At 38.9% G+C, this 66,916-nt stretch overlaps 4 protein-coding genes across 5 annotated transcripts in view; 1 reads left to right on the forward strand and 3 right to left on the reverse strand.

Annotated features, from left to right (window-relative positions):
• The window catches only part of MEE21 (PIN domain-like family protein), a 2,211-nt gene extending 1,216 nt beyond the window's left edge, over positions 1–995 (reverse strand). Inside the window, exons 1-2 of the mRNA XM_078980763.1 lie at positions 816–995; positions 71–261 (exon numbers count right to left, since the gene is read on the reverse strand). Coding sequence (XP_078836889.1) covers positions 71–261 — 191 coding nt within the window. The 5' untranslated portion in view covers positions 816–995. The remainder of the gene's footprint in view (positions 1–70; positions 262–815) is intronic.
• Positions 996–3,264: 2,269 nt separating this feature from the next.
• Positions 3,265–4,749, reverse strand: CYB-1 (cytochrome B561-1). Its single transcript, XM_078980764.1, has 4 exons — positions 4,457–4,749; positions 4,051–4,099; positions 3,731–3,930; positions 3,265–3,662 (listed from the first exon to the last, which is right to left on the reverse strand). The coding sequence occupies exons 1-4, from the start codon at positions 4,598–4,600 to the stop codon at positions 3,357–3,359; spliced, it is 699 nt and encodes a 232-aa protein (XP_078836890.1). The 5' UTR covers positions 4,601–4,749; the 3' UTR covers positions 3,265–3,356.
• A 44,063-nt stretch (positions 4,750–48,812) lies between these two features.
• On the forward strand, positions 48,813–53,944 carry LINC1 (little nuclei1). Its single transcript, XM_078980767.1, has 8 exons — positions 48,813–49,317; positions 49,809–50,018; positions 50,115–50,368; positions 50,448–50,722; positions 50,795–50,874; positions 50,971–52,994; positions 53,078–53,267; positions 53,349–53,944. The coding sequence occupies exons 1-8, from the start codon at positions 49,105–49,107 to the stop codon at positions 53,598–53,600; spliced, it is 3,498 nt and encodes a 1,165-aa protein (XP_078836893.1). The 5' UTR covers positions 48,813–49,104; the 3' UTR covers positions 53,601–53,944.
• LOC145032088 (histone acetyltransferase HAC12-like) lies at positions 53,809–60,273 on the reverse strand. Of its 2 annotated transcripts, none has more exons than XM_078980766.1 (13): positions 59,815–60,273; positions 59,418–59,517; positions 58,505–58,697; positions 57,165–58,417; positions 56,651–57,058; positions 56,366–56,566; positions 56,091–56,237; positions 55,710–56,003; positions 55,501–55,640; positions 55,339–55,417; positions 54,859–55,257; positions 54,564–54,781; positions 53,809–54,478 (listed from the first exon to the last, which is right to left on the reverse strand). In XM_078980766.1, exons 1-13 carry the CDS (start codon positions 59,952–59,954, stop codon positions 54,394–54,396), a joined length of 3,657 nt encoding a protein of 1,218 aa, XP_078836892.1. In that variant the 5' UTR covers positions 59,955–60,273; the 3' UTR covers positions 53,809–54,393. The 2 variants fall into 2 exon arrangements, with proteins under 2 accessions (XP_078836892.1, XP_078836891.1); XM_078980765.1 differs by having other exon boundaries at positions 58,505–58,736.
• Between the last annotated feature and the right edge of the window lie 6,643 nt (positions 60,274–66,916).

The raw sequence follows: 66,916 nt of genomic DNA on the forward strand, positions 1-66,916 counted from the left end.
GTGTAAGAATTTTTGGAGATATTACAAGTTGTAGAAGAGAAAAGGGTAGAAAGGTAAATGATTATGGAACCTGGTTGTGAACATTTTGACTGGAGCACCTAGGATGTTAGAGAGGGCTGTGTCAGCTGGAGTGATGCGATTAACAAGAAGATGGTGTATGAATGTTCCATCACACAAGACTTTGAAGGGTGCTCTGAAACCAAAGCATGTTGTGTAGAATCTAACACTTCTGCGATGACGCTTCTGCTTTTTCAATCTCATCTGTATGATATAGGATAATGAGATCAATCAATCAATCATCGAAACTTGACAAATGAATCCATTATATTCATATCAAATGCTATTTGAAAACCAAAAAGAAGCGACAGAAAGAGATGCTTGTTTATTCCTTTACAATTCCCAATCAACAAAATAGTAAATATAATCTCTAATAACAAGGCTAATAGTAGAATGACTAGAATCCAACATTTCAAACCACAATTTCCAGAAGCAACCTATCAAAAACAATCCTAGGTTTCAAACCACAAAACTAGAGGGTTCTAGCATCATCTTTGAGAGTCAAAATCAATAGTCTATGAGACTTTCATCAATATAAATTAACAAATCGTAATTTAATAAACATTAAACATTTACATATTTGGTGCTGGAAGCAGAAAGTGTAGAATTTTCAAAAACTAATTTTAGAATCAATGAAGGTGCAACCGATACAAGCACATAAACCCAAGGTTATAGCACTATTTCAAATTCAGAACCGTAATAAAGCTTTAGGGGAACGTGGCACAAATCGAACTCAAAATAAAAAACAGAAATCGAACGTTAATGAAGCTTTAGCTGAAGACGGCGTCGGAGAAATCGATTAGCTGAAGAAGACTCGGGAGAAATCGAGCTGATAGGCGTCTGGTGTGGCCGGAGGGAATCGTCGGCGGTAATGTTCTGTTGGGTTGTAGGCGCACGTTGAAGAGCTAGGGCTTCCAATTTCTTCAGGTTAAATTACAAATTTTCGATATTTGGTAAACAACTAAATATATTTAAAAATATACTATTTAATTTTTCTAAAAGATATATTTTTACATTAACATTATTTTTTTATGTATTAAAATCGAAATTTTGTAAGTTTTTTTTTTTGGACCTTATGATCGGTTTCCAGTAAATAAAAATTTCACAAAAAAGTTCTTAAGTTTATAAAAAGTTTATGTTTTTATCCTAAATTCTTATTTTTCTCATATGATACGCATGTTTAATTAAACATTTTTCATGTATAAATACATATAATATGCTGAAAAAAGTATTTAAGGTAAAAAAAAATTAAAAATGTAAACTTAAAGGTTTCTTGTGAATTTTTATAGTGATTGAAAATCTATATAGCATGTAATAGAGACAATAATTAAATTAAATTAAAAAAAAAACTTGCATACTTCCGGTTTTAACACACCAAAAAATAATGTCACGGTAAAATCGTTTTTTATTTTGAAAAGATAAGAGTTTGTATGTCATATCTTTATCTTTAAACTTATATTTTTTATATGTCCAAAACAGTCATTATAACACTCTTAAAAAAAGATTTTTTTAAAACAGCACCAATAAAACAAAAGGTTTGCCAAGGGCAAACAACTAAATAACAACTAGTTCATCAACACGTTGACCAACCACATTGAATAATTTTTCTTACTTTTGCTATTTCTATAACAAAATGATATTTTTTTAGAACAAAAAGAAAAGGGTATTAATTATGCTAAGAATTATCTGCAAATTTGTTAACATTTTTTTTTTGCTAAGTAACCTTTTTCTCAGTACATATTTCGGAGTGAAATAATTTTTTTTTCTTATTATAGATTTAATCCGACTAATGGGGATTAAAAATCTATGAGTTAAAAAGACGTCAATAAAATTTCAACTGCACCACGTTTACCCCTGGGTCCTGACCATCTAATGCTAGCTAAAAATGTCAAAATTCATTTATATTGCTTTTTTGCTTGATCACTAATGTTGTTACATAATTATGGGTGTAAAGATTTTCATGTGACTTATATCGTTGCTCGAAAATATCATTGTCTTTTAACATTAAAGTGCACAAATTTAACTTAAATAAGTAACATTGTTGAAAATTAATGATGTAATGAAATATATGAAATGCATGCTAAATGAACACAATATGCCCTGAAAATTATTAAGAAAATATGATAAAATGATGTGTAAAAGTGAACGTAACAACTTTGTAGGGTAATAAACATCATTTTTTATACATATTTAGTCATTTTTTATATGCAATTTACCATTAAACTAATATTTGTTATTCAATAAATATCATTTTGACAGATTATAGTAGGTCTTGTTAATTTACCTACTCAAAAAACATCATTAAACTCATTTTTTCTGATCAAGAAATATCATTAAACTTACAATTACATACACCATTTTCCATTAAACTAAGTTTTGTACTTATTTAGTCATTTTTATTTTTTCCGACTATCATCAATTTTTTGATCATTTTCTTCAACCAACAACATTTACTTGGTGATGGTAGCGGTAACTAGTGGAGATTGGTGGCAAATGGTGTTGATGGAAGGTAATGTTTGTTGTTGGAATTGGATGGTGGCGGCAGAAGGTGGATGGTGGTGTGAGTGGATGATGTTGGTCGGAGAAGTTTAAAGGGCCATAATTTAATGATAAATCGTATAAAAATAAAATTTTAATAGTAAATCATGGCTACAAAAATAAATAAATAAATAAAATAAAAAATAATCAGCAACACCTTGACCCTATCAAAATGGTACATTTTAAAAAGCTCGTGTAATTTTAATGTTAAATCGTGTATAAAAAAATAACTACATGTATACAAAAGTGAGAGTTGATTATCTTACAAAGTAATTTTCTATTGTAGTTATAAAAAAATATAAGGTTTTATTGTTGTTGAGATGGCATTAAAATGACAAATAAAGGATAGAAAAAATAAATTAATTAAAAAACAGTTTCTAAATTGCATATACTTTAGTAAGATTTGCCAATGTATACTCAAAACATATAGATCATAATAGAAGTTCAATAAAGAATCTAGATATGTGATGTTTGAAGATACACAAGTTTAATATGACAAATCTATATTTCGATAACCGCGTGTATAAACAATGTGTCATCATTAAATCCGTTTTCAATGTAATGCTCATAATCCTCAAAGACAAATAAACGGAAAATGGGTATTGTTTATGATCGGTTGCTTACCATGAATAGAGAAGATAGCTGAAGCTAACCACAATACAGCACAAATGCGTATAATATTTCTTAATGATTACTCACTCAAAACTCAAAAGTCACAACTTTATAAAACCAAAAACAGATCAAATACAACTCCTATTTATTTACTCTACAGATCCTCTAAGAACATCGCCTTTGCCATTTGGAGGTGATATAACACCAAGAATAACAAAACCACCCAAGAAAACAATCAAAACCCCCAAAATATTCACCAACATTGCTTCTGCAGAATAGTGTGAAATTATGTTGTTGGTTTGAAGAAAGGTAGCTTTTTCTAACAACCCAGTAGCACAAGCAGCAACAGCAAGCACATAAATATACACTCCAAAGAACACGTGCCATGGCATCAAAGATGCCCTGCTGTTTCTTGAACCACCCGGATACCAGAATGTCACAAATCCAGCTCCCCACTAAACATTCAATAACGGAATCAGTAAAACCAAAAAAAGATGATAGAAAGAAAGAAAATTTTGAGAACCTGAATGGTGAATAGGAATAAGCAAGCCAACCCCAACCATGAATGCAGACTGTAGAAGTTGTCAATGCCTTTGTCATTGTGGAACTTCCAAGCAGCCCATAAACCAATTATGCCAAACAGAAATGCCATGAACTGGAGGGAGAGATGCACTAGCTTTTTGTAACTTTTTGTTCCTGTTACTGTTTTGTATGCTAGCATGGCTGCATCACATCCATCAAGAACCATGAATTAAAGGGTGAAGAAGAAATGATGATTGTGAGTATATGTGTGATCATTTCATTTGTCATCATAGCAAGTCATATTTAAATACAGTTAGTTACCTTCCCCATTCAGCAGAACAAGGCCAATCACCATCAGAACAGGATGAACCTGCAGTACAGTAATCACAGATTCTTCAGATCGTATTCAAAATTTTCTCTATCAGTGAAATGGAAGTGGCATTAGCAAATGACTGAAGCCTGAAGTTATAATTCCAGACAGAAGCTCTACAATAGTCTGGTAATTACCAATCGGTGCAGAATAAACAGTTAAACATAACTACATTAGATCATCAATTACAGATCTTGAATCTGAAATTCGAATCATGCGTTTTAAGCAAGAGCTTATTCATTATGTTTATGGCATTGCTAAATAAAACCCTAAATCCTCTGCAAGCATAAAAAGCTAAGAATCAATAAGGTTTTTCTTTCTACTTAAACAATATGACATTTGGATTTAGAGAATTACATTGAAGATGAGACTTTTGTCGTCTGATATGAGAGCCAATCCTCCTCTATAGCGGATATTCCATATCAGAACCAAAGCAGCCACAATTACACCTAGAACCCGCACGCATAAGAATAGTGGGAATTTCACCTGCGGAACCGCCATCTTCCTGCTCCAATCGGCAATCACACACACAGAAGCAAGCACGGAGTAGCAAGGGTTTACAATTTGATAGGGTTTCCGGCGAGGTTAAAAGTGTTGACACGGATTTAGGCAAGACAATCTTTGACGCCAGTACAGATTACTTTAGTAAACTTGACATCGATGACAATGGAAGCTAGGTTGGTTGGTATCAGATTTGGAAAGAACTTGAGACCTAAACCTTACAAGTTTGACTTTCATTTTAAAATTGAAAGGTACCCAATTCTGAAACGTTTACGAGTTATTTTCCGCAATATGTTTTGTTCGAGTCACATTTTTGTGTCATATTATTTGATCGTGTTCTCGTTAACATGTCAAAAATAAAAATTCATTATTTTTGAACTGACAGGACACGGTGTCGAATACATAGAAAATGTGTGATCAAATTTTATGCATCAAGTTGTTTTAATTTTTTAAAATGATTAATCAAAACCAAAACACGATGTCTAATTTCTAAAAAAAGAAATTAAAAAGAATTTAAACGACTTTAACTATTGCAAACAAATTTTGAAATAAAAACAAACAAGATTAATAATGTGTATTAGAATCAGTTGCGCTTTAATAATTATGCAACTAAAATTATTTATTTATTTTTCCTTAGAATGAACTCATACATACATAATTCCACTTTAATGATAAAACACAAACTTAAATTGTAAGTACATCATATGTCATTCTAATTGTAGGCACAATTTGCTCTTATGTAGAAGGGAGAAATATTCTTGACTACGAACCTTTGATATAAATGAGTTATTACTTAGATTAAAAAGCAAAGAAAAAAATGAGTAATTTACAAAATATATTTTGATAAGGCATTTGGCTCTTTAAATTAGAGTTATTTGGACTCGATTTTTGAACAAATGGAGTTTGGTTGGAATGAATATATTAGATAAAAGGGTAATCTTTCTTCCTACAGAGTTTCGGTTGAGTCACTTACTAAGAAGTTTGACATTTTAAGAAGGTCGAGACAATGTGACCCTTTTTCATGTTTTCTTTTCATCGACGTTATGGAGAGTCTTAAAGCTATGTTGGAAGATAGAAAAGTTTCATTATCACGACATTACTCTTTCGAAAAACGATTTGACTTTTTCATACCATATCTATGCGGATGATATGTGAACGTCTTAAAATTTTACCATAAAATTTTTCATTTTTATTTCATTTAAATCAAAGTATAATTACATTATGCAGAAAAACATGATATCAATGTGAGTGTGTACGGTCGAATCTTGCCCTTCTCACGAATCGAAGAAATACCTTAAAAGTATTTATAATCAATTGGGTAAGCACAAAGCTTAGTGAGTTCCCTAAAATATCATCTATCACAATACATATGCATGCATGCATCAAGTATTAGGCTCACAATCACTTAAGTTGTTATTGTCATTATTTAGGCTCACAATCACTTAAGTTGCTATTGTCATCACCTCGCATTTTGAGTATCTAAGCTCACAATTGCTTAAGTTGCTATTGTCATTATCTAGGCTCACAATCGCTTAAGTTTCTATTTCTATTAGCTCATCCCTTGGCCTTTGGCATAAAGTTGGTTCGTGTTAGGTGTGTCCAACCCAACAAATAGTATGTGTACAAAAGACTCCAAATACACTGTTTTAATGCACTAAAAAAGTAGTACAATGCAAGCAGGGTCAAACCATAGAGACACGGGATAAAAGTCTATACCTCTTTGTGCAAGGTACTTTGATAAAATAAAAAATAAAAAAAAATAAAAAAAAAAAAGAGGGTTTTGTTTGCCAAAGTAAAACAATAAAATAGCAATCTACTTTAAAAACATGCAGAAAATGAAATAAACTTGTAAACAATTTGATTGAATGGTTCTAGTTCGATTTCTCAATGTCGTTGTTCAACTTGATTATGTGAAACATCCCAAAAATACAGTCCAAAATTTTCGTTTTTCAATCATTTTTATAACCATAAAAATCATCATCATAATAGAAAATCATAAAACATGTATCTCAAAACACAATATCACCTGTCAAAGACTCCAAATCTCAAAACAAATATCAGAGTAAACTCCCAACCCAAAAAGACTGTGGTGTGTATCATGCTATCATCATGAGCCCTTCCTTTTGCTAGTTGAAGTACCTGAAACCAAAACTGAAAACTGTAAGCACAAAGCTTAGTGAGCTTCCCCAAATTACCACATAACATACACATATATATCATATAACAACACAACTATGGGACATCGTCCAACTACATTAGGATGAACCCGACATCGGCTTACCCGGCATCGGACTCACCCCGGCATCAGATTACGCTTGGCATCGGGCTTATCCCAGCACACATATAATGAAAATATAATCTACATCAGGCTAACCCCGACATCGGACCGGAACACATATAATCTACATCAGGCTAACCCCGACATCAGACCGGAGTCCAACATACAATAACTACATAAACGGGCCGACATTGGTGTAACATATACGTTCAATTATCGTGTTTTGTTAGTTTAAATAAATAATATTATGAAATATTATATGAATTTGAGTGTTGAGTTCTAACAGATAGTTTTTACTAAAAATAAAGTAAAACTATGTTTAGAACCACTCGGAAAATATTGGAAGTCTTATGAGATTCCAATCAAAATTCAAATATTGAAATTTAATGAAAATATAAAATTTGAAGTAAGTAAATTTTATTATTTAAAATTGTAAAGAATCTCGTTAGAAACATTTAGGCGAAAACTTCATCGAAATCCGAGTTATAACAAATAAGTTATGACTAATCGAAGTTTCGCGGCAAAACCGACACGACACCGGGAAGCGTAAATAATGAATTTACGATAGAGAACTTTTTTCCCTTAGTAATCTAAACGAAAGGAATAGAATACGTTAAACCGAGAACGTCCATAAAAAGAACGCCCAAATCTGACTTCGTATGCGGAAGTTATGATTTTTCGAAGTTTTGACTTAGCATTATGCAGCCCAAAAACTCGAAATAAAGATCGAGCGATATTTAACCGACACAACCTAAATGAGAATCGAATATCTCATCAATAGTAGTACAATGGTAAAAAGACAGATGCAAACGATCGTCGGATGAAGAAGTTATGAAATTTTAACGGACTTTTCCTGTCTCGACCCGTTAAAAATATAATATAATATAATATTAAAAATAAATTCAAAATTAGCCAACGGAATCTAAATGAACGTTTTAGAGCATAATCTCACCTTCGTGTGGATATAAAGAACATCAAAAACGGAGCTCGTATGCGAAAAATATGGATTTTTGAAGTTCGGAGCACAAACTTCGAGAATTTGACTGCATTCACGACGTGAACTCAGTGAACGACGCTTTTCTAGCGTATAAGACACATGGAAAGCCTAGGGTATCACCAAGATCAAAGTCACGACATTAACATACATGGTTCACGACATGAGAGTCGAATTTTCAACCTATAAATAGAAATCGAGCCCTCCGGGTTTATGTTACAAATTATCACTCTCATTCACTCTCTAGCCTCTCTCAAGCCCCTCTAACACCCCCTAAAGTCCCGGTATCATCCCCGACACCCGAAGCAAGTCTCGACGCTCCGAAGTTTCCGATGAAATCATATTTTCTAGTCGATCGAAACTCTGCCCGCGTAAAGTCCGGATTTTAACTAAAATCCTCGGTTTCATCAAAGAAAATTATATATAGAAACAAAGTGTTGCCCGAATTGTCATATCATTATTCAGTTAATTCAAGATGAGTTCAATATATAGGAACAATTGTATGTTATGTGCTATGTGTTTTCCTGTGTTATCTTGATTTTTATATCATTGATCATGTAGAGCATGTCACGTATCACTTCTTGTAACGCCCCATTTTTGATATGTAATTCAAATAAAATATTTTCATTTCTTAAGGGGTACTCGACGAGTCTGTAGCCCGAATCGTTGAGTAGAGATAGGATGATCACACGATTTAAGTTGGTTACTCGGCGAGTCCATATGCTTGAACTCAGCGAGTCTACCTGTCTGGATGAAGCCCTAATTTCAAGGGTTTGCACCCTATTTAAACACATTTATGCGCCCCAAACCAGTCTCCATCACCCTTAGAGCGTCCTTTACTAAACCCTAGCTTCCCTTTAAGCTTTTTGAAGTATTTCTCATCTTGTAAAGGATTTTGGTGCATTTTGAAATTAGAAGAAGAAGAGAGAAGAGAGGTTTTCAAGAGAAGCAAAGGAGATCTGAGTTTCTTGTGTCATTCCAGCCTCTATTAAGGTATAAAGCTCGAATTTTGGCTTGTCATCATATAGATCTTCTTAAAAGCTTGCTAGTGTTGCTTCTTTTGACATTTTCTAGACATTGAGGTTGTTTTATGGGAAGTTAAGATGAATGGGTTTCATATCTAAGCATTTCTGGACTCCTTGAGCTCAAGGTTGCCACCTTTATTGAGCTAAACACCCATTCCAAACCTAGATCTCCTGTTTTAGCTTCTTTTTGGGCATTTTAGCTTCTTATGTGCTTGCATGAACGTAAAGTTAGAAACTTTACGTGTGAAATCAGTTCTAGGAACCCATATCTATGTTTTGGATGCATTGGAATCAAGCAAAATCAACTTTATAGTAATGTCATGCTTAGGACTTGGCGAGTTGTTCTTCAGACTCGACGAGTCGAGTCGCGAGTCCCCATTTTTCCCCGATTTGAGAGTTTAGGGTGAATCAGTGAGTGGGGGAGGGACTCGATGAGTTGGAGTCAGATCTAGTGATGGAGGGACTCGGCGATTCTACGCCCTGACTCGGCGAGTCCGGTTAACTGAAAGTTAACTTTGACCAAAGAGTTAACTTTGACCAGGGGTAAAATAGTCATTTTACCCTAAGGGCATTTATCATCTAGTGTTTTTGGGATTTGTAGTTGGACAGTTCCGGAGCAGCAGTCAGCCAGTTTTAGAGTTAGCATCTCAGCAACCAGCGTTACGAGGTGAGTTTTCCTTCCAGTAGGAACGGGTCTACGGCCACAATGCCGACCCGTTTAATTAGCAGTAGTTCCGGACTTCGGTCCGATACAGTAGTTCAGTGTGCTTGATGTCTTTGTGTTATGTGTTCCGGACTTCGGTCCGATGCAGTATGCAGTATATGTGTTTATGCTAGTAGTTATGATTATGCTATGTTACGTTCAGTCAGTTCCGGACTTCGGTCCGATGCAGCTAGTTCTGGACTTTAGTCCGATGTAGGGGACAAGGTCCTAGTTAGTTCCGGACTTCGGTCCGATGCAGAGGGCAAGGCCCTGGTTAGTTTCGGACTTTGATCTGATGTAGTGGGCATGGCCCAATAGTTGTTTATTTTTTATTGCATGATATGTGGTAGTTCGGGGGAGCTCACTAAGCTTTGTGCTTACAGTTTCAGTTTTGGTTTCAGGTACTTCCGCTAGCAAGGGGAAGAGCTCGGGTTGATGGCATCGCACACACCACAGCTTCAGTTATATCTTGCGAGTTTTATTCAGATATTTTGTTATGATTGATACAGTTTTGTTTTGACACAATTACTATGACTTTTGAGTTATTCATTCCATGGTTTTTATTATATATGACATTCAATGATGTGATTTTTAGTAATATTAAAACAAAAAAACTTGGGTTGTTACACTTCTGGTATTGGCCTTGAGTCTTTGGCCATGTAGAGCATGTCTCATATTATTCTGGTATCAGATTTATGATGGGTTTTATACAAACAATCCTATGTGTGCATGCAACCCTAGATTTTGGATCTATGTTTTCATTATTAGATACACAACATTATGAACACAAGAAGAACCCTAGCATGCTCCTAGGTATTTTGAAATCTAGATAGTAGAAGGGATTACATACCTCTTGTTGTTATATTGTAATAACAACACAAGTCTTCAATCTCCTTGTCTTGGAAAGTAAGTACCACAAGTGTAGTACCTCTAATGGCTCACAAACACCAAGAGCAAACGGAGATGCAAAATAGAGAGAGGGGGAGAGGCAAAAATCGACTATAGGTTTTCTAGGGATCAAGTGGCTGATTTTCCTAGGCCTAATGGGTCTTTATATAGGGTAGAGATTATGGTTCCAGTCATTATCATTATCTGGTTACTTTCCCACCAAGCAGCCTATAAGATAAGCCTAGAATCCTTATCTTGGACGAATTATAAGGCCTTATCACCTTGAATTCGTCCACCCTATCCATAGGTCATCCATTGCCATATTTTGCAACTATCACATAATTACAATTCAGCTCCTTTAGTTTAATTAATTACATTTGATCACAAAATTAATTCTTAAATAATTATTGACCAATATTAATTAAAAAAATATGATTTCTCTTTTAATATATAATTCTTATAATATATTAATAAACCATAATAACCTCTTTCTCTATTATTTCTCCAGTAAAGTTGCTTTGGTGAAGGCAACCCAAAAGGACAATGCACAACCGGGTCAAGTACTTACCAAATATGGTTACAAGCTTAGACACTAATCCAACAGTCTCCCACTTGGATAAGTCTAGTAACCATAAATGCAAGCATAACTCGATTAGAAATCGTAGCTCTCAAAGACGTTGTCAAATTCTGATCTTGTCAACAACCTGTCCTTTAGATAATGGATCGTACAGTCCTCTGTTTTAGATATCATGCAGACAATCTCATGGAACATAGTCATACCTATTGTCTAGCAGTTCGTTTCTCGATCTCTGATTCATTTGACATAGAACTTAATTGAATAAAAGGAACAGATAAAAGGAACAGATAAACTTCGACTTATATGCATTTACTATTCACTGATCAAATTATACACAACAATGCGTTTATGACATTAAGTTATTGATGCGTTTTTGCATTATCAATGCATAATCAACTAGCAAACAATAAACCATATATCTTGGTTTTAAGACCATATGATATTATCGTCTTGCGATCACTCGTGATAAATTCCATGAAGTGATTCCAACAAGCGCGGGTTCATTCCAATGCTCAAAACTTATTCATAAGTCCTCATGAACGTTGTAACAAACCTTTGTTATGTCTGATACCTTTCAGACAATCTACACACCAATTCATGACAGTCTTCATTCATACCTACTTCCAACATATGAACGACTGTGGACCATTTGAATAATTCGATTATTCTTAATTAACTCAATTATTCAGGAAGTCAAAACATGCAGAGCAAAATAATAGTTAAACAATCAACATAAGACTGTGACTACACTTATAAATAATACTCCTTTATTTAATCATCAAATGTTAATTACATTTATCTATTACACGTTTCTAAACTATCTAATCCAAACTAATATCGTCCTTCAGCCCAATGCTCCTAGCGTGCTGCAAGTGCTTAACCCTACTCAGTCCTTTCGTAAGCGGATTTGCCGGGTTATCCTCTGATGATGCCCTCTTTACTACGAGGATTCCTTCTTCTACCCGATGTCTAATAAAGTGATATTTTTTGTCGATATGTCGAGATCTACCATGATCCCTTGGTTCATTGGTCAAGGCAACTGATCCTTCATTATCACAGAAAATTTCCATAGGCTCTTTTATGGCAGGCACAACTCCAAGGTCTCCAATGAAGTCATTCAACCATATCGCCTCCTTTGACGCTTCGCTCGTTGCAATGTACTCTGATTCGCACGTTGAAACAACTACGGTTTCTTGCTTGGAACTTTTCCAAGTCACTGCTCCTCCATTAAGGGTAAAGACCAAGCCCAACTGTGAACGATAGTTGTCCTGTCGGTCTGGAAATTGGCGTCACTATATCCTCGCACCTTTAAGTCATAACTCCCTCCGAGGACTAGAAACCATTCCTTTGTCCTCCGAAGGTACTTAAGAATATTCTTGACTGCGGTCCAATGTGCTTTGCCAGGGTTCCCTTGATATCTACTGACCATGCTCAAAGTGAAGGCCACATCAGGGCGAGTACAAGTCATAACATACATGATCGAGCCAACTGTGGAAGCGTAAGGTACTCGGCTCATCTCTGCTATCTCGGCTTCAGTACTCAGACTTTGATTCTTACTCAACTTAGCATTACTTTGGATTGGTAATTCTCCCTTCTTCGAGTTTTCTATACTAAAACGTTTTAGCACTTTGTCCAAGTAAGTATTTTGACTAAGTCCTATTAGTATCTTACTTCGATCTCTCACTATCCTTATTCCCAAAATATAGGAAGCCTCTCCGAGGTCCTTCATAGCGAAGCACTTCCCGAGCCAGGACCTAATTTCCCGCAATGTTGGGATGTCATTTCCTATGAGTAGTATGTCATCGACATACAATACGAGAAAGCTAACTATACTCCTACTGGCTTTGACATACACACATGATTCGTCTTCACTTCGTACAAACCCAAACTCTTTGACTTTCTCATCGAAGCAAAGATTCCATCTGCGAGATGCTTGCTTAAGTCCATAAATGGACTTCTCAAGCTTGCACACTCTATTGGGATGCTTCATACCGACAAAACCCTCTGGCTGAGCCATGAAAACATCCTCAGCCAACTTCCCATTAAGGAAAGTGGTTTTGACATCCATTTGCCATATTTCATAATCATGAAATGCAGCAATGGCTAGCATCACCCTAATAGACTTTATTTTGGCAACTAGTGAGAAGGTCTCATCATAGTCAACTCCGGAGTTTGAGTAAAGCCCTTCGCAACCAATCGTGCCTTATATGTGTGCACATTCCCATCCATGCCGGTCTTCTTATTGAAGATCCATTTGCACCCAACCGTCTTTCATCCGGGCACATGGTCAACCAAATTCCAAACTTGGTTATCGTACATGGATTGAATCTCGCTGTCCATCGCCTCTTTCCATTTTGCAGACTCCGGGCCTACTATGGCTTCCTTATAGCGGTTAGGTTCATCTAAATTTATTAGTGTACTATCACTAATATACATGTCCCTTTCTGTAGTAATATGAAAACCATATAACTGGGGTTGAACTCTAACTCTTTTAGAATGTTTAAGAGGTAAGGATTTGTCAATCGGTTCAACCGGAGTTTCCTCCTCGGATTGAGCGCCAACGTTATATGTTCCTTCATCGCTCGACTCTTGAATCTCTTCAAGTTCGATTTGCCTCCTATTGTCCCCTTGGATTATGAGTTCTCGCTCTCGGAAAACCCATCTCCTCGCAACTAGGGCTGTAAACGAACCAAACGAACACGAACAAGGTCTTGTTCATGTTCGTTCGTTTAAGTTAGCCGAACAACAAATGAACACGAACGGATAAACGAACGAGATTTTCTTGTTCATGTTCATTCGTTTAACAAATTAATTTGTTCATGTTCGTTCATTTATGTTCGTGAACATGCTAAACGAACAAAGACAAAAAAAAAAAAAAAAAAAAAAAAAAAAACACACACACACAATTAAACATATATGAGCATAAACGAACATATAATATAGCAATATAATATAAAATAATTAAATATAGATGAATATAAATAAACTTAAACGAACGTAAATGAACATCATAAACGAACGTTCACGAACATAAATGAACGAACGAGACCATTATTCATGTTCGTTTATTTAACTAACGAACGATAATTTTTGTTCATGTTCGTTCATTTATTAAATAAACGAACATAAACGATGCAACACCCAAAGTTTCAAAGGCCAAGAAAGGAAAGAAAAGCTCTAATTTAAAGTTCGACTCGGCGAGTCCAAGAAGGGACTCGGTGAGTCCGAGCGGGATTCGAGTCAAGGAATAAGTGACCAACTCGGCGAGTCGGCCAAGGTGACTCGGCGAGTAGGGTCTGTGCAAGGAAAACCCTAAATCCGGGGCTTGGAGCATATTTAATCGCCTCATTCTTCTTCCTAGTGCTCCTTTACTGTCTCTCACACCCAGAATACCGCACCCTAAGCCCCCATTGTGCTCATTCATGCTTTTGGCCATTTTTGAGTGATTTAAAGGAAGAAGAAGAAGTGGGAATTTTTGAAGCATCAAGGAGTGGCTTTGGATCCGAAGTTTGGGGATCATTTCAGAGCATTTGAAGGTATTAAGTCGTTTCTCTCCTCCATATTTTCCCTTGGTTATGAGTTTTGGGGCTTTTAAGCCATGTTTGAAATCAATCTCGAGCTTGAGGTCCAAATTTGAGGTTGCTACCTCAGATCCATGCTTGTTTTGGTCTATAATTCCGTAAAGTATCAGCCCTTGAGTGGATCATGGAGTCTTTTTGCCTTAAGCCCTAGTTTTTGGCATGTTTTGCTTAGATCTCCTTCTCTACACGTAAAGTTTGCAACTTTACGTGTGGAATAGGCTTGGGAAGGGTAGATCTACAGTTTGGAGTCCATGCATGACTCTAAAATCCTCTGCATGTAAGGAGAACTAAAGGGACTCGGTGAGTCCTTTGAGTGGACTCGGCGAGTAGCATGAAGTTGTGGAGAAACTCGACGAGTGGGATGAACAACTCGTCAAGTCATATGAAGATTGCCTTGTACTCGGCGAGTCAGGTCGCGAAACTCCAAACCCTTCGAGTTGAGGCTCAAATCAGTGAGTCGGGTGGAGACTCAGTGAGTTGGACAGGTCTGGACTCAGAAATCGGCAGACTCGGCGAGTCATGGACTGACTCGGCGAGTCGAGTCACGAATGGAAGGAATCTGAACATTATGAACTCGGCGAGTCAGTAGGGTGACTCGGCGAGTAGGGTTGACCTGGAAGGTTGACTTTGACCAGGACTTTGACTTTGGACCAGGGTGGACTTGGTTGTCTTTCAGGGGTCAGTTAGACTCAGTGTTGCATTGATATTGGTAGTTCGGGGAGCAAGGGGAGCAGGAGTTCCGTGAGTTTTCGGGCAGCAACTAGTGAGATCATCAGCAAGTTCAGCCAGTGCAGGTGAGTTTCCCTTTGTGTGAATGGGTCTAAGGCCACAATGCCGGCCCATGTAGTTATGAGTAGAAGACCCGAGGGTTAGCCCTAGGCACAGTATGCTAGTATTATTTGCAGGATGAGGTCCAGCAATAGCGGGCGGGTGCCAAAAGAAATTTTTATATGATAGTTTATACCTGTTGTCTGTGTGATACATGTATGTGCCTGGTAGGGAGGTGAGTGTGGGCGAGGTCCCGTATCTCACCAATAGCAGAGTGTGGATGGGGTTCCATATCTCATTAGTAACAGAATAGGGCCGAGGCCCGAACTAGAACCGGAGTGAGAGTGGGCTAGGCCCGTACCTCACTACCATTAGGAGCGTGGACGGGGTCCCATGACTCATCAGTAGCAGGACATGGGCGAGGCCCAGGATAGGCGAGGCCTTAGGACAGAACCAGTTGTATGTGTTAGTTATGTGTTGTGAAATGTTTATGTGTTATTGTTTGTTGGCGGGCGAGGCCCTGTGACAGGCGGGGCCTAAGTAAAACAGATATGTATCCGAGCGGGGCTAGAAGCCAGGCGGGGCCTGGAACGGCGGGGCCGTTGTAGCGGGCGAGGCCCGAGGTAGGGGTCGAGTCCCAAGATAGGGGGCGTGGCCCAGTATGTGCAGTATGTGGTTATGCATGGTATGTGGTAGGGTGGGGAACTCACTAAGTTTCGTGCTTACGGTTTTCAGTTTTGGTTTCAGGTACTTCCGGTAGCGGAGGGAAGAGCTCGGGGTGATCGCATGGCACACACCCTAGATTAGACAGCCTGGGAATGTTTACTCTGATAATGAACATGTGTTTTGAAAACTTATACTCATATTATGTTTTGGAATGATGACTTTACTTTAAGTAATGACTTATTAAAAGAAATTTTTGGTCTTAAATTTTTGGTCGTTACAAGTTGGTATCAGAGCCTTGGTTTGAGGGATTCGGACATGCTCTCAGGGTGTGTCTGAACTCAAACTGAGGAATTGGTAAGGAAGTTTTCTAAATGAAAAGACAATTTTGTAAAAAGAGTTTTGAGAAACGAAATGGTTTTAGAAAAGTAAAAAGAATTCAAAAAGAAAAGAACTTTGAGAAGAGAAAAGAGGTGTGGTGCATGCAATCAACCGAGCTCAAGTAAGTACCCCAAAATACCCATACAAGTTTATGTTTTGATTATCAGTTAATAGAACAACATGCTAGATTAGGACTAAGGATCTAGGGAGGATGCCTTATGTGCCTGTTATATGTGCTTTTGATCTGCATGATAGTGTTGAGTAGTCAGTAGTAGGATAGCCTGATTAGGTTATGCATGAGTTTATGAGTTGTGTTGCATGCTAGTTCAAATTCTTGCTATGTGGATATGATTGCTTGAGTATGATATGGTTAGATTTTCCCTTGTCTGAATGCTGCTTGCTTTGTGCATTGTGGGATTCTAAGTGATGGGAGTTAGCCATTAGGTGGATATGTCACGTCACATGTGATCAGGGTTGAATAATCTCAGAGTGTTGGATTTGGTCCTATTGCGCAGCTCTTGTTTGAGTCCAACCGTTGTAGGAACGAGTCTTTTACTTGAAGGATTATCTGAGCCTCGTCACATGTGATGGTATCCAGGTGATGGCTAATTGGCATTGCGAGGAGGCCTTCAGCAGCTGAGGACTGGTTTGAGTTGAGTCAAATGTTTCCCTAGGGTAAGCCTAGGATGAGGTAGTGCTGGGAGCAGTAGAAGTAGAAAAGGGACCTGGTGGAGTCAAAGCAGTTCCTGAGGAAAGTACGGATAGATGTGGAAGGTAGTATGGGCCCGTACTACTGAAAGCAGAGGATCCGTACTCGATTCGGGAAAGGCCGAGACAAGACCGGGAACCTGGTAGTGGGTATGTTTAGTCTCGCAGCAGTGAGGAGTATTCTGATAACGGTTATGTTATATGTTTCAGTATGGTGACATTGCAAGAGGGACCAGCGGGCGGATCAGGCGTCGGAGAGGGATTGGGCTCGGGTTTAGGGGCCGAGCAGCTCGAGGAGCGGATGAGAGAGTTGATATCAGCCGAGGTGACGCGCAATATTCTAGCTCAGACTCCTATGATCTTTGGCACGGTTAAGGAGGGTATATTGGAGATTTTGGATGAGAGGCTGGGAGCCTTCCGTACTGAGATGATGTCTTTGTTGGGAGCGCGTACCTTGACATTTCGGGAGTTCAGGGCTTGCGGGGCACCAGATTATCATGGGGCTAGGGACCCCATCGCTAGCAGTAGATGGTTGGCTGATGTTGCCAATGCATTCCGTACAAGCCGGTGTCCTGAGGAGGACAAGGTCAGACTCGCTTCCTGTCTTCTGAAGGACAGAGCGAGGGATTGGTGGGAGGAGATTGGTCACGCTTTGGGTGATGATGCCGCGTTGGACGCAATGACTTGGAGTGATTTCTCAGCGAGGTTTAGAGCGGAGATTTCACCGATTATTGAGGTGCAGCAGTTAGCTCGGGAGTTTCAGGATTTGACGCAGACTACCGAGACTGTGGCGGAGATCACCGCCAAGTTCAGAGAGAGAGATCCCTTCTTGTTCCGCAGTATGTCACGGATGAGGAGATGAAGAAGGCACGATATCACGAGATGCTGAGGGATGACATCAGGGAGTTCGTGAGCAGGTCCGGATGTAAGACTCTGGAGGATATGATTTCTCGGGCCAGGGAGAGGGAAATTGATTTGGAGCAGATCCGGAAGAGGAAGCCGGATGAGGTTCAGGTAGCCGCGAGTTCAGGCAAAAGGCCCAAGGGATCAGAGTCAAGATCGAGGGATTATCAGGACCGCAGTCAATGCGGAAGGTGTGGCAGGACGCACGGGGGCGCGTGCAGGAGTGGTAGTGGTGGTGAGTCTGGTTGTTTCAAGTGCGGTCGGACTGGTCATTTTAGCAGAGATTGTACTGCTACCATCACTCAGGGATCAGACTTGATATGTTTTCATTGCAATCAGCGGGGCCACAAGAAGGCCCAGTGCCCCAGTTTGCTTTCAGCAGGATGGGTGATGGCACCTGCCCCTGCAACTTTGAGGATCACAGACGGCCGTCAGGGCCGTGCGTAGGCGCCTGCGGTAGGAGGCCGGGCTTTTCAGATGGCTACTCTGGAGATGCGAGCAACGCCGGACATTGCAGGTATGCGACTTCCATTTTCAGTTCTTTTATTTTGTGCATGATTATATTGTTATGGTTCTACATCATTAGCGGTTGAGCATTTTATTTTCGAGTGGGTTCAATGTGATCGAGTTATATGCCATTTGCATACTTTGGAAATTTGGTTAGTAATTAAGGGATGGGTTGTATCGAAGAAGGTTACTTAGGGTGCAGTATCCGTAGCATGCCTTGGAGAGACTCGGTATGTCTCGCTAGTTCGGAGCCGTATAAGTTTTAGAATGGACAAGTTAGATCCTTAGCTATGGTAAGCTTGGGATTCCTCAGCGGATTGATTATGGTAGCAAGGATTGGGATTTCTTCTCATCGATCATCGAGGTGTAAGCAGGATCAAAAGTAGGGGAGAATCCTCTGAGTGTATAAGGGTAAGGGCACGCGAATCCAGATCGGGTATATGATTCTGAGAAGGAAAGAAGGTAGTTCAGTGTTTGTCGAATTGAGTAGTTCATGGTTGGGAGTTTGAGAACTTCCCATCAGTGCGTGCGTGTAAAGGGTAATGGTGGGTATGTGGTTCAGATTCAGGTTAAAGGGCCGCATGTAGGACTCGTGTGAGTCGGAATGGAGATCTTGAGGTCAAATAGCAGGAGATGTTTTCATGTTAGCAGTCAGTGGTGGAAAGTGATGTAAGACTGTGGGGCGGCCGTAGCATTCACTAGCAGTCAGTGGTGGAAGTGTTGTCAGACTACGGGGCAGCCGTAACATTTCGTAGTAGCTTTGTTGGCGGAGTTAGGGCGAGGCCCTTATCTCCTAGCATTCAGATAGGGATCGGGAATGGGGAATGGATGAGAATGGTATGGAGTTGCCTGTATAGCCATTGAGAGATGGGACCTTGGAAGAGGCCGCTCTAGGATATAGTCGGGTGAGACCCGTGGGCGAGGCCCGTATGAGGAAAATAGTATAGGTGAGACCTGAGAGTAGGGTTGCTCAGTAGTATGGTCAGGTGAGACCCGTGGGCGAGGCCCGTGAGTTTTAGCAGCACAGGTGGGACCTGGTAAGGATCTTAGCGTCTAGGCAAGGGGATCGGGGATCCCAGGAAATTGTAGTGCCAGCATGGTAGAATAGATTGAGCAGTATAGGTGGCGGAAGTATCTTCGAATGTCGCTGGGAGCGACTAGTGGTTGTGCTGGGTCAGTTATCGATGAGAGTCGGTAATCCAGATATTGATAGGTTGGTAGGGACCAGGATGGTCTCAGTTCATTCGGAAGCCAGATAAGAATAGCAGGATTTCTAGTCAGTAGCAGTGCGGGGATGCAGAGTATGGTGGAATTTAGTTAGTCGATCGTGGGGTGCTCGACACCGAATGATAGTAGGAAGAATGCCCAGAGGGTACTGGCAACGATGACCCGCACTGGGAGTGACGGGAGTAATAGATTTGGTGAGGAAAGGGTCTTCACCGCGACAGAAGGGATAGATGGTTATGGAGCATTGCCTTGGGGAGGCAAGGAAAGCGCGTAAGGAAAGAAAGGGTGAACCCCTACGGGGTCAGTGCAGTATTTGGAGATTACCAAAAAGATTGTCGGTTGAGTAAGTTGTGTTACAGGATGTTCAGCCTCATGATGGGCCCGAGATTATTACCTGTAAGGATTGGCGTTGGTCTGAATGATTGGACGGAAGGCCAGCAAAGTTAAGCAACTGGTGCTAGAATGGATGGTGGGGCTTTGGAGGCAGATCGCCGGCAGTAGAGTATAGTAAACTTCGGGGACGAAGTTTAGTTTAAGTGGGGGAGAGTTGTAACACCCAAAGTTTCAAAGGCCAAGAAAGGAAAGAAAAGCCCTAATTTAAGGGTCGACTCGGCGAGTCCAAGGAGGGACTCGGCGAGTCCGAGTGGGATCCGAGTCAAGGAATAAGTGACCAACTCGGCGAGTCGGCCAAGGTGACTCGGAGAGTAGGGTCTGTGCGAGGAAAACCCTAAATCCGGGGCTTGGAGCCTATTTAATCGCCTCATTCTTCTTCCTATTGCTCCTTTACTGTCTCTCACACCCAGAACGCCGCACCCTAAGCCCCCATTGTGCTCATTCATGCTTTTGGCCATTTTTGAGTGATTTAAAGGAAGAAGAAGTGGGAATCTTTGAAGCATCAAGGAGTGGCTTTGGATCCGAAGTTTGGGGATCATTTCAGAGCATTTGAAGGTATTAAATCGTTTCTCTCCTCCAGATTTTCCCTTGGTTATGAGTTTTAGGGCTTTTAATCCATGTTTGAAATCAATCTCGAGCTTGAGGTCCAGATCTGAGGTTGCTACCTCATATCCATGCTTGTTTTGGTCTATAATTGCGTAAAGTATCAGCCCTTGAGTGGATCATGGAGTCTTTTTGCCTTAAGCCCTAGTTTTTGGCATGTTTTTCTTAGATCTCCTTCTCTACACGTAAAGTTTGCAACTTTACGTGTGGAATAGGCTTAGGAAGGGTAGATCTACAGTTTGGAGTCCATGCATGACTCTAAAATCCTCTGCATGTAAGGAGAACTGAAGGGACTCGGCGAGTCCTTTGAGGGGACTCGGTGAGTAGCATGAAGTTGTGGAGAAACTCACCGAGTGGGATGAACAACTCGTCGAGTCGTATGAAGATTGCCTTGTACTCGGCGAGTCTGTTCTTGGACTCGGCGAGTCAGGTCACGAAACCCCAAACCCTTCAAGTTGAGGCTCGAATCAGTGAGTCGGGTGGAGACTCAGTGAGTTGGATAGGTCTGGACTCAGAAATCGGCAGACTCGGCGAGTCATGGACTGACTCGGCGAGTTGAGTCACGAATGGAAGGAATCTGAACATTATGAACTCAGCGAGTCAGTAGGGTGACTCGGCGAGTAGGGTTGACCTGGAAGGTTGACTTTGACCAGGACTTTGACTTTGGACCAGGGTGGACTTGGTTGTCTTTCGGGGGTCAGTTAGACTCAGTGTTGCATTGATATTGGTAGTTCGGGGAGCAAGGGGAGCAGGAGTTCCGTGAGTTTTCGGGCAGCAACTAGTGAGATCATCAGCAAGTTCAGCCAGTGCAGGTGAGTTTCCCTTTGTGTGAATGGGTCTAAGGCCACAATGCCGGCCCATGTAGTTATGAGTAGAAGACCCGGGGGTTAGCTCTAGGCACAGTATGCTAGTATTATTTGCAGGATGAGGTCCAGCAATAGCGGGCGGGTGCCAAAAGAAATTTTTATATGATAGTTTATACATGTTGTCTGTGTGATACATGTATGTGCCTGGTAGGGAGGTGAGTGTGGGCGAGGTCACGTATCTCACCAATAGCAGAGTGTGGATGGGGTTCCATATCTCATTAGTAGCAGAATAGGGGCGAGGCCCGAACTAGAACCGGAGTGAGTGTGGGCTAGGCCCGTACCTCACTACCATTAGGAGCGTGGATGGGGTCCCATGACTCATCAGTAGCAGGACATGGGCGAGGCCCAGGATAGGCGAGGCCTTAGGACAGAACCAGTTGTATGTGTTAGTTATGTGTTGTGAAATGTTTATGTGTTATTATTTGTTGGCGGGCGAGGCCCTGTGACAGGCGGGGCCTAAGTAAAATAGATCTGTATCCGAGCGGGGCTCGAAGCCAGGCGGGGCCTGGAACGGCGGGGCCGTTGTAGCGGGCGAGGCCCGAGGTAGGGGGCGAGGCCCAAGATAGGGGGCATGGCCCAGTATGTGCAGTATGTGGTTATGCATGGTATGTGGTAGGGTGGGGAACTCACTAAGTTTCGTGCTTACGGTTTTCAGGTTTGGTTTCAGGTACTTCCGGTAGCGGAGGGAAGAGCTCAGGGTGATCGCATGGCACACACCCTATATTAGACAGCCTGGGAATGTTTACTCTGATAATGAACATGTGTTTTGAAAACTTATACTCATATTATGTTTTGGAATGATGACTTTACTTTAAGTAATGATTTATTAAAAGAAAATTTTGGTCTTAAATTTTGGGTCGTTACAAACGAACTTCCCGTCGAACAGTTCACGAACGGTTCGCCGAACGTTCAGTTCGTTTACAGCCCTACTCGCAACGAAGACAACATTGTCACTCGGCCTATAGAAGAGATATCCAAAGGATTTCTGCGGGTAGCCGATGAAAATACACCGCTCACTACAAGGTTCGATCTTGTCATGAGTCTCTCGTCTTACGAAAGCCTCACAACCCCAAACCTTGATATGTGCCAATGAGGGAGCTTTCCCTGTCCACACCTCGTGAGGTGTTTTGGCAACCTTCTTTGTAGGGACTAAGTTAAGGATATGGGTGGCAGTCTTTAAGGCATACCCCATAATGAGATAGGTAGTGAAGCATGACTCATCATGGAACAAACCATGTCCAATAGGGTTCAATTACGCATCTCAGCTACACCATTCAATTGCGGTTTCCTAAGCGGTGTCAATTGCGAAACTATACTGCATTCCTTGAGGTAGTAGTGGAATTCAAGACTTATGTACTCTCCTCCTCGATTAGATTGAAGCATCTTGATTTTCCTGCCCAACTGATTCTCCACTTCTTGTTTAAACTCTTTGAACTTTTCAAAGGTTTATGACTTGTGGTTGATTAAATAAATATACCCATATCTACTATAATCATCAGTAAAAGTCACATAGAAGCGGTTCGTGTCCCTTGTGGTGGATCTAAAGGGCCCATACACATCGGTGTGTATGAGATCCAATACACCCTCACCCCTTTCACAAGTTCCAGTGAAGGGTGACTTTGTCATCTTTCCAAGTAAACAAGACTCGCACAAGTCATCGTCCCTAAGGTCGAATGACTCCAACACTCCACCCTTTTGGAGTTGGGCTATGTGTTTCTTGTTAACATGTCCAAGACGACAATGCCACAAGCATACTTTATCCATATTATTGGAAGAATCCACACACAATACATCATTTCCTAGGTTATCTACAACCATAACAGTTTCATAATTTCCATTACAAGGCAATGCCTCAAAATATAAAACACCATTTAGATAAGCATAAATCGAACCTTTCTCATTATCAAACGAATATCTAAATCCTTGTCTAAACAAACCATGAAATGAAATGATGTTTCTTTCTATATCTGGTGAATAGCAACAATTATTTAAATCTAAACCTAATCAATTACCAAGCGCTAAAGAATACACTTCAATCTTGGTGACAGGCGACGATCTTCTGTTCCCCATTACTAGATTTATCATTCCATGCTCCGCATCCCTATCTCTTCTTAGTCCCTGCAAATCAGAACATATGTGAAAACCACATCCTGTATCAAGAACCCAAGAAATAGCATGTGATGAATCATTAGATTTAATTGTGTAAATACCTGCGAAAGACTGTTTGATCTTCCCATCCTTGATGGCTTGCAGCTATTCCAAGCAACTTCTCTTCCAGTGCCTTAATTTGTGGCAGTGGTGGCACTCTGCCTCCTTTGGGTTTGAGTTGGGCTTATCATAACCAACTTTGGTTCCACTAGAAGATGTACCATATTAGGGCTTTCCCTTGTGGTGGCTCTTTGAAGGAGCCTTCCTCTTCTTTCCCTTCCCTTGTCCAATGGCCAAAACAGGAGCATCGGGTGGAGTGGGAATTGATGCAACAAACTTGTCCTTGAGGTTTCTCTCAGCAATCCTTAGGAGCCCTTGGAGTTTGCTTAAGGTGACCTCTTCTTTGTTCATATGGTAGGTCATCCTAAATTGGTTGTATCACGGGGGCAAGGAGTAGAGAATGATATTGATAGTCATATCTTCCCCAAAGTTAACATTTAACTTGCGAAGACGATCAACATACCTCTGCATCTTTTGCAAATGCGATGTTAGGGACTCTCCACTTCCCATCTTGATGATTTCATAACGCTCCTACCTTGCGCTTTGGTGGTACCTCTCCAGCAAATCTTGGTGCATTTCATATGGATACATGTCCTCATAGGACTTTTGGAGTTCAAGATTCATAGCGGCCAGCATAATGCAATGAACTTTCATTGCATCACACTCGTGGGCCTCAAAGACGGCCATTTCATCGGGAGCAGCGATTTCCGGATTGATCTTTCCAAGCTTCTCATCGAGGACATATTCTTTGTCCTCGTAGCGAGCAATCATGCGAATGTATCTTATCCATTCATTGAAATTTGATCCATCAAATGTCACTTTTTGACTTAGGCTCATTAGTGAGAATAAACCAGGAGCAGCGTTGTTTGCGTTTGCGTTAGACATCTGTAAATAGAAAGGAACAAAGTTTGATTAGAATTGAATCCCTAATTAAACACCCAAAATGAGAAATTAGGGCTAGGATCCAACAACATTATTTACACATTGGAAGAGGGATGCCGTAATCCAACATGCAAATAATTTGGAGGTAAGTGAATGACGAATCACTAATTCTTCACCGTGAAAAACATAAAAGGCTTAAGTTTTAAATGTATTGAGAATTCCTAGACTCCTTTGAGATTCATTGAACTTTTCAATGGCATGTTTAAATCTCGATATGCCCCTCTAGTTTGTGACTGGGATTCTGAGGATCACAAAGCGGGTGTGAATAACCATGCAAATGTACATGGTGCCCTCATTGTTACAGTCACATATTCGATGTGTCGGTTAACCACACATGCTCCATCGAACTATGACAAACAACGAGTCACCCTTTGCCACCTTTGCTTAGAACCAATTAGTGTGTCGGTTAACCACACAGGCTCCACTAATTTATTAGCAAGGGTGCAAAGTGTAATTTCATGGGATTGCATCAATTCACTTTTCCTAAAGTAACTAAAATTGGGAATTTTGTAAAATGTTTAGTTGCTTTATATAGATTCATTATACTTATTAATGAAGGGAGGATTGCCCTATCCAACCCGTTTGGCTAACGACCCTCCACCAATCAAAGAAGCGCTGGGTGAGAGTGGACACCCATTAAATGGCCATTTTATAGGCCACAACCTTATACCCCCTTATAGATCGGCTTCATGAATGAGACCTACTAACGGTAAGACTAGCATTTTAGTTATATATATATATATATATATATATATATATATATATATATATTAATCTTGCAATAATATAATAGTATAGGGTGTATTTTAAACATTTCAAAATAGTAGGGTTTCAATTTCAATTTTAAAATTTTCGAAATTTAAGACTTTTTAAATTAAAATTTTAAATATTAAAACTCTTGATTTAATAATTATCTAGATTAAACAGTTAATCTGAATTATTAAATCATAAAGGATTATCTTAAATTAAACAATTAAATCATCCTAATCCCTTAAACCCCTTTAGATTTCGAAAATCATCGGATGGGATAATTCAAAATCTTTAATTACCATATTTAACCATTAAAGGATAATTACAAGATATGGGATTATCCAAATCCCTAAAATTTAGGATCTTATCTTAGGGAGGAGGCTAATTTCAAAAAAACCTAGGGTTTGCAAACCCTAGATTTTGAAATTTTGGGGGCTAAGAAAAGGGTTTGAAAACCCTTATCAAATTTTTCGAAAAACAAGGTTCAAGAACCCTAAATTCGAAATCCTTACCTCCTAGGGTTTATTGGCCATAAGCCCTAAAGTGTCAAATTATAATTCTAATTGAAAACAAATATTCATATTCTCTTAAACCACTGATGGGTTTTATACAAACAATCTTATGTATGCATGCAACCCTAAATTTTGGATCTATGTTTTCACTATTAGATACACAACATTATGAACATAAGAAGAACCTAGCATGCTCCTAGGTATTTTGAAATCTTGATGGTAGAATGGATTACATACCTCTTGTTGTTATATTGTAATAACAACACAAGTCTTCAATGTCGTTGTCTTGGAAAGCAAGTACCACAAGTGTAGTACCTCTAATGTCTCACAAACACCAATAGCAAATGGAGAGGCAAAAGAGAGAGAGAGGGGGAGAGGAAAAAAATCAGCTTTAGGTTTTCTAGGGATAAAGTGGTTGGTTTTCCTAGGCCTAAGGGGTCTTTATATAGGGTAAAGATTATGGTTTCAGTCCTTATCCTTATCTGGTTACTTGCCCACCAAGCAGCCCATAAGATAAGTCTAGAATCCTTATCTTGGACGAATTCTAAGGCCTTATCACCTTAAATTTGTCCACCCTATCCATAGGGCATCCATTGCCCTATTTTGCAACTATCACATAATTACAATTCAAACCATATAGTTTAATTAATTACATTTGATCACAAAATTAATTCTTAATTAATTATTGACCAATATTAATTAAACAAATATGATTTCTCTTTTAATATATAATTCTTATAATATATTAATAAACCATAATAACCTATTTCTCTGTTATTTCTCCAGTCAAGTTGCTTTGGTGAAGGCAACCCAAAAGGACTATGCACACCCGGGTCAAGTACTTACCAAATATGGTTACGGGCTTAGACACTAATCCAACAATTTATGCATTTGGCCATGTAGAGCATGTCTCATATTATTCTGGTATTGACTATGTGCCTCTGGCCAGGTAGAGCATGACTCGTATAACTTTTGGTATTGGCATAGGGCTATGTAGGGCTGAAAGCCTGTATATTCTAGGAAAGTGATAACCCGAAACTGTATGACTTCTGTGCCATTTGGGCCGAAGCGTTATTGATGTATATCAAGTATGAAAATTGTTATGTCTCATTGATTGTATATCTTTGAATCAAACCATTGATTGATATGGAAAGTTTGTCACATGATTCACATATGCTTTTGTTGTTCCTTGTTCCTCCTTGCTTCTGCCATATTGAAGTATATGTATGGCATAACGTTATATTGTATCTATTACTGAACTCACTAAGCGTCACCGCTTACCCCTCTCAATGTTTAACAAATTGAAGGAGATAAGTAACCAGTATAGTCATATATTGTTGGAAGGTTTAGAATAGGTATAGTATTATTTTTGTATTTAGGGATCATGTATGTATAAAACTATAATATCCTGGGAAGTTATGTAATATATAATACTTTATAATAGTCGGTTTGTATTCAGTCGTTTGTAATCACTTTATAAATGTAAAATATTGTTTTATGAATATGCATGTAGCATGTTTTGGAGTAATAATTGTCAATTATGAAAGTGTTGGTCTTTCAATCATGGTATCAGAGCAATAGTTTAAGTGAACTAAATACCACAGATTGGTATTTAGACTTAAACCGTTGGAAGTTCAATATATGAACGGATTTATAGTAAGTATATGGATATAAACCATAGGAAATACTTAAATGGGGTATTATTGTAATGTCCCGATTCTCAGGTATTATTCTAAATAAGATTTCTTGGGTTAAGCCTTACTCGACGAGTTGGTTGCCCTACTCGTCAAGTAGTAGCAGGGTGGGATCGCGTGTTAAGTGACTTACTCGATGAGTCCATATTGGGACTCGGCGAGTAGGAGCTGGCAGATGAAACCCTAAATCCCGGGGTTTTGCACCTTATTTAAAGGAACCTTAGCCTCCCTTGGGCCTTTTTACAGTTCTAGAGAGTCCTTGAGAACCCTAATACGTGTGTGTGTGCCCATTATGTGTTTGAAGCTTAAAAAGAGGCATTTGGAGGGAGAAGGCTTGGAGGAAAAGGAGATTGGAACAAGTAGAGTGTGGGAATCAACACTTATCTCAGTTATCATCTTCTAGAGGTACCCAAATCACCATTTCCTTGTAGATATCTTCTATTGGTTGAGTTTTAGGGTTTTTATGGAATATTAAGTTGACAAGATGAGCCATGGGCTAGATCTGAAGTTGTAACTTCAGATATGGACCCTCCTTGGGTTCTAGAAGCATAAAGTTGCAGTTTTAGTCATGATTGAGGTCCCTCTTGAGCATGAAGCTCCATTAAGAACTTAAAATAGGCATTTAGAGCCTTTATAGCCATGCATGCACGTAAAGTTTGCAACTTTACGTGATAAGCATGCCCTAGAAGCTTGGATCTATGAGTTGGAACTGTTGCATGGCTCGAAACAAGTCTGTATGGAAAAAGGACTGAATGAGCTCGGCGAGTCGCAATGTTGACTCGACAAGTCACATGAAGATGGTCGTGAACTCGGCGAGTTGGATGAACAACTCGGCAAGTCCGATGAAGATTGCCATAAACTTGACAAGTTGGATGAGTTTTCTCCAAGATATGTATGCGTGTGTATCCGTCAAGTTGCAAGGAGGAAACTCGACGAATGGCCTTAAAGTTTAATCGAGAATTGAAGGGACTCGACGAGTCACCCCGATGACTCAGCGAGTTGGAAAGTGCTTCAAGGAACTCGGCGAGTAGCCGCGGGTACTTGGCGAGTTAAGGTCAACATGGATTGTTGACCTTGATTGAGGACTTTGACTTTGACCAGGGGTTGACTAGTGGGTTATGGAGTACCTTATAAGGTTAAGGACTAATGAGTATGTTTTACTATGATAATAGGTGGTGGAGCCTGTGTCAAGTGATCCGAGAGTTGGAGTTTACCTTTCGAGTCGACATCTGCGAGGTGAGTTACCCTCACTATATCGATAGGGTCTACAGCACCAAGGCTGACCCTTTTAGTTGTTATTGTTATGGTATGTGTGGTTATGATCTGTTAGATCGGAATCAGGGTAGACAGTATGTTGTGCTCTTATGATCCGTAAGGATTGGTATGTTAGTAACTTTCTTGGTCGGTGCTCTAGTTACGAGAAAATTCTATGATTGATGATCAGTGAGATAGATGTGTTTGATATTTGTATATGCAGTATATGATAGTTATGCGCACGTGGTTATTTGCTTGTTGGTTGGGTTGAGGCGGTTCTGCTTTGTGCTGAAAGCCAACATTCCCTACGAGCGGTCCGGGGAGACTATAGGCCCATGTGGCGGACCAGTCATACCGAAGGCTCGAGATAGATCCAGATAGACTGTAGGCCCTGTAGGGCGGTCCAGTCAGGCCGAAGACCCAGTATGCATGTTCTTGATTATCTGTTATTGATATGGTATTAGCGGTGCGATATTGGTATTTTGGGGGTAGCTCACTAAGCCCTCGAGCTTACAGTTTTCAGTTTATTGTTTCAGGTACTTCAGGAGATCATGGCAAGGCGAAGGCGTGACCGTACCGCTCCTCATCCTTATGTTCTGATTTTGGGACACTCTGATGGATATTAATTTGAAAACATTTTTGTAAACAAATGCCGTTTGATTTTATTTATGATTGAAAAACTTTAATTTTGCCGTTAAATTTATGGATGTTACAATTATTTTGAAAACAATTTTACCATTTCATCAATTTGAGTCCTGACACACCCGAGGGTGTGCCCGAATCTCTCAAACCAAAGCTCTGATACCAACTTGTAACGCATGTGTTTCTAGGCTTGCCATTTTTAGCAATGTAATGGTCTAGGTTAACCTTTGTAACCCGTTTTGAAATAATAAGATTGTAGTATTTGAGTATTATGTGATTTGTGCTTAATTGCTTAATTATGTGGTTTGATTAATTAAGAATAAAAATAAGCGTCAAAATTTAAGTGTAAAATAAACTTGATATCTTTAGATAATGTTATAATAGTTGAAACAAGGTTTCCGAAGATATAAAGAATGCCGAAATCCGAGTTATAACGAGGAAGTTATGACCTGTTAAAGTTTCGCGACAGAACCGACAACGCTGGATAACGTAAAAAGTGAAATTTACGTTAAAGCGATATTTAGCCTTAGTGATCTAAACGAGAATCGAAGATCTCATTGTTAGTATCAAAGCGATAAAAAGTTAGGCGAGAACGGACGTCAAACGAAGAAGTTATGAATTTATAACGAAAATTTCTGTCCCGGCCTATTAAAAATAAATAATAAAAATAAAGTCAAAATTAGCCGACGGAGTCTAAACAAAAGTTGTAGAGCGTAGTCTCACCTTTCCGTGGATATAAAGAACGTCGAAAACGGAGTTCGTATGAAGAAGATATGAATTTCCGAAGTTTGATAAATAATTTGTATTTTTTTTTAAATCAAAATTCGGAAGCCTTATCCGAAGGCGAGTCATCGATCCGATCCGACTTATGCGCCGCGTAAGTGAGTATGCCCCGCGTACTCCGAAAGTGTCGACATCGCAGCAAGTGGCTTCGGATGACGTAAGCGATGACGTTTCTCGCACCAGTACGCCCCGCGTACGAGAGGCTTCCAGCCTCCTATAAATAGGATGCGAGGGTTCCGGGTTCCATTGCTAATTTCCTCTCGTTTTTGTGCCGAAGCTCTGCGGTTTTACCCCCGAAGCCATCTCGAATCCCCGGTAATATTACCGAGTCCCGAAGCGAGTCCCGAGATCCCGAAGATCCCGAGAAGTGCGGTTTCCGAGCCGAAGCTCTGCCCGCGAGAAGTTCGATTTTTGTGGAGATCTTCCAGATCTGCTGTGGATTACTACTTCTGCAAGTCGTAGTGCTGTCCGATCATCTTCTGATCAAGTGAGTGTATACTACCTTTCATAAACGCAATAATAATACAAGTATGGTTCGAGGGTATTAAGTTTATTGTCGTTTATACGTGTGAATGCGTTGTTACTTTCTGATAACGTATAACTATGAAGTATTTTATACGAGATATATGTTATGTGTATATTTTGTTGTTATGTGTGTGAATGTATATTCCCTTTCTTCTATCTTACAGATATGATTATTTCTATATGAAATACGTGTTATGTGCATGTGCCTCATCTGTTATATGGAAAATGTTTTGATCAAGCATGCTATACAGGTTTTGAAAATATGTATAAAATGTATGTTTTTATCTACTAATATGTTGGGTAGAACATGGGTAGATAGTTGGTGTGTAATAAACAGATGAGAGGCCTCGTTGTTGTTTGATCCAGTCATCTAGCGGAATTTAGATGACGACCACGAACTTTTCTAGACAGTCCAGTGGAACGCTAGCAGGCTCATAACATGTAGGTGTTAATGAACTTGGGTGTTCATTCGCTGTATTCCATCCCCCTCATGGTTGCTTTATTTGACTTATATTGCTGAGGAAACCCCGCAGCATGTGTTGTCACCCCGATGAAAATATTCTTAGATTAGGTCCCTTGTGTTAGTTATTTTAGGGACGTAAAGTGAGAATAACGAGAATGGGTAACTGGGTTATTGTTGGTTGATAATAATTAATTTAATTGTTTATTGTGGGTTGAAAACCCTATATGCTCACCAGGCTCCCAAGCCTGACCCACTCAGTTTTATTTGTATTAAAGGAAGTGGCGCAAGGGCGTAAGATGGATGAACCATCAAGTTGTTTTGTTTACAAGTCTACATATGTTTATATTTGTTATATGACTTGTAATGTATTCGTTTATGCTTATTGGTCTGTATCGGAACATGACACCCCGAGTTTTGATTATAATGAAAATACATTTCTTTTATGAAATGCTTCGGTAAACATTGTTTTATCATGTTTTGTTTTTGGGAACAAATTCCGCAACTCTTTCAAATCAAAAGGATTTACTCTGAAAATATTTAAAAGCATAAATGAAAATCGGTCTTTTCTGGCCGAGATTTTGGGGATGTCACAGTTGGTATCAGAGCATTAGTTTAAGTGAACTAGGAATTTGTAGGATTTCTAGACTTAAACTTAGAATGCTAAGTGGAATTTTGAGATGTGTGTCTGTTATGTTTTAGACACGAGCACTAGTTTATTTTAGGAATGTTGCCTAAAATGCTTTATGTGCTAAATGTTGTATGTTGCCATATATGATATTATTTGTTCGGATCTCTGGTCTGTTGCCGACCGGATCTAGAAACTTTATGTGTGTAGGATTCTAAGCGTACGGCTACGATATTAGAACTAGCATGTAAACGTTTCGGAGTGATAAGGATGATTTGAATATCTATCGTGAATAAGGATCTAATTTCACCTTATTCGGTGTGTAGATCAAAAATGGTGAGAACAAGAAGTGGAGTTGGAAATGCTGATGAAAACAGGAATCAACCACCAGTGATTGAACAAAGACCTGTTGTAGCAGCAGCACCTGAGCCAATAACCATGACTGGTGTGCAATTGATGATTCAGACGATGTTGGATCGTCAAATGGAGGAAACTAGACGGTTGCTTCAACAAAATCGTGAAGAACTGTCGATTCGTGTGGAAGAGCCTGAATTAAATGAAGGGCACTCGGAAGGTGGAAACTTCAGTGGATCAGTTGGTCAAGCCAACCCACCGATAGTTAGGCAAGATAACCGCGATGGAAGGAATGATGGAATGGGATGCAAGTACAAGGACTTTTTGACTTGCAAACCATCGACCTTCAATGGAAAGGAGGATCCGATTGGGGTTATGGATTGGATCTCCGAAATGGAGCTAGCCTTCATGACGTGTGGCTGCAGAGGTAAGTTGCAAACTATCTATGCCGTGCGTCAATTCCGAGGTGGAGCCGTTCGTTGGTGGAACACTTTAAGAAAGACCGTAAGCCCTAATGAGCCACTACAATTGTCATGGGCAGAGTTCTTGGTGCAGTTTAAGCGCAAGTTCTGCTCGGCTCAAAATCTGTTGCAGTTGGAGAACAAGTTTCTGACTATAACGAAAGGCAGTATGTCAGTTGATGAATACACCAATAACTTCACCGATAAGATGGAGTTTGCCTTGCGTATCGTTCCAGACGAGCTGACTAAGGTGGATCGGTATGCGAAGGGACTTCCATGGGAGTATGAGGTGCCAGTACGTCAGGCACATACTTTAGAGGCAGCTATCTGGGCTGCCAAGTTTGTTGAGAACATGATAAAGGGGAGAACCACCAACAAGGTTAAGGTTGGTGAGAAGAGGAAGTTTGAGGGAACATCTGGTTCCGGTAAGAAAAGTAAATTTTCGAAATCTGATTCGAAAAGGTTTGGTGGGGGGAAAAGGAGGGGAAGCGAAGTGGTGTGAAAAGTGTAAGAAAAAGCACTTTGGGAAATGTAGCGAGGATGTGACCTGCTACAAGTGTGGAAAGGTTGGACATTTTGCCAATGAATGTCCGAACAACAAAAGGATGTGTTTTGGTTGTAATGAAGAGGGGCATATTTTGAAAGACTGTCCGAAGAAGGAGGAGGCAGCTAAGCCCAACATTCCACCAAAGCCGAAGGCGAGAGCATTCCAGATGACACTGGAAGCTGCTAAGGATGAAGCTGATGTCGCTTCAGGTACCTTTCTCGTTAACAATTTGCCTGCCCAAATTTTATTTGATTCTGGAGCCAACTACTCCTTTATATCGCATGAATTTGGTAGAAAACTAGCTTTGCCTGTTGATAGACTAGATAATGCTTTATTAGTCGAAGTTGCTAGTGGCAAGTTTGTACCTGTTAGCCATCGTATGAAAAACATCTTAATCGACCTTAATGGGAATAAGTTCTGCGAGGAATTATTGCCTATCGAACTTAACGGTTTCGACATCGTGTTGGGAATGGATTGGCTCAGCGCCAATGATGCCGAAATTTTATGCAAGAAGAAGATTGTTAAAATAAACCCGCCTGGGAAGGAATCGTTTATGGTGTATGGGGACAAACGCCGAGTGAATTCTGGAATCATTTCCCTAATGAAAGCCAGAAAGTGTTTGACCAAGGGATGTACATCATACTTAGCATTCGTGATTGATGCTAAGAAGGAAAAGAAGGTGATGCAGAGTATTCCTGTGGTGTGTGATTATCCGGAAGTATTTCCCGAAGATCTTCCTGGATTACCACCTGATAGACAAGTAGAGTTCAGAATAGACTTGTTACCAGGAACCACGCCAATAGCAAAAGCACCTTATCGATTAGCACCGATGGAGATGAAGGAGCTAATGATGCAACTTCAGGAATTGTTGGACAAAGGTTTCATTAGACCTAGTTCATCGCCCTGGGGAGCTCCGGTGTTATTCGTGAAGAAGAAAGATGGAAGTATGAGAATGTGCATTGATTACAGAGAGCTGAACAAGGCAACAATAAAGAATAAATATCCGTTGCCAAGGATTGATGACCTATTTGATCAATTGCAAGGTTCGAGCTATTTCTCGAAGATCGATCTAAGGTCAGGATATCATCAGCTGAAAGTAAGAGAGCAGGATATAGAGAAGACTGCGTTCAGAACTAGATATGGACACTACGAGTTCTTGGTTATGTCGTTTGGACTAACCAATGCTCCGGCAGCATTCATGGATTTAATGAATAGGGTTTGTAATCTGTTCCTTGATAAATCTATGATAGTGTTCATCGACGACATTCTGATTTACTCAAAAAGCCAGGAGGAGCATGGCAGACACTTGCGAGAAGTGTTAGAAGTCTTGAAGAAGGAGAAGCTGTATGCTAAGTTCTCCAAATGTGATTTTTGGATTCGTGAAGTCCAATTCTTGGGTCACGTGGTCAACCAAGAAGGGATAATGGTTGATCCAGCAAAGATTGAAGCTGTAATGAAGTGGGAACAACCGAAAAGTCCCACGGAGATCCGAAGCTTTTTAGGATTAGCCGGATATTACCGAAGGTTTATCCAAGGCTTTTCTTCGATTGCTACTCCATTGACAGCTTTGACCCACAAAGGAGCTACTTATGCTTGGAGTGAGAAGCATAAAGAAGCATTCGAGAAGCTAAAGAAGAAGCTGTACGAGGCACCGATACTTTCTCTACCCGATGGAGTTGAAGACTTCGCTGTTTATAGCGATGCGTCTGGGGTTGGATTGGGTTGTGTTTTAACCCAAAGAGAAAAGGTGATAGCATATGCGTCTCGACAACTGAAAGAGCATGAAAAGAACTACCCGACTCATGATTTGGAGTTGGCAGCGGTAGTTTTCGCTCTGAAAATATGGAGGCATTACCTCTATGGCACAAAGTGCAAACTTTTCACTGATCATAAGAGTCTCCAATATCTCTTCAATCAGAAGGAATTGAATATGAGGCAACGACGCTGGCTAGAGTTATTCAAGGACTACAACTGTGAGATACTTTACCATCCCGGTAAAGCTAATGTTGTTGCTGATGCTCTCAGTCGGAAAGTCAATCTTGAAAGGAAAAGGCCAAGAGCGTTGAGAATTGAAGTTGTCTCGACCATTGTGGAAAGTATAAAGAAAGCTCAAGAGGAAGCTTCTGAAAAGAATGACCGAAAGGAGGAACGTTTGGGCAAAACGTTGGTGTTCGGTGTAAATAGTCATGGACTGAAGGTGTTCCAAGATCGGATTTGGATACCTAAGACAGGAGGAATCAGAGATCTTCTGATGGAAGAAGCTCACAAGACCATGTACTCGATTCATCCCAGTAGCACTAAAATGTATAGGGACCTGAAACCCTTCTACTGGTGGCCGACGATGAAGCTTGATGTTGCAAAGTATGTGGCCGAGTGTGTGACTTGTGCGAGAGTCAAGACACAACATCAGAAACCGTATGGGAGTTTAGAACCTTTACCTGTGCCTATGGGTAAGTGGGAAGACATTGCTATGGATTTTGTCACTAAACTACCCAGGACAAAGAATGGTCACGACATGATTTGGGTGGTCGTTGATCGATTCACTAAGAGTGCGCATTTCATAGAAGCCAGGGAGAAATGGTCTATGGAAAAGCTTGCGAATTCTTTTGTGAAGAAAATTGTGAGACTTCACGGTGTTCCGCTAACAATTGTGTCGGATCGTGATAGTCGTTTCACCTCAAGGTTTTGGAAAAGTCTACAAGAGGAAATGGGTACCAAGTTATGTTTAAGTACAGCTTACCATCCGCAGACTGATGGTCAGAGTGAAAGAACGATACAAACACTTGAAGATATGCTGAGAGCATGTACCTTGGAATTCCTAGGTAATTGGGATGAACATTTACCGTTGGTAGAATTTTCCTATAACAATAGTTTTCACTCGAGCATTAAGATGACACCTTACCAAGCTTTGTATGGACAAAAGTGTCGTACGCCGTCTTGTTGGCTTGAGGCTGGGGAAAAGCAGTTTATGGGACCGTAGATGGTTCATCAGACTGCTGAAAAGTTGAAAATAATTAGGGAAAGAATGTTAGCAGCTCAAGATCGTCAAAAGAGTCATGCTGACAAAAAGCGAAGACCGATAACTTTTAAGGTTGGGGATTCGGTTTTGCTTAAAGTCTCGCTGATAGCTTCATTTTATTTACTTATTTTTATAGTTTATTTTAGTACATTTCATTCGCATTTTAGTTAACTTTCATGCATATTTTCCCTTTTGTTATTTTTATGACCATTTCGGGGTACTTTCTAGTTTCTTGAGCATTATTGCAGATTTTCTTGGAAACTAGCGGGGCGGCACTCTTGCGAGGCGATTGGGCTTGAAGGGAATTGGAGATTTCATGCTTGATGGCTATGAAGGTGATTCATGGGGTGGACTTGTCAATTGCTTGAAGGCTTGGAAGAATTGAGCTTTAAATTTGAAAGATGCGGGGGAACATTCAAACGTATGAAAATTATTAATCGGGCGAGTTCACGAGCTTTGGAGGATTTAGAGAGGTCAAATTGGGCTTTAAATGAAGAAAAACTTGAAGAAAATGGGCTAGGAGGTGATTGGATTCGATCTGGGCTAGTGGGATATGCTCTAGAGGCCCAAAATCTCAAAGAAGCCCATGTCAGGCACCACCCGCGCAACCCACCCGCGCAGCAGCACGCGGGTCGCGCAAGGCCCTGCAGGGGCAATTTCGGAAATCCTTCTTTTGAGCTATTTGAGGAAGGTTGGTGCCCATCTTTTGCATACACTTGCACATCCGATTTTTGGAGATTCTCTCTGGAGTTTTGGGGACTTTTGAAGGCCAAGAACCCTTGAAGAACATCATATTTTTACCTCTTGATTCTTGCTTAATGTTTGGTACAAATTTCTCTAACTTTGTTTCTTTGTGTTTAGCCATGCTTGGCTAAACTAATCTTGGTTGACTTTTGTTTAATCCTTTGAACTTTTGTTGAATGTTGAAGATTCCATGAACATGTTCTTGAATCTTTATGGAAATGTTTTGTGTTTTAACATCTTATCATTACTTGTATGTTTTAGTTCATGAGTTTAAATGTGTTTGTGGTGATTAGTTGGCTAATTTCTTGATTAAGTAAAGGATCCTCAAATTAGCAAGCAACAAATGATTTTTGTGTTGATTTTACTTCACACAATCATAAAAACATTTCCTCCAACATGGTGGTGAAAGCATTTGACCCCTCTTGGATTTGGTGACTTTTTGGTTCTTAATGCTAGTTGACTTTCACTAATTACATGCTATTTGGAATTAGTGACTTTGACTAAGGAAATTGTTATGAGCTTCTCTAGCCATTTCAACAATTAAGAAAAGTCTAGGTAATCTCAAGCTCCTTGGATTACTATAGCCAAATTGAGGATTTAAAACAAGTATTGCACCATTGAATTCTAATGATATGTTCATCAAAAGTCAAAGTGAGAAAACTTTAAGTCAACCATCTTTCCCTTATTGATTTTACATCAAATTCTTATTTTTGTTGCAATTGTCTATTTAAATCATAGTTAATTCTAGTTAGCATCAAGTATTCAAAACACCAAAACCCCCCATTTTATTTTTATTGTTATTTTACAAGTATTTTTACAAAGAGATTTTTCATAGAGTTAGAAATTGAACCAATCTCCGTGGATTCGATCCCTTTACCACTATACACTATTTTAGTGTGTAACATTTAGGGTTATTATTTGTGTTGGCCTCGACAACCACCAAATTTTTGGCGCCGTTGCCGGGGATTGGTTTATTTTTAATCAATTTGTTTCTCTATGCCTAGATCTCATTGTGCAGGTACTCAAATTTAAATTCTTGAAATTAAAAAAAAAAAAAAAAGAAGTATGGTTCGGAGATGAACACTCCTTGCACCGAAGAGCGACTTTCTGAGCTAGCTCAGTTAGTTATGATGATTGAAAGTGACCAAAGTGTGCAGCCCACACCTCTTCTTTGCGATTTTTGTGCCCAAAATGGACATCATTCCGACATGTGTTCATATTTACAAGGAGAATGGGGAGACGTGCAAGAGAAGGGAAGCTACTATTTGTCAAACCAATCGAGTTATGATCAACCTCAACATGATCAATGGTGGGACAACAACCAAGTTTGGGGAAATAACCAATACCAAAACCCATACCAAACTTGGGGAAATAACCAATACCCACCAACTCCACTGTTCCAAGAACCCTATCCTTACCCTCCTCAACAAACTGAAACGCCAAGCATGTCCTTAGAGGACATTGTTAAAAGCATTGCCACTTCTACCCACATTTTTCAGGAAACAACCCAAGCTAGCCTCAAAAGCTTAGAGCAACAAATAACACAAATTGCTCAATCAATTAGTTTAATGGAAGCTCAAGACAAATTACCATCCGAAAAGAGCCCATCGCATAGTTCATGTTCCATTCCTTTGAATGATGAGAAAATTTTTGATGGCCCAAGAGTGTTATATGAAGAAGAGGAAGAAGAAGTAGAAGTGGAAGAGGTTGTCAAAGAAGAAGAAGAAATTGAAAAAGCTGACAATGAAACTATAGAGGAAGTGATAGGGGTTAATGAAAGAGAGGTTGAGCCGCCCACTACCATTAAGAAACTAACTCCATTGGTAGACCAACCACAAGAGATGGAAGCGATAAATTTGTCAGACTCTTCAAAGGATACGTATCACAAGAAAGAAGATGCCCAACCGGTCACCTACTCAAAAACCATGTCAAAGAAGGAAGAGTTGGTCACCTTAATGAACAAGTACAAGAAAGAATATGGTTGGATGATTGCTATAATCAAAGGTTTGAGTCCGGTATGGTTCTCCCGTAAAAAGAAAGTCAAATACAAGAAAAGAGTCTCAATGGAGGTGTGGAAATTAAAAAATGTCGACACGGGGAAAATTTACAAGGTTAATGGACATCGATTGAAGCCATTCAATGAAGTTTTTGATTCAAATGTCCAAGATGTCGTCCATTTGGACGCCCCAAAGTGTTAAAGTGAAGTTTGGAGGCGTCTCGCCAAAGACGTTAAAGAATGGCATTTTTGGAAAGCATTTTGTTTTTGTGTTTTTAATTTGAATAAATGACTTTTGAAGATGCTTTTGGGATTCAAAAGAATTTTTTTTGAAGAAATCAAGAGTTTCTAGGTTTTTGGGGCCTTCCAAAGCGAGAACGGGTGAAAAACGAAGAAAAATGAAGCAAAAATGAAGATCAGGATCAGGGGGTTGCGCGACCCGCGTGCTGTTGCGCGGGTGGGTTGCGCGGCCAGGTGTGACTAAGCGACATTGGCCCAAGACTTAACTGCAAGGTCTGCGCGACCCGCGTGCTACACTGCGCGACCCGCGCACTGTGCTGGGCAATTTGGGCTATTTTTGGCTATTATTTGACCAGGTGTTGACCAAAGGTTTTAATGAGTTGACCTTTTGACTTTTCTTGACCAACATTGACCGAAATTGACCCTTTTTGACCCATAGATTAAAATGTTCAGCTTCTCTTCTTCTTCATTTAATCATCTTGACCTCCCACTCCATTCCTCTCATATAACCTTCCAGCACCCACCTCGCTTGAAAATTCAAGATTGGCGGAGTTCTACCGGTCGTAATTTCACGAAACCACCGCCACAGACATTTCCCGCCGCCCGACCCCCCGATCTAGGTCCTTTCTGCCCTTTCCTTAAGCATTGAGGACAATGCTTGTTCTTAAGCTTGGGGTGGGGCATTTCCCTTTTTTCTTACTCTTTTTCATGCATTTTTAGTTAGGTTGCATAACATATTAGTTTAAGTTAATTTGCATTCATTTTTTTTATTTTATTAAATTTTAAAAAAAAAACAAGATTTTATTTTCTTCTTTTCTACTTTTTATTTTTTGCATAACATTTAGCTTAAGACATTAGCATTCATGCATTTTTGTTGTCTGTTTATTCTCACCTCTCTTGGATGCCATGGAACAGGTTCATAGTTATTGTATCATTATTGGTCCAAGATCTTGTTGCTATCTCACCCATCGAACCGGGACCACTAGCTGCAGTTTGGGATTTCATACTTGGGATCAGATGCTGGTAGCTTAAAGGGGTAAGTGATCATGGACAGGTAGTTTTCATGAAGAATTATGCATACAATACTAACAACTGTAGGATATACTATAGCAATGGGTGTTCTTAGCCTTGCGGTCACTACCGCGGAGAGGATCACACTTGATCATGTTTGAACTGTTAGGATGAAGCATTGGTGCTTGTCCCCGAGTAGAATCCATATCCGGTCTCTTTACATCACCATATCTTTTTGCGATTTTCTTAGAATTTAGAGAGTCTTTTAGTCCACATTTGGACATCTTCATTATCTTTGAAAAACCACAAGTTTGAAAAGGAGCCTACATTACATCTTTATGCTCCACACATGGTCATTTCCACACTTAGGCCATTCGGATTATATCATTACCCTTTCGGTTCCACCTACACACCTTTGGGAACCAAATTTTGAGTCAAAGGGTTTTATCATTACAAATTACAAAAAAAAAAAAAAACAAAAAAAAACAAAAAAAAAACAAAAAAAAACAAAAAAAACAAAAAAAAAACAAAAAAAAAAAAAAACAAAAAAAAAACAAAAACAAAAACAAAATGAAGCATGCAAATTTTCAGTCGCAACTATCTTAGATAGGTGGCCGGTTCAATTATTGAACAAATTTCCCAACATCTTGGTCACCCGACGTTTGATATTCATTTGTATAGGTCTGTTTTATTGTATATAGATCGAGTTGTTATTTTTTTCTTTTCTTTTCTTTCTCACAAATTGGTGATGTTAGAGAGACTGTCGAGTTGGATACTACGGGAGGTTTGGGCCAACACTAAGTGAACTGATTCCTACAACGGTGCCCGAGCGATTAAACCTAGTTACACATGAGAGAAACCGGCAAACGTGAGATCAGAGTGTACACCTAAAGAAGAGCTCCACCCGAGCCCATCCGGTTGCTTTCTCCCTACTACAGATGTTCTTCATTGTATACATGTTCCATTGAGGCTGCGACTGCTCATCCCTCCTTACTCACCTAAAGGAGTTGTCCTGGCTGTGGTTTATGGTTCCATTGTCATCGGATGAAAAAGTTGTGAGATAGCAACGAAATCAATTCTGACCATGTTGACTAACGTCGAACAGGTTCCATGGTTCTATCCATTCTTTTTATTTCTAGGGTAGTTCATCCCAAGTTCATTTAGTCTTGTCTTACTTGAGGACAAGTAAGGTTTAAGCTTGGGGTGATTTGATAGCTTCATTTTATTTACTTATTTTTATAGTTTATTTTAGTACATTTCATTCGCATTTTAGTTAACTTTCATGCATATTTTCCCTTTTGTTATTTTTATGACCATTTCGGGGTACTTTCTAGTTTCTTGAGCATTATTGCAGATTTTCTTGGAAACTAGCGGGGCGGCACTCTTGCGAGGCGATTGGGCTTGAAGGGAATTGGAGATTTCATGCTTGATGGCTATGAAGGTGATTCATGGGGTGGACTTGTCAATTGCTTGAAGGCTTGGAAGAATTGAGCTTTAAATTTGAAAGATGCGGGGGAACATTCAAACGTATGAAAATTATTAATCGGGCGAGTTCACGAGCTTTGGAGGATTTAGAGAGGTCAAATTGGGCTTTAAATGAAGAAAAACTTGAAGAAAATGGGCTAGGAGGTGATTGGATTCGATCTGGGCTAGTGGGATATGCTCTAGAGGCCCAAAATCTCAAAGAAGCCCATGTCAGGCACCACCCGCGCAACCCACCCGCGCAGCAGCACGCGGGTCGCGCAAGGCCCTGCAGGGGCAATTTCGGAAATCCTTCTTTTGAGCTATTTGAGGAAGGTTGGTGCCCATCTTTTGCATACACTTGCACATCCGATTTTTGGAGATTCTCTCTGGAGTTTTGGGGACTTTTGAAGGCCAAGAACCCTTGAAGAACATCATATTTTTACCTCTTGATTCTTGCTTAATGTTTGGTACAAATTTCTCTAACTTTGTTTCTTTGTGTTTAGCCATGCTTGGCTAAACTAATCTTGGTTGACTTTTGTTTAATCCTTTGAACTTTTGTTGAATGTTGAAGAGTCCATGAACATGTTCTTGAATCTTTATGGAAATGTTTTGTGTTTTAACATCTTATCATTACTTGTATGTTTTAGTTCATGAGTTTAAATGTGTTTGTGGTGATTAGTTGGCTAATTTCTTGATTAAGTAAAGGATCCTCAAATTAGCAAGCAACAAATGATTTTTGTGTTGATTTTACTTCACACAATCATAAAAACATTTCCTCCAACATGGTGGTGAAAGCATTTGACCCCTCTTGGATTTGGTGACTTTTTGGTTCTTAATGCTAGTTGACTTTCACTAATTACATGCTATTTGGAATTAGTGACTTTGACTAAGGAAATTGTTATGAGCTTCTCTAGCCATTTCAACAATTAAGAAAAGTCTAGGTAATCTCAAGCTCCTTGGATTACTATAGCCAAATTGAGGATTTAAAACAAGTATTGCACCATTGAATTCTAATGATATGTTCATCAAAAGTCAAAGTGAGAAAACTTTAAGTCAACCATCTTTCCCTTATTGATTTTACATCAAATTCTTATTTTTGTTGCAATTGTCTATTTAAATCATAGTTAATTCTAGTTAGCATCAAGTATTCAAAACACCAAAACCCCCCATTTTATTTTTATTGTTATTTTACAAAGAGATTTTTCATAGAGTTAGAAATTGAACCAATCTCCGTGGATTCGATCCCTTTACCACTATACACTATTTTAGTGTGTAACATTTAGGGTTATTATTTGTGTTGGCCTCGACAACCACCACTCGCCGTGGAAGGGACTTATAAGATTTGGTAAAAGGGGAAAGTTGAGTCCAAGGTTTATTGGACCGTTTAAAGTTCTTCAGAGGATTGGGAACCAAGCTTACAAGCTCGAATTACCCGAAGAACTGAATGGAATTCACAACACTTTTCATGTGTGTTATTTGAGGAAGTTCACGGGAGAAGTTCCCGATATAATTCCAATTTCCGAATTGAGAATTGATGAGAATAAAAGGTTGATTGAAGAACCAGAGGCAATTGTTGACCGAAAGACTAAGAAGTTGCGACACAAGATGGTCGAGTTAGTTCTTGTCCGATGGAAACACACGAATGGGTCGAATCTCACCTGGGAGACGGAGAGTGACATGAGGAGTTGCTATCCGCATTTGTTTGTTGATGTGTGATTCCGGGGACGGAATGATTCTAAGGTGGGGAGAATTGTAACGCCTGTGTTTCTAGGCTTGCCATTTTTAGCAATGTAATGGTCTAGGTTAACCTTTGTAACCCGTTTTGAAATAATAAGATTGTAGTATTTGAGTATTATGTGATTTGTGCTTAATTGCTTAATTATGTGGTTTGATTAATTAAGAATAAAAATAAGCGTCAAAATTTAAGTGTAAAATAAACTTGATATCTTTAGATAATGTTATAATAGTTGAAACAAGGTTTCCGAAGATATAAAGAATGCCGAAATCCGAGTTATAACGAGGAAGTTATGACCTGTCGAAGTTTCGCGACAGAACCGGCAACGCTGGATAACGTAAAAAGTGAAATTTACGTTAAAGCGATATTTAGCCTTAGTGATCTAAACGAGAATCGAAGATCTAGTTGTTAGTATCAAAGCAATAAAAAGTTAGGCGAGAACGGACGTCAAACGAAGAAGTTATGAATTTATAACGAAAATTTATGTCCCGACCTATTAAAAATAAATAATAAAAATAAAGTCAAAATTAGCCGACGGAGTCTAAACGAAAGTTGTAGAGCATAGTCTCACCTTTCCGTGGATATAAAGAACGTCGAAAACGGAGTTCGTATGAAGAAGATATGAATTTCCGAAGTTTGATAAATAATTTGTATTTATTTTTAAATCAAAATTCGGAAGCCTTATCCGAAGGCGAGTCATCGATCCGATCCGACTTACGCGCCGCGTAAGTGAGTACGCCCTGTGTACTCCGAAAGTGTCGACATCGCAGCAAGTGGCTTCGGATGACGTAAGCGATGATGTTTCTCGCACCAGTACGCCCCGCGTACGAGAGGCTTCCAGCCTCCTATAAATAGGATGCGAGGGTTCCGGGTTCCATTGCTAATTTCCTCTCGTTTTTGTGCCGAAGCTCTGCGGTTTTACCCCCGAAGCCATCTCGAAGCCCCGGTAATATTCCCGAGTCCCGAAGCGAGTCCCGAGATCCCGAAGATCCCGAGAAGTGCGGTTTCCGAGCCGAAGCTCTGCCCGCGAGAAGTTCGATTTTTGTGGAGATCTTCCAGATCTGCTGTGGATTACTACTTCTGCAAGTCGTAGTGCTGTCCGATCATCTTCTGATCAAGTGAGTGTACACTACCTTTCATAAACGCAATAATAATACAAGTATGGTTCGAGGGTATTAAGTTTATTGTCGTTTATACGTGTGAATGCGTTGTTACTTTCTCATAACGTATAACTATGAAGTATTTTATACGAGATACGTGTTATGTGTATATTTTGTTGTTATGTGTGTGAATGTATATTCCCTTTCTTCTATCTTACAGAGATGATTATTTCTATATGAAATACGTGTTATGTGCGTGTGCCTCATCTGTTATATGGAAAATGTTTTGATCAAGCATGCTATACAGGTTTTGAAAATATGTATAAAATGTATGTTTTTATCTACTAATATGTTGGGTAGAACATGGGTAGATAGTTGGTGTGTAATAAACAGATGAGAGGCCTCGTTGTTGTTTGATCCAGTCATCTAGCGGAATTTAGATGACGACCACGAACTTTTCTAGACAGTCCAGTGGAACGCTAGCAGGCTCATAACCTGTAGGTGTTAATGAACTTGGGTGTTCATTCGCTGTATTCCATCCCCCTCATGGTTGCCTTATTTGACTTATATTGCTGAGGAAACCCCGCAGCATGTGTTGTCACCCCGATGAAAATATTCTTAGATTAGGTCCCTTGTGTTAGTTATTTTAGGGACGTAAAGTGAGAATAACGGGAATGGGTAACTGGGTTATTGTTGGTTGATAATAATTAATTTAATTGTTTATTGTGGGTTGAAAACCCTATATGCTCACCAGGCTCCCAAGCCTGACCCACTCAGTTTTATTTGTATTAAAGGAAGTGGCGCAAGGGCGTAAGATGGATGAACCATCAAGTTGTTTTGTTTACAAGTCTACATATGTTTATATTTGTTATATGACTTGTAATGTATTCGTTTATGCTTATTGGTATGTATCGGAACATGACACCCCGAGTTTTGATTATAATGAAAATACATTTCTTTTATGAAATGCTTCGGTAAACATTGTTTTATCATGTTTTGTTTTTGGGAACAAATTCCGCAACTCTTTCAAATCAAAAGGATTTACTCTGAAAATATTTAAAAGCATAAATGAAAATCGGTCTTTTCTGGCCGAGATTTTGGGGATGTCACACAACTTGTAATGACCCAATTTTCAAAAGAAAATTTTCATTTTTGATTAGCCAAGATACTGCCCACAAACATGAAATCCCAAATACAATTGTTTTCAAAATTCATATCAAGTACAATTTTATTTCAAATCATCAGAGTGTCCCTTAAGAAAACGCCTGAGAGAGTGCACGCCGCGCCATCAAGCCTTTCCCTTGCCCTTGGGCTTAGATGTACCTGAAACAAATCTACAAACTATAAGCTAATGCTTAGTGAGTTCACCAGAGCATACCACACATACAATCCACATAACACATATCATATTAGCCATAAAAGCTACAAATATCGCATAAGCCATGCATATAACAAATAAGGATGTCGTTGGCTCCTCCCAAGGTCTTACTCCAAGATGTCATGGGCTCCCCTACATGGTCTTATACCTAAGTGCCATGGGCTCCTCCCATGGTCGTTAACTGGAAATCCATGGGCTCCCCCACATGGTCTTACACCTAGGTGTCATGGGCTCCCCCACATGGTCTTACACCCAGGTGTCATGGGCTCCCCCATGGTCTTTACTTGAAAAGCCATGGGCTCCCCCACATGGTCTTACATTCAAGTGCCTTAGGCTCCCCCATGGTCTTCCCTGCAAGCAACCCATATAGATAATAATGCAATAACATAACCAACTATCGTAACATGTATCTCTACAACCAACAAGTATGCCACATATCACACAAAATGGGTTAGCCTTGGTGCTTTCGACCCATTGGTATGGTGAGGAGACTCACCTCTCAAGAATGTTGTGCTGACAAGATAAGGTCCAAATAAGTCCCAACACGCAGCTCCAACTCAACTTCATATAAGCATCATAATATTAACTTATCATAATCCCATAATTACCCTCAAAGTCAACTATGGTCAACCATGTTCAAAGTTAAGGTCAACAGTCCATGTTGACCCCAACTCATCGAGTGCATCTAGCAACTCTTCGAGTTCCTACGGAGTCCAAAAAACCTGAACAAACCCCAGCTAACTCACCGAGTTGTTTCATCAACTCGACGAGTTCACTTGATATCCAGTAGGTGGGGAAACCCAATCTGACTCGTCGAGTTGCTAGGATAACTCGTCGAGTCCCCCTCCCTGTTTGCTTATTATGATGATTCACCGAATAAAGGGACTCAAGGGCTTAGATCTGAAACCCTAAGGTGTCCAGAGGGATAAAGTTTCCAACTTTACCCTCTAAAATCACTTTGATTGCTCTAAGGCCCTTATCAAAGGTTGAAAAGCTCAAAAGTCTTGCCATGCATTCCAAAAATTTAGGGATCTAGAATCCCTCCTTTCCAGAGGAGTTTCTAGTCCTCAAACCGTTCCAAATATGGATGCTTTATGGACATGCATGTCTTTAAGTCAAAATGGCCAAAAAGGGGAAATATACTCTAAAAACCCTTGTATGGCATCCTTGCTTGACCAAAAGCTAGATCTAGCCCACCTTGGGGCTATTTTGCCTTGGAGATCCATAAAATTGCAAACTTTATGAACCTCGTGCATGCAATCAATAGGAATAATATGAAATGAAGAGTAAACAGATCTAGCCATATTCTAAGATAAAAATCGAATCTTGAAGACTTACCATAGTCCACAAGATGATCAAGCTCTAGAGTGATGGCTTGGTTTGCTGGATCTTTTTATTCTTATCACTATCTCATTCTTTTTAAGCTTCACAAGTCACTCTAGCTCACAAAATGAAAGAGAATGGGGATTATGGTTTAGCACAAACGTTCTTAGGGTTTGGAGGCGGATGGAAGGTCAGCCTCAAGGTTCTTACGGAGATTATATAGGGTGCAAACCCTAAAATTAGGGTTTTTCCTTTACAGTACCTACTCGTCGAGTTGACCTTCCAACTCGTCGACTAGGGCCTAGAACATGCATCCTCGAAATGTTCTTTACTCGATGGGTCGGGGCTCCCAACTCCTTGAGTCCCAACATCAAAACCCTAAAATTTAGAAAATTAAATAATACATGTGACAAGTGTTACATCCTTCATTTTTAATTCTCTGACAATATGCATATATTAGCCAATTTAACAGCTAAACTCTATCAACAATTCAAAAATTATATAATATTAAAGGAAATGATTTCACAAAAAATTTCAATATTTATGGTATTGTAAAAAATATGTATGCTTATAATTTTTTATATTAAATCTTTTTTTATAATCCGTGTAATACACAAGTGTCACACATATTTATTATTCATATAAAAAGCTGAAAACATGGGCTATACTTAGGGGGAAAAATGCAACTATGAAAATTATTTGTATAAGTAATTCAAAACAAGGACTCAAAGTGTAATTTTATATATACTATATGGACTATTTATGTAATTTACTCAAAGAAAATAAATAAATAAATAAATGTCCGTAAACTCAAACTAAAATTAGTAATCACCTTATCCACTTCGTGGCATCGTTGCTTCACGTGGAGTCGAAGAATATGCCAGTTAATATCCTTTTACAGATCAACGTACAACTTACCATACCAATGTACAAGTATTTATATCCACACTTTAGCTTTTCTCGAATTTTTATTTTATTTGTTGTGCACTTTTATTCTTCCACTTACAGGGACAGAAGCGTCATTTTGACATACACTTTCGAACACCCACGTTCTTTCCCCAAAGGCGGCCTGCCTGTTAAATTTCCAAAAAGGATACCGCTTTAAGCCTTTAACCAATGTTTACCGTTAAAACAATATGTTTTTTTTTTTTTTTTTTTTTTTTTTAATTCATAAATTATCTCAATTTTGATGTAGAGTTTCTGTCTGATAAAAAAAAAAGATTTTATTAATAAAAATATTACTTTTTAAAAAGAAGAACGACACATATAAAATAATTATGCACGTTAAAATCACTCTGAAACGTAAGAAGGACATAATAGTAATTTCAACGTGAAATTGCTGTGCTAGCCTGGAATATAAAATAAAAATTGAGAAATAACGTGAGTGATCCGCGCTAACCCACCAAAAGGTTGGCTTCTCGGCACATTTTGGAGAGAGAGAAAAGTTAGTTTGGAGACGTTACCGGATTCGAACTGCTTTTATTCGTCGGAATTTGGGATTTTTCTCACGTCCGGTTAGGGTTGATCTTCTTTCTTTCCTCTATTACTAGTTTAGTTACTCTCGGGATTTGGAACATCTGATTGCTGGTGCTTTTTGGGCGAAAAAGATCGATTTTTGTTCACTCTTTATGAAGTTAGAAGATATAGGATCTGCAATTTTGAGAGGATTATGATGGTTACACCTCAGAAGAAGGCGTGGTCGGGTTGGCTCTCGCCTAGAGCAGACAAAAACGGGATCGTCTTGGCCAATTCGGGCCCTAATTCGAGCCCTAGGGATAAGGGTTTTGCACTTGGTGAGTCGACACCTGAGGGTTTGGTGTCCAACGTTGGGATTATGGATCAGGACGTTGTGATTGATAAGATTTCTAGCCTCGAGAAGGAGGTTAGTAAAGATTAATACGTTTTTATATTTTAAGCTGCTTAAGTATCTTATTTTTTGTTGCTGTTGTGGGTTTTCTTGATTTTGTGATGTGAGTTTAGATCTTTATGAAGTTCGTTCTTACTTAGTTAGTAAAAGCATGCATAATTTGGCTTCTGTTTAGGGTCTTAATAAACCAATTTATTTCTCAATTTGATGGATGATGAAGTTTGAGCAAGCACCAGTTACTCTAGAAATATTTAGTGAATATAACGTCACAACTGGGTTCTTAAACCGCACCCGTAGTAAGTTCATAGCAGTTATCTGTTTATAGGAAGTGGTCTTAGGAGAACTCAACGGAGAACTGTAAATGAAGTGATTCAAAGAGAATTTGTGAGAAAATTGTGAATTGCTACTTACTTTTTTTTTCCTTATGTCAATGCTATTTCTTCAATCTGTTTGTCTAGTATATTTGGTAGACCCACTGAATTTCATCTGGTAATTGGTCTATACAGCTCTATGAATATCAATATAACATGGGCCTTCTTCTCATTGAGAAAAAAGAATCGGTGTCCAAGAACGAACAATATGAGCAACTATTATCCGAAACCAAAGAGCTCCTTCAGAGAGAGAAAACAGCACATCTTATTGCAATATCTGAGGTGGAGAAGCGTGAGGAGAGGTTGAGGAAAGCATTAGGGGTTGAAAAACAGTGTGTCCATGAGGTAATAACATCTTAACTTGACCTTCCATTGAGATGTCATTGTCAATACAACTTAAATAAGAGAACTGCTAACATTTTAATCAATTGGCTACTGCAGTTAGAGAAGGCTTTGCGTGAAATGCGGTCAGAATATGCAGAAATAAAGTTCACTGCTGATTCGAAGTTAGAGGAAGCAAATGCTTTGGCTACTAGTGTTGAAGGGAGATCATTGGAGGTAGAGGCAAAGTTGCGTGCTGCTGATGCCAAGCTTGCTGAGGTCAGCAGGAAGACATCAGAGCTTCAGAGAAGATCACTTGAGATCGAGTCAAAAGAAGCTTCACTCATGAGAGAGCGCATGTCATTTAATTCCGAGTATGCTTCACATTTTGTTAAATCTTATTCTTTCACAACGTTATTTTTTTTATATATATAATTTCTTTTCTGTTTTCAGGAGAGATGCACATGAGCGTAATCTATCTCACCAAAGGGAGGACTTGAGGGAGTGGGAGAGAAAGTTACAAGAGGGAGAGGAGAAGCTGGCTGAGGTCCGTAGGTTACTCAACCAAAGAGAGGAGAGGGCAAATGATAGTGATAGATTATTTAAGCAGAAACAGCTTGAACTTGAAGAAGCACAGAAGAAAATTGACCTGGCTGATTCAGCTCTTAAAACTAAAGAAGATGAAATTAGCACCAGGATGGAAAATCTGGTCTTAAAAGAAAAGGCAAGTGTTTTAGGCTTTTGGCCAGTTGTTTTTTAGAGTTCTATGATAAAGAACATCTGTGTTTTGTTGCAGGAAGCTGCAGCTATGAGGAAGAAGTTAGAGGTACAGGAGAAGGGATTACTAGAACTGGAGGAGAAGCTTAAGGCAAGAGAAAAAGTAAGTTGTTGTGGCTTGTTAGTTGTTACTCATGTATTATAGCATATAGTGTTGGTTCTAATATGTACAACCAATTCAACTTCATGGTACTTACAGGTAGAGCTTCAAAAACTTTTGGATGAACACAAGGTCATTTTGGATGCAAAGACGCATGAATTTGAGTTGGAAATGGAACAAAAGAGAAAATCATTGGATGAGGATTTCAAAAACAGGGTTGTTGAGGTGGAGAAGAAGGAAGTTGAAGTCAATCACTTGGAAGGAAAGATTGCAAAACGAGAACAGGCGCTAGAAAAGAAACAGGAGAAAATCAAGGAGAAAGAGAAGGAATTTGATGTGAAGTCGAAAGCTTTAAAGGAGAAGGAGAAGAGCCTTAAATCTGAGGAGAAGAACCTAGAGAATGAAAGGAAAGAATTAAGCAGTGAAATGGAGAATTTGTTGAATCTCAAGGTCGAGCTTGAGAAGTTAAGTAGTGAAATTGAAGAGCAAAAATTGAAGATAAGTGAAGAACGTGAAAGGCTTCGAGTCACAGAAGAAGAGAGGTGCGAGCATGCCCGTTTGCAGTCTGAACTGAAGCAAGAGATAGAAAAAATCAGGCAAGAGAGAGAAGCGGTTTTGAATGTAAGGGAAGATCTGAAGCAGGAGAAGGAGAAGTTTGAAAAGGAATGGGAAGATCTTGATGAGAAAAGAGTTGAAATAAAGAAGGAATTGGAATCTTTTACTGCACAGAAGAAAAAGATAGAAAAAACAAACCGTTTAGAAGAAGAAAGGTTGAATAACGAGAAGCTGGAAACACAAGCTTATGTGGAAAGAGAGTTGGAAGGTCTGAGATTGGCTAAAGAGTCGTTTGCTGCTACCATGGAGCATGAGAAATCTGTTTTGGAAGAGCAATATGAAAGTAAGAAATCCCAAATGCTTCATGAATTTGAAGTTCTGAAACAAGAGCTGGAGACTGAAATGCAGCGGAAAGAGGCGGAGATTGAGAACCGCATGCGTGAAGCGAAAAATTCATTTGAAGAAGAGAGAGACAGGGAGCTGGCGAATGTGAAGTACTTGAAAGATGTTGCAGGTAGGGAAATGGAAGAGATGAAGCTAGAAAGGATACAGTTAGAAAAGGAAAAACAAGATGTATTTGCAAACCAGAAGCATCTAGAAGGGCAGCAGATTGAAATGAAAAAAGACATTGATGAACTTGTTAGCCTTAGCATAAAGTTAAAGGATCAACGCGAACAGTTTCTCAAGGAAAAGAAACGGTTTGTTGCATTCGTTGAGGAAAACAAAGGGTGCAAGGAGTGTGGAGAGAGAGTTTCTGAGTTTGTACTCTCTGATCTTCAATCCTTATCAGAAATGAAGAATGCAGATAGTTTTCCTGTCCCAAAGTTTGATGGGTATTTGAAAGAAGGTGGGCAGGGTACTTCAGAGAGACCAAATGTAGGGACATCCATGGGTAATAATAATTCAGGAGGATCTCCTGCTTCTGGTGGGACCTTGACCTGGTTGCGAAAGTGCACCTCAAAGATCTCCATATTCTCAACTGGGAAGAAGAATGTACATGAAGGCGGTGTTGAAGATGGTAGTACAGAGGGGGCAACACAAGCACAAGCACAAGCACAAGAGAAGCTTGTAGATGTTGGAGAAATACCAGAATACATATTGAGCTCCGAGGAAGAACAGGAAGTGTCGGCTAGAGTTGTATTGGATTCTTTTGATGTCCAGAGGGTTCAATCCGTGGATGATGCTGGTGTTGAGCAATCGGGTGATGATGATCATGGAAACACCAACAGCCAGACGCATGACATTGAAGAAGTATCCCAGCAGCAGTCTCCTTCTGATATGAAGGATGAAAGTCAGAGTCAGAGTAAACGAACGAGGAGGGCTACCACTAAAGGGAGAGGGCGTCCTAAAAAGGCAACTAGTGAGAACAATGGTGTTGAGCACTCTTCTGATGTTGGTGTTGAGGGAACATCAAAAACATCAAAGGGAAGGCGTAAGCGCGCAATTGAAGAAAATCCTGACTACAGTGAATATTCTGACAGTGTCACAACTGGGAGTAGGAGACAGAAAGTTGAAGCGCCTCAACCTCAACCTCAAGTTAGACGATACAACCTTCGTCGACCCAAGGCGTAAGTAACTAAATTTATAATTATTTTTGGTAAGCCATAATCTTTTATTAGTCTACCTACATTTCTTCCCTGTTAATCATCAGTGGAGCTCCCGCCTTGTCTAATCAAAGCAAAGAAGATGATGTGTCGGTGTCACATAACTCAAAGGGAAGCGGACGTGTTGGGAGAAAGAGAAAAGTCCCAAAGCCTCAACCTGGAGCTTCTGCCAGTCTTGCTAATGGAGATTCACAACCCCATGATCATGATCACCATCATCATGATGGGTTTCTGGAGGTAGTGCTTCCTTTCTCCTTGTTTTCAACACATGTATTATTATTTAATCTGAATTTTTATTTATTTGGTATATGGTATCAGAAGAAAGTTGTAGATGGGGAGAATGAGGTAGCAGGAAACAATTGCTCAGATGGTGTTGGTGTTGCTTTGAGTGAAGAAGTGAATGGGACGCCTCAACAGCACCAGACTGGAACTCCTCCTGCTGTTCAGGACCAACATGACAATGACAATGATGATGATGATGATGATGATGAGTCTGAAGATGAAGAGGAGGTTGAGCATCCTGGTGAAGTTTCCATTGGAAGAAAGCTGTGGACATTTATCTCAACATGAGGAACAAGTAGAAGCCTTTTTTTTTTTTTTTATATATCATGCATGCATAGAGTCCAAACAACTCCCACCTTTTTGGCGTCAAGAGTTGTTTGTTGTGTTTCTTTCTTTGTTTGTTTGTAGTGTCGTCAATCAATTGTTTATGTAGGAGTCACGTTGTAGCTAGTTTCCTAGGCTTGGTATGGTATATCTCTATCTATCTTCAGTCAGATTGTTTTTTTTTTTTTTTTTCTTTTGCTTTGCAACATAAATTTGCTATGGCCAGTTAACTTGTCACTGGACCTGGATTGTCACACTTGATTTTCATTGTGTTAGACCATTATTATGATTGTTCATTCTATTTACAATTTCTAGTGTCTTATCTTGTTTGTTTTGCATGATTGTTCATTCTATTACATTCAAACCCATGCGTCAAACATCAAATGAAAAACATCTTTGTTTGTGCATCTTCTAACCATGAGATTACACAAACAAGAAATGTAAAATTCAAAACTTGATTTATACATACTAGGGTTTGGTGCCTGAAAAACCATCCACAGACCAAATGCTCCAACTACTGTTAGTTATCTTTAACTACTCTAAACCCTATATATATATATATATATATATATATATATATATATATATATATATATATATATATATATATATATATATATATCCGACTTGGACACACAGCAAAAACACATCACTTATGTTGTTGATATGATGACAAAAGCTCAAACTTTATCTATTCATGTTAGTTGTGCAAAACTGTGACCACTTCCAACTTTATTTTCTTTACTGTAGAGGTGATTTAGTAACAGGAAGCTCCTGCTACTGCTGGTGCTTGATTAGCCATAGCCAAGCGGGCTTTAAGCTCCTTGTGCTTCTTTATATCCCTGAACAACAAAACCACGTTACAAGACACTTTTTGGGTTGGAGTAAGTAACTAGTAAAAGATTGAGAGTTTTTGGTACAACTTACATGCAGCGAGGTATCCTGCAATCAGAATCTTTACATATTTGTGAGTGCTCCTTTAATATTCTCCATACCCTTTGACAAAATTGGCACCCTCCAGGAACCCTGACACTACATCTAGAAGCATGGTAGAAAAGTCTTCTCATAGTTACACACTCTGTATAAGAGCACGGGATCCTCGCACATTCAGATGCATGCATTAAAACATCCAGCACTGCTTTCAACTGCAATGGAAAGGAATATAAAACATTGTTTTTACTTGATTAATGTAAGAAAGAAAGTTGTTCAGAATCATAGATACCGTCATGGGTTTTTGTTGCTTCTGGAGATGTCCATGTTTAGGTTTCGATCCCCTGACAAGTATGAGTGAAGGTGGATTTAATCTGTGAGGATGATAAGCACCACGTTTCATCTTATAGCATGATTCACAAACATTATACTTTGTACAGATGTCACAATGCCAGCATCGCTCAACCACAACATCTTTGTTGCAAGCAGTGCAGGTTGGTTTAATAGGAGGAGGCTTGTGGATTAGATGATACAAGATCATCATAGACGAATATTTGGCATGGGATAATGTATCAAACTGAAAATGGGATTTCTGGCATTTGTTTAAGAAGGCATCACGAGTCTCAAAGAAACTGTTCACAAACACATCATCTTTATCTTTGGTATCAACAGTCACATTCTTCACCACAACCTGTAAACTCAACCACTTCAACACTAATAATAAAAAAGAAAACGGAAGATCTTTAAGGTGTTTTTATGGAGTTTCTCTCACCTCGGAGAGTAGATTCTTTTCACCAGAATGGCATGTGTGCATTTCAATCCTAGAAAGATTCTTCTCGGCATTAAAACATCTGCAGTGAAACCATAATCATCAGTAAAACACGTATGTTTTTATTTAGAGAAAGAGATGAAAAAAACCAAAGAGCCCATTTACCTTGAACATAGTTGAATCTTTTTGCAGTGGCTGCAAAACCATCTGCTCCCAGATAATATCACTTCATGGCAATGAGTGCAAACATGCTGTAAATGGACAATCATAAAATTTTCCTTCACAGGTAGAATAGTTTGGCCCAGCTGCAAGTAAAATCAAGAAAGAAGAATATGAGTCTAAGTGAGGCAGCATACAGCAAGCAAAAAGATTACCTTTTGCATCACTAACACATCCTTGACTGCAACATCAGGTTTATCCTGTCCCATGGCTTTCAAGATTCTCTTGTTAGGTAGCTTGCTTTGCAATCCACCAGCACTGGTTTCTTCTACTTCAAGTTTCCTAACTATATTTTCAGCTGCCCCTGACCAATAATCACCATCAAAAAAGGGCAAACGAGCTGCAGTTATCTTTGTATTCCCCTCTCCACTAGCAACAAAAAACTGATTGTATAAATTTGTGTAGTCCACAACAACACCATCTTCCGCCCCTTTCTTTAGCATTGACTTGTACCTAAACATAAAAAAACAAAAAAAAAAATATACTCTTACTTTGAGGCATTTTACCAAACACCTTATGTGCAGAGACAAAGAGAGGTACCACTGGCGTAGCTTATCCTGCTTTGGTGTTCTCTGAGTCTCTGGATGGCAGTAAAAAATATAATCTTCTCCTTTTATAAGAGGACATGCCCATATATAACAGGTGGCGAAACCCCGTGTCTTGCAATACTCAAGGTATCCAATCTGATGATCATCATAAGATAGGCAAAAAAAACAAAAGAGACACTTTTAATCAAGTTCATCAACACACAACACAAGCAAGTGTAGATAAAATAAAGTAAACAAAAGAAAAGTGAAAGAAGTTGAAGTACCAATATTTCATGATAAACAAAGGTCCGAAGAGATTCACCATTCACACTCTTTCTCTCAGGTCTAAAGTACTTTACAGAATCAAGATACGAGATATACACACAGCGTTGATTTGGGCCCCCACACTCTGATCCAAACTCCTGAACACACATTCCAAACAGGCACACATCCACCCCTTCTATATTCTGGAACAAAAAGATCAACTGATGCCAAAAAGATATATATAATGTCAGATGAGATGCCTATTTAGACATATGAGTAAGCTGAAAGCATATAATAATAGTTACCTTTGATCTGTATGTAAATCCAGATGGGTAATCTTCTCCATGAAGTATGTCTTTAAACTTCTGTCTCACTTCCAGCTGTTTCTCAACAGACACAACCACCCTCACAACAAGACCTTCAGCTCCAGGTACCTCATTTGGTTCAATTCCAGAAATCTTTGCCATTTCTTGTCTTTCTTGATTCAGACGCCTACACAGTCTTTCCTCTATGTGATCACTCAGATTAGTTCTTGGAAGATCTTTTGCTCCAAAAGCATTGGTTTCTGGTAAGGGAACACGTGTTCCATCCTCTATTTCTTGTAAATAACATTTTGGACAAATATATTCCGCCTTCCCTTCCACATCTTTTTCATCATTATACAGACCACATATCCTATGCTGCCAGCATTGACATCTATCACAAAGAACCCACTGCATGATCAAGTCATCAACACCAAATAGATTAAGAGTTAAGACCAGAGACAAATAAGGTTACTGCATTAAAATATGATAAAATGGAAATATATCAACAACTTACAGAGTCCTCTTTTTCCTCATCGTTTTTTGCTTTTTGGAGATTTGATTTGGGAATAGAAAACCCGCGCATTATAATATTAGTCCCGTGAGATCCTCTGTAACATGACATACAGAAACAATGGCGTATACCAATTTCATTTGTTGATCGAAAATACCCGACATTTCGCTTGATACGGGTGTCACAAGATGAGCAATATATAGGTGATGGGGCAAATACAAGCTTATCCATGGTGCACAGCTGGCATCTGTTTTGACCGATTGACTGTTCTCTGTTTCCTGACACTACATCCTTCTGAGGGGTAAAACTCAACAAATGCCCTCTGATTTGATCTGCAGTGAAAAAATCAGCTAAAGACACACTCTGTATCTTCATCTTCTCTGATTTGTTCATTTCACTGTTTGTAATACCATCACCATCACTTTGTTTTAGCCCTGTTGATTCTTGTTCACCATTCAACTTCTTTTCCTGATCATCATCCCTGGCTGCTGCTTCTTCTTCTTCTTCTTCTTCTTCTCCATTTGCACTAACTTTTGAGTCGACATCTGCTCCTAAAAGTTCTGTTTGTAGTTGTACTACTTCTTGAACATCTTCATTACATGCAATTGTATCCATCTTCTGATATTTTGTAGGTAATAATGCATCTTCTGAAAGTGTTTCGGTGTGACTCGGATCAGCATAAAGTGTGGGCTCTGATTCATCTATCTTTCTCTTTTTAGATTCCAAGTGAAATTTATTAGTACCATATAAAGACCTTGCGGGCCCGCAAATACTGCAATTTGAATCATGACACTTGTCAAAATGGGATGCCAGTTCAAGATACATGGAGCAATTGCAAAAAATGTCCTTGCATTCTGCTGCATGCATATAATTTTGGAAAGGAACTTCTCTTCTTAAATCTGCTGGCATATCTTTGTACATGATATATGAGTTAAGGACTTGCAAACTAGAGATTTGATTTGAACTTTCCAAAACATGTGGTTGAGCCTGAATTGCGACTTCATTTCTGGATTTTTCACCATTGCCAAATAACATATTTGATTGAGTCTTCAACTGATAATAAGCTCTACTATCAAAAGCTTCAGAATCAGATATCATATCTCCATAAGAACATGCAGTGATGGATGATACTTGTTCAGGTGAAGTAATAAGGTCTAGATCAGTCTGCTTTACACCCAATGGGGAAATCAAGTTCATCCCACCACAACCAACATTTGTGCTGGGAATATTCTGGGTATAATCGTTAAATGCAGAAGCTGTAGATGTTGATCAAACATAAATAATTTAGTGGGGGCATTTTAGGAAAAAATGGGAATGGAAGAGCCAAAGATGAAAGAACATACCTCCACAAAACTCAGGATTATAAACTGAAGCAGGATTGTAATGATTGTATCCCAAATTCATGTAATTTTCAGGACAGGTTGAAGTAGAGCTATGAAAAACAGGTGAAACCAACAAATCTGGCAAAGATGAATGAGAGGAAGCAAGGGTGTTGGATACTATCTGATGAAGATTAGCATCATGTTGAATGTAGTTCTGCAATCCATGGGCAAGTAACTTGTGGTCATTATACTCCTATTAGAGTTTCAGAATGTATGTAAGTTTAGATATGAAAAAAATTTATCAACTCAAGTAGAAATTTAAAATTTTCCACATAGCAAGTCTTCAACAATAACAAGAAATGTTTATGCATGGAAATAAGCTAATTAAAGACCTTTGAAGCATGAAATTCCGATTTCAATATGATAAATATTCATAAAGCTAAAAACAAGTCTAGAAGCCCTTGGCAGTTGGCACGCTATAACCACTTTTCCCCTTTCTATACAGCTGAAATGCTTTAAATGAAATTAATGATTTCATTACATGGGAAAAGCACAAAGTTCCCATTTATAATCATTAGCGAATAGATCTAGCATGAATCGCATCGGATGCAACTCATTTTGAGAAGTTTTTTTCCAATGGAAGCATCGGAACAATAAATCTTGTTGCACATTTGCAATATTCAAATCTACTTATAAAAAAGAACAATCACACACGCTATTTGAAGCATATCGAATAATCATTACCCAATCTACCACAGATCATACTGGATACAACCAATTGAGAGTTTTCTCCAATCAACATGTTGGAACCCTAAATTCTGTCCCGACGCAATCATTATGGTACTAATTAGCCGCACGCGCGATTCAAACCACCACCAAATCATCCACATTGTAATATCCGATTCTACTAATGACAAAGAACAAGAATGGTTACCTTTTGAGAATCGATAGAGGTCGGAAATCGGGTGTTCAGGTGATTGATAAGGTCAGATGCCCAATTCTCTCCCACAGTTGTCTCCATATAGTTTTTGGCACTACACAGTATATATATTACTCCATTAAATATAGTAAATAAATGCTCAATGCATTTGACTTAAATCACTGATCCCTAATGTATGCATTAATTGTCCCCTTGCTTCACGCTATAAAGTTTAAAGTTGTCAAGTAATACCACATTAACACTAAAAACTTGTCTTTTCATCATTATGAAACATATACTTACACCAACCAAAAGTTGTAGACGCCTTAATGTTCCAAGAACTAATATCAAATACAGCCCCCACTATCAAATTCGAAACTTAAAAGCCCAAAAAGAAGAACAAGTAACTTACACGCTGCCGATAAACTTATTAACATTATTGACGCCGGAACGTCGCTTCTTGTGCAAATTACTCGCGGCACCTCCTTCTTTCTGAATACCAATGTTCTTGTTCGTGAATTGGTCGCGTACGTGACCTAATTCGTAAACCATCCTCTCATAATTTCAAATTGCAAGAACATACAATGAACAGGGTATCTGAAAATTTCAAGAAAGATTGCGAAAGACACGCAACGGGTAGGAATTCAACGATTGGTAAGGAACCCTAGTTTGGGGCAAATAAAAAAGAGGGAAAGTTATTTTTTGTTATTTTTTTTTCTCTCTCGATGTTCCAGGAATCGTTGTTAGCTTCTTCTATCTTCGAAATCTAAGTACGAATCGAATGTCCCCCGTTTGGATGGCGATGAGGAAGTTAGGGTAAATCGAATTAAATTTCCATTTTAATTTATAGGTTATGATTTCTATCTAATTCGGCTCGGCTGATTTTGTGGGGTCATATCGAGTAGTAGTGATGACTTAGGTTTCGGGTGTCGTATGAAGTGGTACCTTACCTTGATAATAAAAAAATATTGATTAGTTTATCGACGATGGCGCCAAATGCATGTATTTTTAATTCATTAGTTATATATAAAGTTGGAAAATCAAACAATTTATTAGTCTCTTACCTTTATATTTATATATATTTATTTTAATGACTTAGTTCTTGTGTGGTTTTACTTAAATTAAATAGGATGTATGATTATTTTAAGACAAAACCATGAGTTTCTTTAGTATTATATAATCAAAACATTAAGAAATAAAAGAAACAAGATTATGTAATTAACAAGATAATTATATTAATTATTACATTCAATTGTCACATTTGTTTAATGTTGATCCATCCAAACAAATTATTTAATAAATAAAAAACCAAATAAAATATAATGATAAATAAAAAATATATTATTTTATAGATATATTTTTTTAATTAAATAGAAGTAAATTGTTAAATAAACTACATATCAACATGTTTTATTCCGTTAAAAATATATATTATATGTTTTGCAAATAATAAACCAAAAAATATCCATGATTTAGAAAAAGATACAATATAAAAAGAAAATAAAGGGAATGAAATTTTAAAATATAACTATAACGATTGCTTTTTAAAAATAATATTTAACTGTTTGAAAATTAAATAGAATATATATATATATATATATATATATATATATATATATATATATATATATATATATATATATATATATATATATATATATATATATATATATATATATATATAAAAGATCAAAATGCGATCCACTCATTTTTAACTATTTTGTTTATTTTAATATATCTTTTAAATTTTTTATTGTTTGATAAGTAACAAAAAAACAATAAGGTTATAATGGTCTTCTTGAAAAACTTATTCCTAAATTCATATATGATTGTATTACTCTTATAGCAATGTTTTGAAAACCGGATCGGAAACCGAACCGATCGACTTACCGATTCGATGGTTCAGGTGGTCAAACCGGTCGGACCGGTCTCAAAAACCGGAAAAACCGGATGATGTCATAATTATATATAATTATATAAAAATACAAAAAATAAAAAAATTAATATTTTTTAAAATTTCTGGTTTTCAGTTCATATGAATACCGGTTTTTTGTCATTTAAGAACCGGATCCGGGAACGGTTCCCGGTTGAACTGGTCGAACCGGCCGGTCCGGTCCGGTTTTCAAAACATGGTCTTATAGTTGTTCAAGAGCAAAAGTAATTCTCTCGTTTCCTTTAATGACCACTGAAGAACATCACTACCACAATTGTCGGCGACAACACCACGCTTGAGGTGGCCCCACTGCCACCACCATCGTTGACGACGACTCCACAACTGTTGTTTCTTTTCCCCTATCACAACATTCGGTCACCTATGAAAACACCTACATTTGTTACTAGAACTTCACATCTGGAACCACTACCTTTAGATCTAGATCTGCTGCCACTTCTTCGCCTCCACCACTACTCCAATGAACTGTCACCGCTGAAGAAGCCAAACAACCACCAGCAACACCGACCTCCTTCAGTTCTACTTTCTCTCTCTAAATGGAAAAAATGTCTCAGATCTGGAGAGCAACTACGAACGTCGATGTCCATCGTCAACACCCCCGATGTCAAACCACCACTTGAACATCTCAGATCGGTGCATTTTTTTGTGCTTCATGCTCATGATTCTAGATGGGTAAATGTTATATTAGACCAACCAACTTATCAGATTTGTTTTAAAAGGTCACTAAATTATTTTTTTCTTACACTATGAGAATAAAGTAGAATGTGACCTGTTGAAATCGTCCCTTAACCCCTTGATATGCTTGATTGTATAAGCTTTAGTATTGCATGCTAATATGTATATCTGATAAGTGGATAGAATGGTTGGATTAGAGTATGTTGGTTAGATTTTCCATTGTATGAATTCTACTTGCTTTGTGCTTTGTGGGACTCTTAGTGATGTGAATTGACTGCTAAGTGAATACGCTAAGTCGCATGTGGCCCAAGTTAAATAATCTTAGAGTGATGGATTTGACCCTATTGAACAACTCTTGTTTGAGTCCACGTTCTAGGGTTGAGTCATTTACTTGAAGGATTATCTGGTCTCTATTTCATATGATTGTATTCATGAGGACGATAATTAACATTGGTGGGATTCCTTTAGCAACTAAGGACTCGGTGGGTTCGGGAACCTAGGAGAGCCTAGGATATGCTTCAGTGGGTTAGTAGTGTGGTTTAGTGAGTTTTGGTTGGGTGCAGTAGTTTAAGGAAGTGACTTAGAGGATTCAGGAGGATTGCTGAGGAAAATATGGATAGGAGTGGAATGTAGTATTGGGCTTGTATTACTGAAAGCACATGATCCATACTCGAATCGGTGGGAGTCTCAAAGAATCTAAGAAGCTGATAGGAGGAGGATTCTTGGGTATGTTCTGATTGTTGTCGTATTTCAGTTTGGAGATGAGCTCTCAGGGAGGTGGTTCAGGATCGGGTTTTGGTTCGGGTTCTGGTGTTAAGCTGATTAGTGAGCAATTGCGGGAGTTCATTTCATCTGAGAATTCTTTTTGTGTTCGAAGATATGGATGAGCGCTTGGGCGCGTTTCGCATGGAGGTTATGGTTATCATTGGAGCTCGCACTCTGTCTTTCCGGGAGTTCCGTTCTTGTGGAGCTCCTATAGTCCATAGGGAGAGGGATCACATTGTCAGTAGGAGATGGTTAGTAGATATGGTTAACACGTTTAGGACGAGTTTCTGCCCCGAGGAGGTCAAGGTCAAATATGTTTCCTGCCTGTTGAAGGATTGGACACGTGATTGGTGGGAAGAGATTGGTAGTGAGTTGGGTGATGATGCGGTTGATGCTATATCATGGGATGATTTCTCGATCAGGTTTCGAGCGGAGTTTGCACCACGATCGAGGTACAATAGTTGGCATGAGAGTTTCTGGATCTCCGTTAGACTACTAAGACTGTAGCAAAAATCACTGCTAAGTTTCGGGATAGGGATTTATTGGTACCGCAGTATGCAGCAGATGGGGAGATGAAGAAAGTGAGGTATCACGATATGCTGCGGGATGATATCAGGGTGTTCGTGAGTATTTCAGGGTGCGAGACCCTGAATGATATGATTTCTAGAGCCCGAGATCAGGAGATTGATTTGGAGCATATTGGGAAGAGGGGGTCAGATCAGGTGCATACATTGGAAGGGTCCTTGGAAGAGACCAAAGACTTCTGACCAGCATTCGAGAGGCCAGCATGGCTGGAGTTAGTGCAGTGCATTCGAGAAACTGCACGGTGGAGTTTGTCGTTCCAAGAGTTTGGGCTGCTACAAGTGTGGTAGGTTTGGTCACGTCAGCAGGGATTGTCCTCAGGGGGTAAGTCCATTATGTTTTCACTGCGACCAGGTGGGCCACAAGAAGGTTGACTGTCCGATGTTGAAGGGGTAGGTCGAGCACCCGGATATGCTCGACAGTATCCGATTAAAATAGACCGGAGGGGAGGCCATCACCCAGATATGCTCGGCAGTATCTGGTTGAAATAGACTGAAGGGGAGGCCAATACCCATATATGCTCGATAGTATCCGATTGAAATAGACTGAAGGGGATGCCAACACCCAGATATGCTTGGCAGTGTTAGTGTTTTCGGATTTCATGTATGGATGGGTAACTGATTGTTTGGGTAATGCTAAGTCACTCACAGCGGGATTGAATAATTTAAGAGCAAATGATTTGACCATGTTGCGCAACTCTCGTATGAGTCTAACTGTTGCAGGGATGGATCTGTTACTCGAAGGATTATTTGAGCCTTCTGTGGAGTATGAGTGTTCTGTAGTGGTATATGGTCGGTGATTTTGCTCCGTCCGGGAAAGCAATGTGATTAGGGATTGGAAGCAATTTGTGTGGTGCGAAACTTTATGAGGATGGTTGGATGGCAGATCTGACAGGGAGTCAAGCCATTGAGACTTTGGCTTTGAATTTCAGTTGAAGTAGGGTTGGTTTTATTTGAGAGATTGAGGATTTATTCTTCACTAGACTTGAAGAATTATTCTAAGGATGGTTTGAGTAGATCAGGATAGGCTGTGATATGATCAGATTCGGAAGGGTTGTGATTGGTTTTCTATGATGGGTTTTGGTCATAAGACATCCTATGTGCTCATACAAACCCTAATGCTTGGATCTAGGTTTCTCTATTGTACATGCTTTGAATCCAAGACTATAAACCCTAATTCTAACATATGGAAATTGACATTAACATATAATTAGGTTTAAGAACATACCTTGATTGTTATATAGCAATAACAATCCCAAATCTCCTTGTATTGACTTTGGAATGCTTAGAGTCACAAGTGTCACTCCTCTAATGGCTTACAAACACCAAGAGCAAATGGAGAAGGTATAAAGAGAGAGGTGAGAGGTTAGAATTCGTATCTAGGACCTCTTGGGAAGGGATACACGAATTCATGACCCTAGGGGTGTTTATATAGGTGTAGAGATAGGGTTTCAGTCATTATCCTTATCTAGTTGATTATCCATTAAGCAACCAATAAGATAATCCTTGAATCCTTATCATACTCGAATTCTAAGGCTTTCCAACCTTAAATTCGTCCACCATATAAATAAGATAATCCTTACCTTATTTTGTAACTATCACATAATTACAAATCAGCCCATCTAGTTTAATTAATTACATTTGATCACAAAACTAATTCTTAATTAATTATTGACCAATATTAATTAAACAAATATGATTTCTCCTTTAATACATTATTCTTATAACATATTAATAAATCATATTATCCTCTCTCTCTTTATTCATTTCTCCAATCAAGTTGCTTTGGTGAAGGCAACCAAAAAGAACCATGCACCATCGGGTCAAGTACATACCAAAATAGTTATGGACTTAGACACTAATCCAACAGTCTCCCACTTGGATAAGTCTAACAACTATTCTGCGTATGACTTCAGATCCTTATCTGCAATCGTAGCTTTCCAAAGCCGCTGTCAACTCTGATCATATCAGATACGCGTGTCCTTAGATAAGGGATCATATATTCCTCCATTCTAGATATCGTATGAGATATGATTTCAAATCATTCTCTTTGTACTATATCTCGATTTCCGATTTATGACGACAGACTAATTGAACAAATCAAATTAGCCCTATCCCGGTCGAGCATTTACGTATGTCATCACTAAACCATCGAGGGGCCCAAAGATATCACTTTTATTCTTTGAATAAAAGGAACGGATAAACTTTGATACAATGCTTGCTTGCACTCACTCACCGAATCACACACAACAATATGTTTTATAACACCAAGTTACTAGTGCGTTTACATATTATCAATGTGCAACCGATTCGCAAGATACAACTCACACATCTCGGTTTCAAGAATATAAGATGTTATCGTCTCACTAATCACTCAAGATAGTGATCCAAGTGAGTGTGGGTTTAATCCAATGCTCAAATCATATTCATAAGCACTCATGAACGTTGCAACAAACATTTGCTTATGTCTAATACTTTTCTAGACAATCCACACACCAATTCATGACAGTCTTCATTCATATCTACTTCCAACATATGAACGACTGTGGCCCGTTTGAATAATTCGATTATTCTTAATAAACTCAATTATTTCAGGAAGTCAAAACATGCAAGGTGAAACACAAGAATAATACTAATCCCATATGGCCTCAACCCTTTGAGCAGAAATAAAACACGTTTTATTTATCACCATATCGATTACTCATTATTTGTCGTTTCGGGTAATCAACTTCTTACTTGAATTATTACACTTGTCCCATGCTCCTAGCATGCACACAATGTTTACCTATGGTTCTTACTTTTGTGAAATAGACAAATTGAACACATTTCCAATCATTCTCATTTTACAACTCCAAATCCATTTTCTTAAGTGTAAGAATATCAAAATCTTGTTACTAGATTCTAACACTTTATGCAACGATCCTTTTGTAATGTCACTACACCAAAGTCTCAAAGACTATTGCCAATGATATTACAAAGTCCTCTAACGTAGATTGTTACAAGACAATTCCTTAGATATGATGTCTCTCACTCAAAGTACATTCCTTTGAACATCCTTTTGCATAAAGGTTTCTAATCTAGTCATAGATTTTCAATATTTACTTCCCAATATGGACACACTTCCATATTTTCCATATGACAACTAATTTCTTAATAGAATCTTATCTATTCGTAATGATGTCGATATTGTCCATCCAATATGGAAACATTTCCATAATTTCCAATACTATACTTCCAACTACTCACAAGCGACCAATTCTCGTTGAACTTCGAATCGTCCTTTGATAGTTGTTTAATTATTTTAGTCAGAACCAATTATAGTCCCTTTTCCCTCTAAATGCGCTAGACATTTGGAAAATTTTAGAATGGTCAAACATTAAAGCATTTGCAATCGATCCTATACCCGAAGCGTATGGGACACGACGCACAATGTTTTATTTTCTATGTTCTCAAAATTCGAATTGTGAAGAGGAATGCCGTAATCATAATCGAAATTTTAAGAACATACTATGTACCCTTGACTAAGTTTATCAACATTTCAC

The sequence above is a fragment of the Lactuca saligna genome, chromosome 2 (genome assembly GCF_052625555.1).
Source record: "Lactuca saligna cultivar CGN05327 chromosome 2, ASM5262555v1, whole genome shotgun sequence".
NCBI classification, from domain to species: domain Eukaryota; kingdom Viridiplantae; phylum Streptophyta; class Magnoliopsida; order Asterales; family Asteraceae; genus Lactuca; species Lactuca saligna.

Bases quoted from the DNA above. Each gene is read 5' to 3' on its own strand.
- LOC145032088 (XM_078980765.1), bottom strand. From the start codon at position 59,954: ATGGTTTACGAATTAGGTCACGTACGCGACCAATTCACGAACAAGAAC. The intron at 59,518-59,814 runs GTAAGTTACTTG...TATACTGTGTAG, and splicing joins AATAAGTTTATCGGCAGCGT to TGCCAAAAACTATATGGAGA. The intron at 58,418-58,504 runs GTATGTTCTTTC...CAACATCTACAG, and splicing joins TAATCCTGAGTTTTGTGGAG to CTTCTGCATTTAACGATTAT.
- LINC1 (XM_078980767.1), top strand. From the start codon at position 49,105: ATGATGGTTACACCTCAGAAGAAGGCGTGGTCGGGTTGGCTCTCGCCT. The intron at 49,318-49,808 runs GTTAGTAAAGAT...TGGTCTATACAG, and splicing joins TTTCTAGCCTCGAGAAGGAG to CTCTATGAATATCAATATAA. The intron at 50,723-50,794 runs GTGTTTTAGGCT...TGTTGCAGGAAG, and splicing joins GGTCTTAAAAGAAAAGGCAA to CTGCAGCTATGAGGAAGAAG.
- CYB-1 (XM_078980764.1), bottom strand. From the start codon at position 4,600: ATGGCGGTTCCGCAGGTGAAATTCCCACTATTCTTATGCGTGCGGGTT. The intron at 4,100-4,456 runs GTAATTCTCTAA...ACTGTACTGCAG, and splicing joins ACAAAAGTCTCATCTTCAAT to GTTCATCCTGTTCTGATGGT. The intron at 3,931-4,050 runs GTAACTAACTGT...GATGTGATGCAG, and splicing joins TGTTCTGCTGAATGGGGAAG to CCATGCTAGCATACAAAACA.